We start from the raw sequence: 70,220 nt of genomic DNA on the forward strand, positions 1-70,220 counted from the left end.
CATTTTAAGTTTATCAGAAAAATCATACATATAGCTTCCCTTGTAGAAGGCTTTAGATATCGATTTTTGCCTCCTACAAGTCCTTCTTACCGTATACAAGACATAAAGAAAACTCTATAACCTCCACTTCAAAAATACTAAATAACTCAAACATATCACTCGGCTGGTGCACTGTATTCTCGCCGCTCCTTCTGAATTGCTAGAGTGAAGGGTATCATCCAGTGAAGCAAGGTGACTGGTGCAAGAAGGCCAAGTGACATTTTTCTTAGTTACCAGAAACAGCATTGCTCTGGGTTCAGAGGTTCTCATCTTATGAGGTCAGTCATCTAGCTCGGATTGCCTCTGATCATTACCCCCTTTTGATCTCTACAGTTTCGGGTACCGCACATTATAGCCCTTTTCGATTCGAGAAACTGTGGTTGTCGTATCCTAATCTTGGGATATAGTCAGGGAGGCTTGGGGGTGCCGGTACAAGGTGATGTCATGCAGAGGGTGTCATGTAGGTTGGAGCTTACCAAACGTCGCCTTCGTCGGTGGAACCAGGAGATCGTTGGCAACGTCTTCCGGAGATTAGAGGAGGTGGAGACTGTGATTGCGGACCTCTAGAGGCAGGAGGATCGAGGAGAGGAGCTTATTGAGGCTGATATAGCAAACTTGCGACGTCCCTAGCTTCCCACCACTCTCTACTGTGTCAGCAGGATATCTTTTAGAGATAGAAGTTCAGGGCACAGTGGGTCAAGGATGGCGACCAGAACACCAGCTTCTTTCACCGATCAACAGTCATTAGGAGGCAGAGGAACACGATCGGCTCATTGAGGGTTGGGGCGGGCCAGCGGGTGGAGGACACTACAGTGAGACGGGTATTAGTGGAGTTCTTTAGATTCCGGTGGACTGAGAAGGGTGGGATATCTGAGATTGGCCAGCTCCCCAGGCCGGAGACCCGAATTGCGGAGACCGAAAATGCGCAGTTTTGATTTGGCCAGTGTCGAAGATGGAGGTACAGGAGGCTGTATGGGGCCTTGCAGAGGATAAGGCCCCTGGTCCGGACGGGTTTCCACCCTTTTTCTTTCGGATATATTGGTGCATTATTCGAAGAGCAGTGGTAGAGGCAGTACAACTTTATTTCAGTCGGATCATGATGGCAGATGATTGGAAGGCCATTTACATCACATTGATACCAAAGTGTCAGGAGCAGAGAGCTTTTGTGTGGGGGAGAAGCATCTCGGATAATATTCTACTGGCTTTGGAGATGATGGGGGATTTACAGCGAGCATCTAGGAGACGATGCTTGATGGCAGTGAAGCAGAACATGGATCGTGCTTATGACCGGATCCGGTGGGACTTTCTTCAGTAAGTGCTCGAGAGCTTCGGTTTCGATCAGATTTGGATTGATTGGGTTCTCGGATGCATGCAGGGGCCCAGCTATTCCATTCTGGTAAATGGCACGCCATCGCCATTTTTTCGAGCTACTATAGGGCTCCGCGAGGGATGTCCTCTGTCCTCCTATTTATTTATCATTTGCTCCAATGTTCTTTTTCGTGCTTTGCATGTAGCCTATGGAAATCAGGAGTTGGTAGCCTATAGCCCAGCCTTTAGCGCCCGCCCCATCTCTCACTTGCTTTTTGCAGATGATTGCCTCCTACTCGCCAGGGCGAGGGTGACCGATGCGAAAGCCCTATAGGGCGTGTTGACAGAGTATTGCATGATATCTTAGCAGAGAGTCAACCTCCAGAAGTCAGCCATATACTTTAGTCTGAGTACGGAGCAAAGGGTGCGACGGGAGATCAAGGTGATTCTAGGGATGCAGGAGTAGGGGAACTTATTTATCTAGGGGTCCCCTTCCTAGGGAGGAAGTTGTGGGTGGCGGAGTGTTCTACCTTGATGGAGAGGGTACGGAGCAGACTTGAGAGCTGGAGGGCATCATCAGTCTCCATGATAGGTAGATTGACACTGATTAGATCAGTTTTGTGCTCTATGCCTATCTATCTGATGGCACATACTGTTGTGCCAAAGATGGTGCTGGTGGAGATTGAGCGGCTTATGCGGAGCTTCCTTTGGGGCTCCCTAGGGGGAGCCATGGGGTACATCTGGTGGCCTGGAAGAAAGTATGTCTGCCACTGCGAGAGAGTGATTTAGGTGTGGAGTCACTTATGGAGAGGCATGAGGCACTCCTAGCACGGCACGCGGTGCAGTTGGTCTTGGAGCCGCATGGATTTTGGAGTCGGGTCATGACGGCTAGATATGGTCACGTGGGATCTGACGAGCAGGTGGTAGGCGGCTAGAGGAGTTCCTTTATATGGCGAGAGATTGGGAGGTTTGTGCATATGGCCCTGGCGCATTCCAGGTGGCTGAACGGCAACGGTCGAAGCATTGACATGTGGGAGGACTCATGCGTGGACGCACTCTCATCGAGACTATGGCCGACGATGGTTTGCAGTGAGGGAGCGGTGGGGCTCCGGGTGTGTGACCTGCTCAAGCCGGAGGTGGCGGAGTGGGATGGCGATAGACTGGGCCAGTTGTTTGGGGAGCATTTGGCAAAGCGGGTTTGAGCACTCCCTATTCCGGGATCAGCCGGTCCGGATGTTAGGGTTTAGAGCACTACTTGTAGAGCCAGTGCCGGGATTGGTGATGTCTCTCGGGCTCTTCAGCGGGAGTCAGAGCCGGCCTTAGACTATGGCTGGGTGTGGGGGTTTGGGCTACATCAGAGGGTTGCTCTCTTCCGCTAGAATGTGGCCTAGGAGCGTCTGCCGATGAGTTCAATGCTGAGTAGATGAGGAGTGAGCATCTCTCCTCTATGCTTGGTTTGTGGGGTGGACGAGTCGGTGGATCATGTACTATTCTAGTGTGTGTGGGCAAAGGGTGCTTGGAGGTTGTTAGGGATCCCGGAGGATGCTTGGAGCCGGAGAGATGGTTTTCTGCAGGAGGTTCGGCAATGGTCTGGTATCCCGCAGAAGCGTTCCGTGGCTATTTGGGCAACCTGTACAGCTTATCAGGTATGGCTAGCCAGGAACACCCGGATATTTAGCGAGCTCAGTCCGTCCCCGCAGCTCATGATGGAGCAGGCTCGTGCACAGGTAGCAGAGATCATCCGTGCAGCTTCAGACCATAAACCTTTGACAGCTCGGGACATCTGGGGCTCTCATATTGCTTCAACTGCTCCACATAGGGTATTCTTTACGTACCTGAGAGCCCCCACCTCCGAGTTTTCTCAAGGTCAATTTTGATGGTTTAGTCATTGAAGGAGGTAGGAGGGGGGAGCTGGATTCATCATCAGGAGCCCAAGCTCCAGTGCAGTGGCAGCCGGGGGCTATCAGATTTTCGATACCTCGGTTCCTGGAGTAGAGCTGCGAGCGGCCTGGATGGGCATGTGCTACGCGCGACGAGCATGTGTTACGCGCGACGGGTGCTTCAGGCAAGTTCAATCATTCTGGAGGACGACTCGACTACGATTATCAGTTGGGTCCGAAAGGGCCCGAGCAATGTCGACGGAGTTCACCCCTTGCTCCGCAATATTTGGATGATGGTGAGTGAAAGTGTTATATTTTAGACTACGCATGTATATCGCGAAGCTAACGGGGCGGCCGACTGAGTGGCAGCATATGTAACGAGCCAATCTGGAGGCACCCTATGGACTGGGGAGGAAGGAATGCCCGAAGCGCTTCGGGACCTTTTGTTTTCTGATTCAATTGGGTATATTCGTACACGTGTTCTATGAAATGCCCGCTTTAGCACAAAAAAAAGAAAAAGAAAAAGAAAAAAAGAAACAACATTGCTCTTCTCCTTTAAATATCATACGTCACCCATTACCACTCAATTCACTCAAAAATCAACTAACCATTATTTTATTTTTTTTCTTTGGTTGAAAATAAATATATCATACATAGTGGGTACGAATACATCTAAAAAAATCAAAGGATATCAAGTTCCGAAATGCACCGGGTAGTCCCCTCTCCCCCAGCCACAGGGTCTCTCCAGAATAGTTAGCCACATAGGATGCTACCTAATCTGCTGCCACGTTAGCCTCGCGTTGTGCATGCTTAGCCTGCAAGGCCATTCCATTTCTCACCATTGTCCAAATATCTCTAAGGAGCAGGTGGTAATCATCCATCCCTTCCACGCTCTGCTGGATCCAGCCAATGACAATAGCCGAATCGCTCTCAAGCACTAAGGTGTTGGCTTGCAGCATGCGCCAAGCATACCTCAGGCTGATCCAAGCTATCCTCAACTCCTCCCCAAAATAGAGGTAGGGAAGATCAACCATCTTTGACATTCAAGGTAATTAAATAATTATATATATATATATATAAGGTGGCACGGGATGCTTATGGATAAGAGCATCATATCATCTCGGGATGACTAAGCTGAAGCCCATGCTCTTTTTTTTTTTAAAGATTAGGAACTTTATTTAGTGGGCTGTGACTGGCAAATCCTTACTCATTCATGCGTTTCTCTATCAAGCATTATCAGATGATCGCCATTCACCAAAACCTCCTTCCATGGCCGGACCGGATGCTGCCAACCTCCATCAGTCCATGCCCGTCACCAAGGAATGCATCGATTCCCCTCCCCTCAATTCCCCATATCAACAACAAATTTTCTTAATTACCAAACTTCTTGTTTCAGGCAAGGAGTTGCTCTCATCGCTCCTACCATACCTTGTATCCCTGCCCCCCCACAAAAAAAAAAAAAATCTAGCGTTAACCCGCTCCAATATTTTTAGACGAGAGGCGTTGGTCCTATTGGTCTAAACGCACCCAATTCCATCATTGCCTGTTATCACCCACCCTCATGACAAGCAAACATAACCATCAAAAAATAGCAAGCACTTCGAACTCCGTCCCCAATCCCAGTCCGTTTCCACCTCTGCTATTTCTTTAATCTCATTCGACGGTTATCCGCTCACCCCCGGTAAGCCGGAGTCACGCAAGGAAGAAAAGAAAGCCAAGAAAGGCACGGGCTTTGGCCTTTGGCTTCGGTCCCTCGAGAGAGGGAGAGAGAGAGGGAGAGAGGGGAGAGGAGAAGGAGCGAGAGGGACGAGCTCTCGATCTCTCTCAGGGAGATGGAGTTGGATAGCATCGAGTGCGTGTCGTCGTCGGACGGGATGGACGAGGAGAAGGCCGCCGCTGCGCTTCATTACCACCCATCCTCGAAGCCCCACGGCGGCGGCGGCGTGGTCAAGCCGAGGATCTCTCCGGCTTCGACCGGCGTCCACGAGCTGCTCGAGTGCCCCGTCTGCACCAATTCCATGTACCCTCCGATCCACCAGGTAGGTTGGTTAGTTTCGTCTTTTGGATTGTGGAGTGGTTCCGAATTCTAATTGCTGCGTTCCTCTTGATTACTGGGCTTAATGCAAGAATTTGATGATCTAAACTTGCGATCTTTTTTCGGTAATTCTCGTTGGGATGGCGAAATTGGAGGGCAAGGGTGGGATCTTTTGGGTGTTTTAGGGGATTCGGATTTGGGTCCCGATTTGTTTCGTCAATTTTGGGTTAAATTTGATAATACAAATGACTGAATTTGATGTTCTGTACGAATTCGAGAAGCAAGATGGTCGAATGATCGGGCGACATCTGACTTATGTTTGATTTTTAAGGGGATTTTGTCCTTTTTTATCTGTTTGGTTATGCTTGTTTGAAAAATCGTTTCTTGATTTTCTTGTATCGAATGGGGCATGATACGAAATAGGCTTGTCTATTAAAGGCTTTGGTTCTTCTCGTACATGGTTTTCCTTTTTGTTTTGGTAGTACGAGACCGCGGCATTCTAGCTTTTGAATGGATATTTCGGGATATTGGTTTCTTTATCACTGTTGTGCAATGTATCGTTTGAAACTTGGGGCATAATGCAATAATTTCTGGTTCTAAGTATATCATTGATCCAATATCTGAGTCCCTTTGTTTGTTTGGCTCTTGTTCTTTACAAATTCTAGGTCATGATGGTTCTGGCTTCGTGTTTATCGGTCGTGTTTATCAGAAATGTGCTGAAAAGAACTTATTGATTCGAATGAATTGATATGCCAGGCGTTTTTTTAATTGTATAGGAAGATGCCTATCATTTTCGCTTTCTAAAATGTTTTTACTGAAGGAGTTGGTACACATTATATTTGACATGTTTTATTGATGGTTAATTGAGACATATGGATAAGTGCATGCTAAATTTTCTGGTCAAATATTTTTTTTAACAGTGCATTGGTTGGAACTGGTTGTTGTATCATACCAAAATATGGTTGTCTTTAATTTATGGCTGTTTTTCCTGCTGCCATGGGTCTTCTTCAGCAACTATCTGAATCTACCTGTCCAGTAAAGTGAATTTCAGACAAACATTTAACAAAGCATAATATACGGTTGAGAAGTCTGGTTTCTTCTGATCAGCATCAATTGCATGATATCAATCAGAGGAGTTTGAGTCATCATGTAATCATTTTATTGAGACTTTTTTTTTCTAGGTACTTTTGAATTAACATTATATAATTTGCTTGTGTATTCTAAGATGGGTTTTAGGGGGTAAAAAAATAAGAGCAGCATTTAGTTATTTTTTCATACATAATTGATCTTGAAAGGCCTGGTTGAGCATTTTGTATTGGATCTTCTTTTTTGACCTTTTCTAAATTAGTGGTGAATATGCTAATGAAGAAACAAAGAATGTCTACCCATAATCTTTGTTTTGTTTTTTATAGAGAGAACACCTAAGGAACCTTCATAATCACCAGATTCTAAGAGTTCAAAGTCCTTGAAATACAATAAAAATCTACCTATAAAAGAGAAAAGTCACTTGATTTCCTTCAATATCTCTCAATAGGACCAAAGAACAAGAAAAGAAATTCAAGTGGCAGAGTGGAATAATCATCGCACAAACTTCTCTACTAACGTCAACCATGTTGAACCTATTTTTAGCCTTTCCCTCAAAATTTGCCTGCATATATCTGTCAGATTTTCATTCACATTAAACATGGGAATATCAAATCCACTTGGTTTTTGATTCCATACTTCTCCAAGTTCTAACCAAATAACCAAGTTGTCAGGATGCATGTAAAGTTGGTGGTAGCCTCCTAGATCTTCCTCGCTACCGGAAAGGAAAAGGCAGGGGCAATTTTCATCAACTATATTGCATCACATGCATATTAAAGAATTATTGAAGGCCATATTCCTTAACACTGACATTTAGGGGAACACTTGGATCATTTTAATGGTAGAATGTTTTTAGCCTGTCCTGGATATAAGAGCAATTTTGTTTGAATATGAGGAGGAATTGAAAAATCCATATAAAAGAAAAAACCCCTTAGCACACCTTTCCTAAGCCCATGTCATTTCTTTCAAGATCATCGAGGCCATGTCAAAGCTTCAACATGATGGTTAATTTTTTAAGATTATAACTTTGGCAGTTTCCTTCTTATCAGATGGCCTAGGTACACTTCATCACCTTGCATCTTATAACAATATTGAACCAATATCCTCTTCTGACTCTCTCAAAGCATGTATAATTGCAAGTTTAGAGAGTGACTTCCAAGGAAGAAGGACCACTCTCAACATGCCCCTAACTTATTCCCCCTTATCACATTAAATTTAACCTATAAAGGCATGTTGTTCTCTAAAGAGCCCCACCAAAGGGAATCACAAACCTTGCAGGTTGGGCACCTCACTAATTCAGCCCTTCCTCTATCAAGGCTTTTCCCACCTTTGTGGAGTGACTTGTCATCCTTCCACAAGTCAGCAAACTCCTAAGGCCATCCCTTAAGGCAACGAAATTTGGAAGCCACTCAACTGGTGTTATCTTTGAGTCTCTTCTCATGCAGCCTACCTTTCCTACAAAGAAAAAGATTATGCACATTGTTATCATCAGTCTTCCATTTACTCCAAAGAATACCACTTGTTAGGGTTGTATAGGCTGTAAGCTGTAGTACCTTATTGGACCCAAGCTCCTTATGCATATATGCTCTAATTTTTCTAGCCTTGCCCTCCCCACCCCTCCCCCAAACCCAAACCCCAATAAAAGGAAAAAGGAGGTATTGACTAACGTTTTAGAGCTGTGCTTACTGTGGTTCTATATTGATTGATGCCTTGGTACACATTAATGGTGCTAGTTTATGAGAGGAGAGGGGCAGTTGAACACCGTTCTGTTCATCATTAGTGAATGTGCTTCTTCTCTATAATGGTTATCCTGGCATTAGAAGTGTTGTTCTTAACTAATGACTGTGGAACTTCCTATTTTGCCAACACATGCATACTATGCCTTTATATATGTTTCTTATCTTTCTTGTTGCAAATATTATAGCTTTTTCCCTGGATTTTATGCATGCTTTGTCAAGATTAACTCAGAGATTATTTGTTATTGACTATTAATTGTTGATTGCTTTGAACTGAACCATATTTCTTTTCTTACCCCATGTAGCAAAACCTTGTTGGAAGTTACGCTGTTTTCCTTTTGATTTATTTTTTCTGTTCTTTTTCTTGGCCAACATAGCTCTAGGAATCTCAGTACACAAACCATTGAAATTATTGAAATACAAACTGGTGGTGTTACCCATCCCAACAAATGATTTTCTACCCTTTGTGATTCATTTCAGTCATGTCTTCGGGCAAATTATTGGGTCCAAACTGAAACTAGAGCAAGCAAACAGAAGGCCTATAACTGGGCAATTTTGCTGTAAGCACTGATTGTCTTGATTAACTGATCACATGGTCGACTACCATTATGTTTGACAATTTTGCTGATAGCTTGCTATATTCATGACTTTTCTACATTCTTGAGTTTTTGTCTTAACCCTCATAATAAATAATCACTGTGATTATTATAAGACACACATATTAGATTGTTTTATAGTATTAAAAAAATCCGTTCACAGCTTACAAACATAAACCACTTTGTGGCATTCTCAGTGGATAATCCAGTTTATTTATATGAAATGGAGTTATCAGTCCACTTGCCAAACTATTAGGTTCTCTTAGAACTTGCTCATGTTTACTGGACCCAGGGAAAAAAAACATCCAATCACTTTGTTTGTTGTAATTGGTTTTCAGTTGCTAATTATATGCTACCATCTTGATCATAAAAATCATACTTATTGGCATTCATTTTTGAGATTAATATATTTATAGGATGTCTTGGTTAACTTCCTACAGATGTGATAGCCACATTCTCAGTGGATGCTATGTTGTTCTTACAGATGTGTTATGGTGTATGGTGAATAAAATGTCTAATCATTCATGAACTAATGTATAAAACATGCAATTGTAGTTTTAACTTTCTATTAGCATCGAATTGTCTCTTTAGTCTGTTTGTTTTAATCTCTTGTTGTGTAATCTAATCGGTGCAATTTTGATCTCCTATAATGTTTGCTCTCAGGTAGCTTTAAAATTGTGCTTTATTATCTGTGATGATGGGCAAAGGGTTTTCATTGTTGGCAAATAGATTAAATATTTGATAAGTATATGACAATCACGTATAGCTTGAAGAAAGCGAGGCAACTTGCAATGCATATTGTCATAGGTGAATTTATTTTGGATTCAGAAACATCTGAGTTATCATGTAACTGGAAACATGAAAGTAACCATTACTCCTGAAATTTCTGCATCTTTTAGTATTTCATTGCTTGCAGTGGATGTTTCTCATGAGTCATGAATAGCTGGCTTTTGCAGTGCCTCAACGGGCATACACTGTGTTCAGAATGTAAAACAAGGGTACACAACCGCTGCCCTACTTGTAGACAGGAGCTTGGAGACATCAGGTGTTTAGCATTGGAGAAGGTGGCGGAATCACTTGAGCTTGCCTGCAAGTATAGCTCACTAGGCTGTCCAGAAATCTATCCATACTACAGCAAGCTCAAGCATGAAGCTCAGTGCAACTTCAGACCATACAACTGCCCATATGCAGGTTCTGAATGCTCTGTTGTAGGTGACATTCCTTTCTTGGTCACGCATTTACAGGATAACCATAAAGTAGACATGCACAGTGGATGCACGTTCAACCATCGATATGTGAAGTCCAATCCGCGAGAGGTTGAAAATGCTACCTGGATGCTGACTGTAAGTATGTTTGTATTCATGTATTTCCAACTGAAATATGCATTTCTTTGTACATTTGCTTCTCTTTATTATGAATTCTCAGCAATCGCTTAATTGTGCAGTGCAATGCACCTATGCATCCCCCCTCCCCCTCTCAACAATCTTTTTTTTTCCTCAAAAAAAATGCACCCATGAATCAGAACAAGTTAGCCCGGGTAGCAAGTTACTTCCCCCTTCCACAAAATAGTTAAAGTGAAAAATCCATGAACATGTGGAACTATTTCAAATTGCAAGATCAATCATGTTGGTGGTCTTTTTTTCTTTTTTTTCCCTTTAAAGAAGGTATCTATTAGTGAAATTCACTTGAAATATCAACTAGTGAATTTTCTGTTTATAATAAAGAAAGTAGTGGATGGGTTTAATGATATAACATTGAGATGTAAGATGGCTACAAATCAGAGTCATCTGCAACACTGCTTGCCAATTCAGTACTAAACTTTGCTTTTGATTCTGTCCAGGTCTTCAACTGTTTCGGGCAGTACTTCTGCTTACACTTTGAGGCATTCCAGATAGGGATGGCCCCAGTATACATGGCATTTCTGCGCTTCATGGGTGATGAGAATGAAGCAAGAAATTTCTGCTATAGCCTTGAGGTTGGGGCTAATGGCAGAAAGCTAATATGGGAAGGCACCCCCCGAAGCATCCGTGATAGCCACCGCAAAGTGCGGGACAGTCATGATGGCCTCATAATCCAGAGAAATATGGCGCTCTTCATCTCTGGAGGAGATAGGAAAGAGCTGAAGCTGCGGGTTACGGGTCGCATATGGAAGGAACAACAAGACCCTGATTCTGGAGTGTGCATACCCAATCTCTGCCACTGAAACTAAAACCATATGTAAAATTTGCATCTCCCGAATCCACATTACGTCAGTGTTATCTTTGTTACTTGTTGGTAACATTGTTTGCCATTTTATGTTTAAATTAAGGATAGAGGGAGAAATGTTGTGAATTCTGTCATAACAGGATTTAAGTTGTGAATTGTCTAATAAGCATTAATCTGTCAGTCACCAGATAAGAATATATGTTGTATCATTTAGATCATAGATATCGTAGAGCTGACAAGAGCTCATTCCTCTGTGTTAGACCAGACACTAGTGCTGCATGAAGATGCATCATTGGTACGAAGAGAAAGAAAAGTAAAAATACTGTTTCAGGAGGAAAATTAACGCATGTTCAGCAACTCTAAACACCATTTCCGAGTGTGATGCTCCTGGCTGTGTTGCTGGAAACACTAGTGGATATCCCAGTACTCTATATTTAAAATAGAATTGGACAAATCTACAATTTCTGTGCAGTTTTCAGAGCAGAGTCGGAGATATGGCATTCTCATGGAAGGAGGCTAATTAAAATCCGGCATATCTAAATATAGATTTTAGCCTTCTATAACAAACTTTTCACATTGAGTCCTCTTTCTTCTTCCATGCCCACCTAAATATTTTCTGTCTACACTTTTCTGCTCCAGCTATCTCCGACATTTTCCAGGTCCTGCCTGCATTCGTAGACCAGCATCCCCTTTCTTTCTGGCCAATCTATTTGGCAGCCAATATAAGTTTCTCCAGTCCTGTCACTTTGCCTTGGGTCCATTTTCCTAGCTTTCTTTCCCTCCTGTCAAGGATGTTCCCTCCACCATAGATCGGCCATGCAGCTCTCTAATCAAACATCTTAATTCCTTGATGTGGATTCACAAAACCCACAGAAATCTTGTTTCATTGGCTGCAATCTTTCGATCGACCCATTAAAATTACATTCCTTCTGGGCAAATCACCTCATCCAATTGGACTGCACTCCCTATCAGGTTATTCAAAGGTCTTTTGAGCGTGCATGGATCATGCATGAGCTTTCCCTTGGTTTACTGTTCATTGAATTGTTGTTTGTGAGCTCTTCGGCATGTCCAGGGATGTCCTGTAGTTAATGCCTTTTTGGTTTATGTTTGTGTGGGAGCTCAGGTGGCTCACCTATGTTGAGTATTTTGTCACATTGTACTGCCACCACAGTATAAATAATACCACCTCGCTTATCCAAAAAAAAAAAAAACGGGGGTCTTGCTCTTCTTAATCCTACCAAAAACTTCCTGCAGTCTCTCCACTCCTGCTAATTTAGCCTTGGGTGTACAGGTCTCTACCGCAATTGGCTTCTTTCCCTCGCTGGAACCTTGTCCTGGTCACTGATAATATCACCACCGTAGGCTCCATACAAATCGTAATAATCATCATATACAAGAAGGAAAAAAATACAAACCAGAAACATCAACCTAAAAAAAAGGATGAAGAGAAAGAACTACTTAGATTGAGGCCGTAAGTATGGTGATGCCCCCTCCCCCCTAAAGAAAAGAAAAAGAAAAATAAAATCCAAATACCTGCTCCTAAACAATGGATGATAGATACTCAGGCTCTAGATGCCACTCGGCAATATCCTCTCTGCTTCATAGAGAATTAGAATCTTACAAATCTTTATTAGGAAAAATAGACTATAGATAATCTGATACATGTGATGTATCAGGCAGTTCTTGAGGTACTGGCGGATGGTTTGGAGATAAAACAGATATTTGAATCATAAAATACATGAAAATTCATATCCTCGATGCATATGCACTCACAAACATGTCAACAATTGGAAGGGAAGAACGGCTCAGTTCTAAGGTCAGCTTTGAAAACATGTATGATTGTCCAAATAACAATTATCCCGTATCGACACAGAAAGATGAATAGGCTGAAATAGCAGAAAGGCTAATCTTTCATTTTGAATCAATTAATCTTCCAGAAATTACCTTGATCTCAATAAAGATCTTCAACAAGGATTGCATTTTCCCTCTCCATTTTTGCCGTTACAATCCCTTAGAATATTATGCCAAGGGGGGAGATGTCAGGTTTAAGTAAGGGCTTTATGGTGAAAATGTGTGTTGCCAAAGGTAGACTCCAGACATCATCAATTCCTGTTCTAGACAAATATACACTGCTTTTCTCAAGATAAAATCAAAGCCACAAAATCTGCAACAAGAAGATAGCTGGGATCACAAAGATGTGGGTCGCTAACATCGGCTCTTCTTTAGGAAAGCTTCAATTACAAGGTATCATTGTTGGTATCCATCAAATACTGAAATAATTCAACCAACTGCATTAAGTATAAAGTTTCCCAAACAATGTATTGAAATGCTCACTATAGAGAACACCTTCAACATGACATCTCCAATAAATACTTCAGGAAGCGTACTCGAAATGCAGCGTATTCGAAACGCAAACTTGAAAGTGCCAAAAACTCTCATGATAAGCAACGATTTGACATACAAAATCTGATGGGTGAAACATCATACACAATCACAAAATATCACAGATTACATTCTTAACATGCTAAATGAGCAGAAAATTAGACAAAAACGAAGTATCGTCATCAGAAGGTAACTGTGGCTAATCTTTAATCAGCTCTTTTGCCACTTTGTCAGTAAGAGAACAGTTAAATTGCCTCAAACTATCATGATACTTATCCAACTGGATATGAATAAACCATTTTATATAAATTAAAAATCCAGATTTGTTACAAAGCTCAAGCTCTCTGCAGAAACTTTGGATCATAACTTTGCTTGCAAAACTCAAGCTCTCTTTTTGATCAACATTGAATCTATTAACAATTAAGATGTTGAAAAAGCATTCCAACATTCATGTAAATCACAGAAAATCAACAATTTATCCCAAGACAAAGGAGGTAGGGATAACACATCAGCTCACAACACCCAATCTCTTTGCCTGAAGCCTACTTACAAAAAGAACCAGAGCACAAAAAAGAAAAAAAAAAGTACACATAAGAGGACATGCAGAGAGGTACATGAAATACTAACAAAAGGCTCTGGTAACAGAGCAAGCATATAAAGAAAAAGACAGTTCGTGGTGCACAAATAATGATAACTTTGAAATACTCCAAGATGTCCACTAATGCATCTCCAGATTACAATGGATGGAACACATTTTGAGCCAAAACTTTCATTTCCAATGATGACTAATATCCATGCTTATAAAACCTTACTCACATTTTCAATGATGACCCTTATAAAAATACCCAAATGATTAGCTAGCTACATTCCCTGCAACAGTTCAGAATCACGGCAACAGATGAAATCCAGTACAGAGAAGAGTTGTCCTTGCTGAGATACTAAATTAGATACTGTCAAACAAGCTCAGATTCATGAAGCTGATACCTGCTGAGCAGCATCTCCAGCTCCTCCTTTTGTTTCATCAGTCAAGCTACCGTTATCATGCTCTTCTTTCAGCACCTGTGCATCGGATACATTCATACTGTTAGCTTCTTCATCTCCAGCTTTCTTTGTCTCAACCGATCCACTACCATTTCTCTCTTCTTTCAGCAATCCCCCATCAGAAGCAGTGGCAGCAGCAGGTGTGGACTCTTCCTTTGCCGCTTCCTTTCTCCGTCCCAAAACAGCCTCGATAGCTGCAGCACTGGCTCTGGCAGCAGCTGCCTCCTTCGCAGCAGCCTCGGCCTTCTTCCTCTCCTCTTCTTCCTTGGCAAGAGCCTCAGCTCTCGCCTTCTCTTCTGCCGCTCGAGCCAATGCCTCGGCCTTCTCCCTTTCCACATCCTCGTACAATTTTCCAAAGTCGTCCTCTCTCCCTTCTTTCCTTAAAGCCCCCTCCACAAGCTCCTTCATTTCTTCACTGAAAGTCACCCCTTCATCTAACAGCATTTCCCTAACCACCTTAAGTCCATCATCCAACCTCTCAGCCTCGACAAATGCCTTCAGCAGTATCTCATAACTCGTGATGTTCGGCTTCGCCTCCTTCTCCTTCATCTGGTCATAGAACCCCCTAGCCTCATCAAGCCTTCCGACGTTCGCCAACCCTCCTATAACCTTATTGTATGCGTTCGTATTCGGCCTCAGCCCCAATTCCACCATTTTGTTGAAGTAACCCGTGGCATCATCCACCCTATCCACACCAAAACATGCTTCCACCAAAAGAATATATGTGTACTCATCCGGGTTGATCCCACGCTCCCCCATCTCCCTGTACAGCTCCTCAGCCTCGGTGACCAATTCATTCTTCCCGAGTTGATCGATCAGATTGTTATAAGACAGCGTGTCCGGGCTGCAATTCTTCTCGCCCATCCTCTTGAACACAACAACCGCCTCGTCGAACATTCCGGCGAGGCAATAAGCATCCACCATCACATTGAAAGTCCCCAAGTTCACGGCGATCTTCCGCGGCGGGTTGTGCTCATTCATCATCCTATCAAACAAACCGACCGCCTCCTCCAACTTTCCGTTCCTTCCCAGCGCGTCCAGCACCGAATTGGAGCTGACAGCCCCGAACCTTACTTTGGAACCATCGCCAAGAACTTCGTTGTACATATCCATCGCCTCCTTCTCCATGCCTTTCCTGAAGTAGCCCTTCATGAGATTCCCGTAGACAGCCCCATCGAGAATTGGACCGCCGCCGAACTTCTCCTTGAGCTCCTCGAAGAGGGAGAGGACGCGGTCAGGGTCGTCGCTCTTGACGAAGCCGGCCATGAGGAAGTTGTAGATGATGGGGTCGGGAGCGCAGAAGCCCTTGGCAGCCATGTCATCCTTGAGCTCGAGGGCCTGGTCGAGCTTGGCGTTGTCGACGAGGCCCTTGACGAGGATGCGGTAGGTGGTGGGGGAGGGGTTAAAGGGGGCGTCTTTGAGGATGAGGCGGTAGTGCTCGAGGGCGGTGTCGGTCTTGCGGCAGTCGCAGTAGGCCTGGAGGAGGAGGTTGTGGGTGATGACGGTGGGGGAGACAGAGGCCTGGGTGATGAAGCGATGGAGGGAGAGGAGGTCTGCGTAGCGGGATTGGCGGAGGAGGGCGGCGAGGACGGCATTGCAGGTGAAGATGGTGGGGCGGCAGTTGGAGTAGATGGAATGGCGGACGAGGAGGGAGGCCTCGTCGAGGTCGTTCTCGCGGATGAGGGTCAGGATGCGGTTGTGGAGGGTGAGGCGGTTGCCGGCGAGGGCGGAGACGGGCTCCGGGAGCTTGGGGGCGTTGGGGTTGGATGCGGTTTTGGGGCCCGGCGGGGGACGGCGGGGGGCGGAGGAGGGGGGTTGCTGGCGGAGGGAGGAGAGCGGGGGCTCGATGCGAAGGCGGCGCTTGCGGCGGCGGCGCTCGGCGGCGGCCTCCTCGGGGGTGGCGAAGGAGAGGAAGCGGAGGCGGAACGGGGCGGCGGCAGGGAAGGGGTGCGGGTAGGGTTTTTTTAGGGATTTGAAGTGGGAGAAAAGGGGCTTGGAGAGGGCCATCTCCTTTGGCGGTTGGTTTGGCGACTGGCGACCGAGGAGAGGAGAGGAGGAGACGAGCGGGGAGAAATGCGTATCAGGGGTTCGGGGTAAGGACAGGGTGTTTTGGTAGTTTGATGGTGATACGGAAGGCAAAGATAGAAGGTAGGAATATCCTGTGATGCTTAGCCCGAATCTTGATGCACCAAACCGAGGGTTGCCTTGGGCTTATTTATTTATTTTTGTTAAGTGGATTTTTATGTAAGTAATCATTTAATTATCGATTTTGCAAGAAATTGTATTAATGATTCTATTTATTCTAAAATGATACATATTTGGAATTTTTTGAACAGTTTCACCTTTGAATCCAAGTATGAGATGGATGACAGTAGGTAAACATCTGCCATATATCGAAATATCTATGGTTGCTTGAGGGTATTTGCAAATATATATCGCTCATCTCGTATTTACATCTAAATATATAATTATTTAAAAATCTTTAAATTTGTCGCAAAAGTATAATTTTTTTACAAAATAAATAATTAAATAAATTTTGCCTATTTATTTATTTATTTGAAGTTCACTTACTAGTTTAAGTTTTCAAACTTTTCTTATATAAAGGTTTGGGGTTGGGGGGGGGGGGCTGGAATAAAGGTTTGGGGTTGGGGGGGGGGGGGGTTGGTTTTGCATTAAACGTGAAGGAAGGAGAGAAAATGAATCAAGTTACAAAATAAAATAACTATCTGAAATAAATAACGTTATCAACTATAGAATAATTTTAATTTATTTGTGACCGTTTAAATAATCAAATTATTATCCTCAGAATTTATATAGAGATACAAATTTTAAATATATATTATCTTTCTATCCAATAAAATGTCAAATAAAGGTTGACTTGCATTGGAATAACCATTACAAAAAAATAATACCTAAATAATAATTATTATCTGAATTCTTATAATATATCTCTACTTATATCATGGAAAAGCACCCTAAGTCCAGGGCCTCCTGCAAGACGTCAAGAGAAGGAAAAATAATAATAATAAAGTTTTAAAAAAAACAGAGAAAAAGGAGTCCAGCGTCTTCTAGACTCCAATGCTTCTCCGTCTGCGAGGCAAAGCCCGAAAAAACATTTCTCTGGATGGGTCCTATTTTTGTTAATTAGCATATGAATTCTAATTATGTATAACATGAAAAGGAATCGTTCAAGTCATTATAACGTCTGTTATTTAAACATTAGCGTGCAACAAGGAGCAGCAAACTTGCTAGGTAATTAACTGTAAAAAAAAAAAAATCAAATCTTGAAATGAAACCGTAATTTAATATTGTCAAGATATCCTCTGCTGACTTAAAAAAAAAAAGAGCCCTAAAACATGATACACAATAGAGCAAACATAAATTGATTTCAAACAGCTAGGACAAAGTTTGATGGATACAATTACTTAAAATGCTAGCTTCTCTTAGGATGTGTTTGGCCGGAAAAAGTTAGGTTTTGAAATGGAAACGAAAATGAGTGACTTCTATGGTTGGGAGGAATTTCATTTCTATCCTTATTTTAGAGTCCAACTCTCTATTTTCATTCTCGTTCCAAAGCCCAACTTCTCGGAACCAAACACCTCCTTAATTTTTCTGCCGAGAATGTAGGCTGAATCCAGCAAGTCAGCATATCTATAATAGCAAGAGGCATAAAACTGTGATCTTAGAGCATCATCCTGGGCAAATCACAAGCACAACTAGAAGAAAGAATATTTAAGGAGAAGAGACCAAGGCTGTCATTCAAGTGCTCTGATGCAGGAGACAAGCTGACTACATCCAAACCTAATCTCTATAATAGCAAGAGGCATAAAACTGTGATCTTAGAGCATCATCCTGGGCAAATCACAAGCACAACTAGAAGAAAGAATATTTAAGGAGAAGAGACCAAGGCTGTCATTCAAGTGCTCTGATGCAGGAGACAAGCTGACTACATCCAAACCTAATCTCTATAATAGCAAGAGGCATAAAACAGTGATCTTAGAGCATCATCCTGGGCAAATCACAAGCACAACTAGAAGAAAGAATATTTATGGCATGGATGGGCTCATGAAGAGACCAAGGCTGTCATTCAAGTGCTCTGATGCAGGAGACAAGCTGACTACATCCAAACCTAATCTCCGAAGTCTTTTATTGACTAGCCCCAAGAACTTCGTAATATCTTTTATCCTATTATATATTGCCATAGAAACTTCAAGCAAACCATCACCCGAGAATCAAAACAGGCATATTGCTTTCCAACCCAATAACACAATGAAAACTCTTCAAGTCTGCTAAGACTCTGGTTAGGACATTTCTCAAAAATGAGTACTTAAAAGGACGTGAGATAACTCACATTCGGCATGAAGTCATCAATGCTGCATTGTCTATTAGTGTTCTAGATCTGTTTAGGAAGCCACTTGTGCAGCTTAACAACAAAACTACATCCCCTGCAGGTAGACAATATCCAACAACCTGAGTGCAGCACACAGCACCGTGCATCGATGCGTCGAAAGGAATTCCTCCCTCTACCAATAGCCTTCATGTTCTATAGGAGATTCCCCTTCATTCCTCATCACAAGTATAGAAACTCTGTTCAAAAAAGCAAAAATTCATGTGCAAAAACAACCGGAATACCGAACCATCCACCTTGTAAATGGAAACAGAGATTACTTTTAATTTCATATATACGACATATAGAGGTAGAAGAATTGAGTAATAGAATGTAATAGCTGAGTAAACAAGGGAAATAATTTGCCATGAACATCCACAAAGACCTTGATTTCCATAAACCAAAAACTACATTTCCTTCAGTTGAGCAACCTCAACATACTGCTCAGCGAGCTTTTTCACCTTGTCACCTTCCTTGATAAGAAAATTTGCATTTGTGGCCTTGTAATGGTATCTCATAACTTTATCGGTGGCTTTCGCTACCGCCCACCGGTACTGCTCAACTGTTATCACACCACTTTTGCAAAGTGGCCTGATGTGTTCCTTGATGTAAGCCTCCACCTAAAAAAATAAAACAAGGTTACTGATTAGTTTATAAAAGGCGGAGACACTGATTACATGTTTTCCATGAAGCATGCCTTCTTCGTGTATTGCAGATCTGTGAGAAGATTTTGCAGCACTTGAATGGAACGATGATATTATAATTGCTTAACACGATTTCTGACAACAGATCTCAGGTGTGATAGAAGTTTTTGGTTTTCAGATGTAGATGTCAGATCCAAACCTAGAGGTTACAATATACCTGCATGTTGGCTTAGTTAAACACTTGTGAGCAACCTACAGAGGAGATGTTTATATCAAACATTCTGGTAACAGACGCCAATACATGAGAGAGAGACTAACTACAATGCATAATGAACAGAATACCCTTCTTAGTTTCCATCAGCAAGCAAATTGGGTTTTTTTTCAGGATTTGAAGATTCATATAAGATGTAGAAGATTGAAATCAAGTCATGAAGTAGGTGAGGACATCATGGCATGATCAGGCATAAGTGCAATTTAACAAAAGAGGCAGTACTGCCCCTTAACAACAGCATTTCTTAAAACACAAAACAAAGTTTATAAAGCTTGTGCACGGTTGGCGAACACTTAAGGTGTACCAATATTTTTTGTCAGTGTCACAAGATGATGGTCAGGAAGGTACTGTTTTCTGAATCTGCTTGGCATCATGATTTCTGCTGATGAGTTTGTATCTAGTTATCTACTTATTTATTTCACATTCAGCTACAGTTCCCAAACATATGGTACATCAGCATAGACCTGCATATGTTGCTCAATCACGTAAAAAGAAATCTAAGGAATGTAAACAAAAGAACTAGAAACAACATTAATCCTTTAATTATCTAATGATAAGTTTTCACAAGAGACAAGTCATACACTACTGCTAGCAAATCAATGAAGTAAATGACACATCTTTGTGGGTGGGTATGTTTGTAAATGTTGCAAAATATCAACTGTCCCTGTACCTTTTTGGATATGGAAAAAGTGGAACCAGAGAATTTGTCACTGGTGGATTTTGATATTCCCTCCTTTGGAGCATTTTCACCTATAGAAGAATGAGTTGGGGAATTCCCCCCTCTGGAAGATTTATGATCCAGAAGTGTCTTATTCTCCGTGCAGCTCTCGATTTCAAACTCAGAGACAGTCACTTCTTCCCTTGACTTATTATTTTCTGTTTCAGGAGGAATTGTGGCTTTTGCTGCTGCTTCCATCTCCATAAAATTGCTCCCTTCTCCAATTACTACACCAGATATTACATTCACCAAATGTTCCTTCTCTGGTCCATACAACTCTTTATACTCTGCTTTAGATGGTTCTAGTGTTAAGGGAGTATCGAGTCTAACATCTACTTTTGCATTTCCTGGACCATGTGCCTTTTGGTACTCCAGCAAGGTGAAAGAATCGGGTTGTGACTCAACAATCAAGTTATCATTGGTTGATTCTTCTTTAACAGAACTCAAAGGTTTTAGAGAATCAGAGTCTGAAAACTTATCTGATTCTTCAAATTTAAGAGTGGAGAGAATAACCTTCGTTCTGGAATCCGCATTTTCTGGTTGTAATTTGGATACCCTAGAAGCATTAGGCATACTGGAATGAGCAATATAACCCCCGTCCTGTAAATCATACTCAAAATCTCCATATATATCCAACTTGGGATGAGAATCAATATCTAGGACATTCTCAAGGCATTCCTTGTTGACATTCAGTGAAAGATCATCTTCTTCACTGGGATTTTTTACAACTCTAACTGGACTGCTTGGAGGAGTATCAGAAAGACCAGCCCTTCGTAATGCTTCTTCTACTTTGCCGGACACTGTGGCACGAGGTTCATATGTTTCTTTTGCTGAGTGATCAAGACCACATATATTGTGTCCCGTCAAATGGGAGGCCATTGTTTCATCTTGGGACTTTGTATGCTGAGACAGAACCTGTGAGCAAAGGTTTATATAAACCAACTTGCTGTTGGATCTTTCAAAAATCTCCTTTTCTACATTAACTGCATCAGCAACAGCCAACTCAGTTTCTGCAGTTCTGCGAATGACAGATAGGTTTGTGCTCCTCAAGTAATGCTCAGTGATACGGTAAAGTTGCGCCTGACATAAAAAATGTTCAGTTAATTCCTTAATAATTCTCTACTGGAGAAAGAAAATAAACTAATATAGAAAAAGTAAACAAAGACACAGTGGATACATTAATGATCACTGTCATAGTAAAAAGAGTGGATTACATCTTTCTGGTTATCCTTAAAGGAGATGTCCATAATCTTAATCCAAGCAAATATAATGCGCTATTGCACATCCTAGTTTTTAGTGAAGGGAATAAATTCAAGATATTTTATTGTATAAGTATAACTGAGAGATGGTATGATCTACAGTTCCGTGCCACTAAATAATATGTTTTTAAATAGTCTTTTCAGCATGAATGAAATACCATATAACTATTTCTAGATAAGAGGAAGGGGGGATGACCATATTGACAATTTTCCAACTAAAACAAATCAAACATATTACCAGTTAAAAAACAGGTTGAGTTGTTGAAATGTTGCATAAAATAGTACACACACTCAAATTGGTTTATTTCAAAATAAGAGCCTTAAGACAGCAAAACTCATTTTGAATAGTCACCCTTTTAGATCATGCAAGTCCATTAGCCAATAATCAATTGCAGATACAAGAACAGAGACCGCAATAAATGCAAATGGATATTTGCACTCAGCCACTGTTAGGAGCATGGTTTGCTTGAAATATCTGTATCCATCTTGTTGCAGTCCCCACCCCCACCCCGCCTCCTTCCAGCAAACCGAATAAAGTGTTGTGCATCAAATTCAAAGGCATGACTAATACATTTTGCAGTCTAGTCACACACACACACAAAAAAAAAGGCATACCTGTCTAACTGCTACAGGAACTTTATTATGGAAGCTAGATGCTGGGACTGGTCTCATATCCACAGGTAGTTGTGCCTACACATATCAAATGATCCAAAACATTACAAATTTGTGAACACAAGCTAAGGAAGTTGCTACCAGAAGCTACAGATTTATACAAATATAAAGATATTATCGCTTACTAATAGAGGATAATTTCCCTTGAGCATAGCTCCATTTTCTTGTTTATCTTTACTTCCACTTGAATTTGCTAAAGCATTCTTTCGGGCAAGAACCTCCAGTGCCCATTTCTTTTTGTCATTCTTTGAAGAACAAGACTGGTTAGCTGGCTCATTGGAATTTTGCTCTCTTCCAATAGAACCATTTAGCAGAGAAATAGGGTTTGATCTTGTTTTCAGTCGAGCTTCTCCTATGATGCTTGGAGCATTCAACCTTTTTCCTGTGTTATCAGATGAAGGAACTTTAACTGGGGATAAACCCTTGGATATTCCTCTAGGATTTTTTGCTTCAGAACTTTCAGAAGGAGTTTGAGAATCTTTCCCAGGTAGATTGTTATTATTTTTCACATTTTGATTGTTGTCAATTGGCGAGCTTGCAGTAAGAGCAGAGAGGGGCTTGATATCATCCTTTCTTGGGAAAACTGATGCATCAGCTAAATATACTCTTGATAATATGGAATCTGTAGCCTCATCTTCTGGTCCCTGATCCACCTCTGAGTTCTCCAAGCAAGGATTTGAAGCTTTTTTAAGAAGTTCAAGAACAGACTGTAGTGTCTCAGTCTTTTCAGGCTTCATCCTAGAACACCGGTACTTCCAGAACTCAATTTCCCAATCCCTGTCCCATGCACGCCTTCGTCTTCCAGTGGATGTTCCATATATTTTTTTGGTTAGGTTCTCACGAATCTTTCCTTTTTGCAGCAATGACTTCCTCACTCCTAGAACAGAAGGATCAAGTTTATCAGCCAATTCATTTCTAGGTTTTACCATTGCATTCCGAAATGCTGTCAGAAGTTTTCCATCAATGGCATTCTCCTCGCCAGTGCTGTTGGAGGTTTTATTTTGGACTACTCTTACCTCTTTTCTCAGTTCCTGAAATAAAATGGATGATTCGTTGTTTCCAACTCTTCGCATTATCTTTTTTACTCTCAGCCCAGCAGAAATATCTTGTTTTTCTATGGTTTTAGTTACAGGATTTATGCCTTCTTCGCCATCATGCTTTCTATGCTTGGGTTCCTGTACTATATCCATTATATCTGGAGTTTGAGCTTCTTCGCATGGGGCACATATTAAATTATCATCTTCAGGAAATGCTGCTGCTATAGAACAAGTCAGAGAGTTCTCCAAAACAAAAGCATTATCTTGGCTTTCTGAAGATGGTATCTGAGAATTTTCATTTAATTTAGCTCTCTTTGCAGGATGCTCAGCTTCCATTCTCACCTGTGAGTATCCTTCTTGTTTGCCAACAATGTCATTTAGATGATCAATGTCTCTAAAGAAAAAAAAAAAAGACAAAAACATAAGATTAAGTCAACGGTAATGATATAAACAAAAGTTAACCAACCAAACCTTTAAAACAAGATTTAATAACAAAGAAACATGAGGTATCTTCAGCTAGTGATGCTGTGGATGACATCAATTAAAAAATAAAGCAACAAAATAAACAAGAAGCCGAGCATGATGATGACTATATGGCTAACAATGAAAATATGAATCATTTCCCCATAAAAATTCAGTTTATTATACGACTGCAATCGTTGGTGACATGTAGAAAAGAGGAAGAATATTGGATGGTCGAACAGCAAGCAAAAGTGTCATATATAAGAACAAAAGTCATGTTTGAACTGAAGCTTAGTCCTGACAAACAAGCCCTATCCTATCATTTGCAAGCTGCTATTTCAACCTGAACTTTTGTATACTGTAGTCAGCTCTAAACAGAAACAACTTTGGCCAAGAGAATGGTCTAATTTGAATTCCAGAAGACCAATTAGCAAAAGGAGGAACAGCAAGGAGGACCCTGAATATGACACTTTCCCTTTGGAAAGAAAATCAGCATATTCAAGAAGGTGGAGATCCAAATAATGCAAAAAAAAAAAGAAAGAAGAGAGAGACAATTATGATAAAACCTGCTATATATCAGGATGGTAACCATTAAGCTCACTCATGACAAACAACAGTTACGACAATAAAGGAAAAAAGAATTGCAAATTTCTAATCAGCATGCTGCACTTTGCATTTTGAGAATGCATATGGTCTGTATCTCTGCACACTCTATGTGGACAGTATGGCCGTATAGGTCAAAACAGACCCCGAACCAGCATAAACCTATCTGAACGAGCAGAACCACCCAGTTTTGCTCAGTTCAAAGTGGTTCGTTGCCTATCCCACCGTAATAATAAGAGGGGAGGCGCAAAAAAAGCCTCCCATGCCTTCTCAACTCTCCAATGCCTTCTCGGCGTTCTTGCACTACTGGCGATGATGATAATGATAGTCTGTACCATGTGTACCAATCGATACCGTACCGTATCGATCACCGACCAATATGGCACTCGGTACCCATGCGGCAGACCTTGCTTCCAGTTGTATCTAATGCACAGGTTGTCACTGAAAGGTCTAAGATTTAGAAGCGATATTGTTCACTTTTAATATCGGACATAATGAAACATATAAAGAAAAGATTCATACTTGACATTTGTCTTGAACTTCTCCGTATGTTCCATTGTCAAATCTCTAGAATTTATATCCTTTTGATGTATAGCATGAAGTATATCCTCGTCAGTGCTGGTAACCATGTCATCTCCTGCAAAAATTTGAACAAAGAAACCATTGTGACAAGGCAAAAACATGTCAATCAAGATCATGAGTTGAGACCCCATCACCAACGGATGAAAAATTGGACAACCATAAAATACCTACAAGTATGCTCAATTAAGTCATTTTATCATGTGCAAAAATTCAAAAAAAAAAATCTGGAGGGGTATCTCAGTCAATTGCCTGGAAATGATGCACTGTTGAGCACTTTATTTTAATATCATCAAATTGTCTGGCCATTCTACAGATTACTCTAGATGATTTTTCTGAAAAGTATATTATTCAAATTTCAAAACATTATTATTCTTACAGGGTGCTATTACTTGGCCCAAGGAGTGAGAGTTCTTACACAACAGTCAAGAGCAAGATCATTTGTTCAAGATTGAAATTTGAGAATACAATAATAGTGGAGACTAGAATATTCTTCTGAATGGTATGCACTGCTTCCAATCAATAAATTTTCAGTATTATCACCAACCATTTTGTCAACTAAAACATGGTTGCAAGGAGCTAGCTAAGTCAATCATCAGAGATTCATAATCATATGTCTAACTGGAAATGACACAGATTTTTGCAAAAGAATAGATAGCTAGGCTTCATAAATTGCTAATACATACCTGATGAAGGAGAGGTTACAGATATGCCAAGATGAGGAATGGTATCACATTTGTTGTCTTCAGATAATCCATTTTTATTTTCAGCATTTTCGCTTGATAGAGGACAGGAGACATTGTATTCATTGAAATTAGAAGAGCTGTGTGCAGTCTCTTCAGTATTTTTGCCTGGGAAACCACCATGTATTACAGAAACACATGGGGAAGACAGCACCACACCTTGTGATTGGTCTAATGATGTATCCAGTATATCATCTTCAGCTCGAACTACAACCATCTCAGATGCTGCATATGCTAATGAATTTTCTGTCAGTTTAACATCTGGTTGGATGACATCCATTTTAGGTGACATATCCAGCAATCTTTCAGAACTATTCTCGATCTCTTGAACCAGGGGTATGGACCCCTTATCATCACTGCACATCAAGCTGTCACATATAAGTTCAACACAACCACTCTTGTCGAGTTGCATATCAAGTTTGAGATTATCAGCATCAGAATCAGATAGAGATGTTCCATTGTCTTTGCCTGTATTAATATCTATATCATTCTTCAATGGAGAACTGCCTTCAGTCCTTGGTTCTCCCCCAACCATTGAGACAACAACAGCTGTCTCACCAGCATCAGCAACAGATACTGACACCTTCCCCAAAAAGGAAGGGTCGATATTTGATACACGACCAGCACTTCTCAAAGTAGAATGCTTGCTTGGGTTTTGTATTGGGAGACAATCTAACTTCTGCTGCACTTCAACAGATGCACACCTAGGAGAAGAAAAGGCAAATGGAACAACAAAAAGGTGCCATATTCAGCATAGCTGAAAATAATAGCATTCTATAGCTAAAAACCTACTAGCTGTGAAGTCAAGCAACATTGGAGAAGAAGCAAAATTGATGAAAATTCAGGTCACAAGATTGGAACTAGGACACAATTGTGCACAATTATTGAATTACCTCGGGCACAACCATGAATTTTCAGATGTGCACTCAGGATTGAATCCAACACAGAAAGCATGATACCTGAAAAAAAAATATGAATGTAAAGCATGAAAAAGCAACTTGATATTCACTTAGAATGAAAGATAAGAGCATTCCCAGGTGATCGATCGATCAAAGATAAATAATTGAAGTTATAAAAGAAAATAACCCTGGGTTAGCTAAACGGAGGCTTTGAGCTAAACGATGACAATCATAGTGGTTTAGAAGAGTGGCTTGCTGAATATTTCTCATGTACATAGGATCATTATATGTTAAGGTCAAAGTGGGATTAATGCTGTATAACAAAACCTAGCTTATAGAAAGCAGCCATATGTTAGCTTCCACTATAAGCATTTCCATAATTTAAGTTACTATTTGTGTGGAATTCAGTGTAGTTCTGCAGACACGAACAGCCTCCTTTTTCCTTTCTGCTAAGTCTTTACATATCATATTTGCAGGTCATCATTAGATGTATTTTAATTGTTTCTTTTTAAGGTTTACATAATGTTTCATGTATGATGTGTAATATCAGAAATGAATTGGAAAGCCAAGATGTGCTAAACTCCAGGGGTTCAAAATAAGATGAGGCTGAAATCCAGATGATGGAACTGATAATCTGAAATGACAGTAGCAAACTTAAATTGACAGCATATTTCCTGTTCTACAATGACTAAGCAATTTCCTCTGTTTTCACTCTAACTACTTTGCATCCACTGTTTTTATTCAGCCATCTAAGCAAGAGATTATGCTATAAATTTCCATTCAAAAATAGTACATCGAAGCATTGAACATTTCCTCCATGCAACTTCTTCAAGATTGTGCTTTCCATGTACAGGATAGAGCAATGAAAGTAAAGAGATACCATATATCACATGAATCACAAGCAATTGATGTGTCCAGAGTTGAACCATCCTCAGCTGTTGACAGTCCGCTTCGAATTTTGCACCCATCACCGTCCAAACAAATAACTGCCTGCAGAATAATAATAGCATTGAAAAATTACTGTCAGATAAAAGCAAAAAATTTCTCAGGTATGGACAGATGACTGCTTGTTGAACATCATTACATTTTCATCAATATAGTATGATGGAAAGGAGAGTGTATTGTTTTTCCCTTGAATACACCAATCATCATATCTGCATCAAAAACACAAAAAAGAATTAAAGAACCAAAGATTTTTGAGTTAAAAAACCAAAGATATGTATCCATAACCTAGAGTTTGAAGGGAAATCTCAATCAAATGCAAGGTATTATTTAATGACTTTTCAGCAAAGATTTCTTATATGTTGGATCTTGTCATCACAGAAACTTTGTTCAAGGAACTAGCTGTGAATAGGTGAAATGGTTGCTGACTTAACATATTCCACAAAGGGTAAGAAATTTCCAAAAGGCTTTAAAATAGTCAAGATAAAAAAATTAGTTCGCTGGCTGCAAATTGAAGTGCATGTAAAAAATCAATGCTGAAATCAACAAAAGATTACTTGCTATAAATGAGGGAAATGTAAGTTGATTATCACATTAATAAGTTAGGCCTCCAGCAAGGAGCTTAACCAACTGGCTATATTGTAAGTATTTGTAATATCATTGCTTATTCTTATCAAGCGCCGTCATCACAAGCAATAAACTGATAGCAATTGTGGGAAGAAAAATGGTAGAGTTATGTCAACGTTTAAAGGAAAAAAAATTGCTATCCTATTTAATTATTGCGATATGAATAATGAGAACAATATGAAATAATAGAACCAATTGATCAATTTTTACTTCAAAAAAGATTGCTGAAAAAGCATATCTCACCTGGAAAGAGAATATTCCTCGGCTTTGATGCTTCCAGTGGTATCATACACCTTCAGTCAATAAACAAAATTCACATACCATGCTGTAGTTTATGTCACAAAACTATATTTGGATTGAAGGACTAGATGACATGCATAAACAGTTCTATTGAAGGATTCGACCAAGGAGACCTTGACCATTGCTAATAAACTAATTTGTAACATTAACCCAATATATAATCCTTCCATGCACGAGTCAAAAGAATAGCAAACACAACAGCTTTGCAAATAGTAAACAAGAATATTACTCACCGGAAGACATGTGATAAGCTGAAATTCACTTTTGCAAAGTGGGCAGTGGTTTGTGATGGTTGCCCATTTGTCAATGCACTCAAAACAAAACCTGAGATTTGAGAGAAATTCTGTTATTGTTCCCAAGTTTGATCCACATCAAGCAATACCATGCACGTATACATGCAAGCAAAAATGTCATGTGTCTATATAAAAGGCGACGTCATTTATCTATACAGAAGATGCTAACTAAAGCAAGCAAGCAAGCATGGAAGCAAGTACGCATGCATGAAAGTACATGCATACGTACATACATAATGTATGATGTATGTAAGATTCTTGGCCTCATAATTCAGTTTTGGCTAAAAATCTGATACCTAGTCCAGCTTTATATTGGTTCCAAGTGAAACCAAACCATTTTGGTTTTGGAGTTTCGGCCAAATCTTCAAACCAAGCATCGGATATATTTGCATGGACCCACAGAACACAGATGTATTTTAAGTGCTATAACAGCCAGCTGCTCTTCAATAGCATTTTGGTCATCTATACTATATTATAAAACAATACTTTTGAATTTAGAGAACATTCTCGTTTGTTTCCATCTGACATCTGTCACATTTTTCTTCAAAATACGCTCATTTAACTCCACAAAAAGTTTCACTCAGTAAGGAACAAAGTCTCCAGTTCCCATATACAATCCCAGAAAATCATGCCTCTCCATCCATCATTGCTTAAAAATTCTGATCACTCACCACTAGAGAAATCTACCTACCCTTCTTGAAAAATGGGAATCCTGACAGTTTTTCATGGATTTACTAAATAAAAATCTAAATCCTCATCAAATTAGAAAATTTAATCCAAGAAGATTCAGATTCAAATAGAATTCTAATTGGAGAGAAAGGACTGGGCTTAAAAACTGTTTTTTCACTTGTTCCTACAATAAATACCTCTTTTTTATAACTACATTCAAATATCATTAAAAAAAATATTTTATTAATTTTTTCCGAAGTTCCTTTTTTTTTTGCTTCTTTATACCTTATGCGCATTGCATATGCTGCTTTGCTTGTATCACCACAATAGAAAGGAAAGTCAAACCCTATTGTTATCAATAAAACAATGCCGTCATACCAGGCAAATCAGAGCATGAACTGTTTCTTTTATTCTTCCTTATCATTCTTCTCTTTCTTCTTTTCCCTTCCCCACTGTTATATTTCTCTCTTTCCTTCCTTTCTTCTCCATTATAGAGTGATATGCAGTAACATTAATTAGATAATCCTTTAAGGCTTCTTGTATGGGTAGTTTATACTATTCTGTTGACACCAATGGTCCAAATATTGCCAGTTCTGTATGGTACCACTGATACTGTACCTTTCTGATGGCAAAACTGTACTGGGACAGGCCTCGAGATGCTGAAACTGGCCTAGGGCAGTACATATTCGGCATGGCATTGCAAAGCAGTTAGTGCATGCTAGTACCAGGCTGGTCTGTCCGGTACTAAGCACAGACTAAACGGTCCACCCCATTTCAAAAGCAAAAGAGGGAGACGTCTACCTCTGCCTCTCTCTCTCTTATATTTTGTCAAGGGTGTAGCAGTTCAAAAATAGTCTTCCACCAACTTTCTGACATCCTCACTGCCACATTCCGCTACTATTGGTGAGTTTTCATTAGCTACTAATTTGCAAAAATAGAGAATAATAGGAGAACACATGCTAAAGTTTTCTAATTGCCATGAAATTTGAATATATAGCATGTGTGCATTATTATTGTGCACATCCTAGCAATTTATTGCACAATTTGGATTAATTTCGGTCACCTTCAGGAGCATCCAAGCCTATTCCAAAGGACTTCTATCCACTGAAATATATACATACTACCCATGGCGGGGTGCCTCCAAAAGCCCAAAGGCTAGCTTTCTAAACCCTATTGAGAAACCACAGGTGTCGATACCAACACCACCACACCATCGTCAATTCATCAGACACCCCATCAAAAACCATGTGAACATGGAAAAACAAAATCGCATATTATTCATTTTAGATATCAAAATTTAAAAAATGAAAAATAAGAATTAAGAAATGGCATCTCAGTATGACACAAAGATGCAATATCGTACCATGACGAGTGTATGATACAAGCTGGTATCATATCGGTCCGATGAAAAACAGGTATCACGGAAAGTAATGGTATTCTAAACCTTGGCTGAGACTAAGAATCTACAAATCAATGTCAAGTATGATGATATCAAGATGCCAATAATGATAATTATTTTACAGTTCAGTGTTATGGTGGTGAATTGCCATGTTGAGAAGAAAAGAAGGATTAACAGATGCAGGCACAGAAAAATTTCAAAGCCTCTGTTATGGAAGATCTTTACGCATTCTCAAGACCTACCAGTGATGGCAACAGTCCAAAACCCCTCTGTCAATGACAACATATGTACATATTCCACATCTTTCATTCTCAAAAGCAGCATCTTCCTACAAGGGAAAATTAAAATATATCATCCCTCCACTGTATCAAAACATATAAAAAGCAATCAAATTAAAATTAGCCCATTCAATAATTCAGAAGTGATTGGACTTTGGAGGATAGATCTTAGATATAAGATTCAAACAATAGTAGATAAGTTGCACAAATACTTGCTTAATAGGCATTCATTATGATTGTTAGTTCGTATTTTTGAAAATATATATTGTGCTGACACCTTGTTCAATAAAAGTCTTATTGGATCTTCAACAGTTTCATATTGAAAATGCACAATTGAAAATACAGGGCATCATAGCATCACTAGTAACATTGACATCATAAAGAACATGTTATCCTACATATGAGTTAATGTCATGCACTGAACTTCACCATACCCCACATATCATCCATGAAAAGAATCGACCCCACAAAATACAGTTGTATATGAATCTTGAGAAGGCTAGAAGCCTAGGATTTGAGATCACCTGAGTTTTATAATTTTTTATTGCTTATGAATTTCTGATAAAATGTAGGAAATAGAGATTAGGACAACTAGCACTCCTGGCTATAACCAATTGCTAATCAAGCTAATAAAGGAATTCTGATTTGAGATCACCTCATAGTCTACTCTTCTCCACTTTCCCCTTCCCAATTCAAGTCATCCATTGCACCTCTTATACCTTCTACATTGTTGTGCAAAAAGATGTAGGCAAGGTTTGCCAAACCGATACTAGAATCCATACCGGTCAGTGACCGGAATGGTACGAGGGTCTGTACCATATCGTTCCAGGACGAGCCTTTTTTTTTCTTGAATTTTTTGAACTAAAGTGGCAAATAGTTTGCTGACTTCACTGCAGCGAGTCGGACAACTATTTGCCCACTTCAGTTGAAAAATAGAAAAAATATATATATAGGATCCCCTGTTTTGTTTCAAAACAAGGAGGGGCTTCCGAGCCCTCTCTCCCTCTTTCGGAGCAGTGAGAGAGTCACTCTCAGCCTCTCTCTCTCTCCCCCTCTCCCTCCGTCCCTCCCTTTCCCTCTCTCTCTCTCTCTCTTTTCCTCTCTCTCCTTCTTCTTGTCCCCCTCCCTTGCCTAATTTCTCAAACCAAGGACAGAACCATGCCAATTCACCCTCAATACAGTACGGTATGCCCCAAACCAAGTAGTTCGGGGCGGTACGACGAACATTGAATGTAGGTTTATGCCATTTGGACATCGTCGGAATCTCAAGTACATAGATAGATCGTTTATACTTGCTTTAAGAGCGGAAATAGATGTGTAGGCCATCCATAAGGCTGACACATCATTTAATTACATTTTAGCTTTCAATATGTTTTTCATGTGCATTTTCACCTCCTCTAGCAGCCATAAATTGGGGTTCTAGAGTAGATGTCCCTAAAAAACAAATGAAAAAGTAACAAAACAAGAAAAAATAATTGCTGCTATCAAAATATATTATAAGCGAAAAATTTAAAATGGTAAGTGGGATTTACCATATCATACTCATCTTCAACAACAGCTTCTTTTGATTCACTCTTGGCGCTTTCTTCTGGATTCATTGGTTAGAGAAAAGGAGTACTTAACCTGAAAAAGAAACCATGCTAATCATATGCTGTTAGCATGTCAATTTAACATCAAAAATTTGGTGTTAAAAGTGACTCTCGGCATCAAGCAGCAACAAGAGTTGGGTAAGCACAGATGATAGGGTATGGATGGTTGTAAGATGTGAATGATAATGCAATAACGGCAATTGATTGTTTGTGAAAACACACAATATTTGTTTTCTGGATATTTAGTTTGTTGAGAAAGGAGTTTTCCTTTATGCCATTTGGAACAATAAAGCAAATGTTTGAGTTACAAGAGAAGTATGATCAAGTAACCTCCCTAAAAAAAGTGGCAAGATTATCACCAAGCATGTCCACGTATAGGACCAGATTCATACACATTATATATGCTGCCCTTATCCTAGCAACCCACATCTAGATTTTCATATTTTTCCAAATTCATATATCATGTCAATTAGTTTTTTTTTGTTTACCATATAGTTACCATTAGCTAAATCAACAGAATGCTCTCAGCAGCATTTGTTTCTATATAATTTAAGTTTCCATGATATCAACGTGGAAAAAACCATGATGCCTTTCAACCTCCATCTATTGTTACAGCATACATTGACACTGTCTGGAAGTACTCCTCTAATTGAGAACCAGCAACATTCATGCCAGATTTTAACGCTAGTCCAACAAAATGGACTTTGCTCATTGCTATAAGTAAGTCAGATAGAGCTTCCAAAATCGTAGAAGATAAAAGTATCGGGAATGTTTACTTTGATCGCTCACAAGAAATCCATTGTTGACAAAGAGATGATTTTGCGGGCATCATATCATAGGTTACTTCCTCATTGTGCCCACCACCAATCAAGAAATTGACGCTAATTCTTATCAAATTCTTTGCTGTTTTTTCCTCGGCAGTAACTAACCCATCTTGGCTTAAGCTCTCACCGCCACAAAGAACAAAGAAATCATCGGTAATATTCACACGTTCAGCAGCTTCTTTTCCATTCCCAATTGGTTTCTTAAAGAAATTCCATAAGAAATCCCATCATTATAGAATTACGAGCAATTTGTTAGCTTGAAAAATTAGAGCTCCCAGTAATCTTGATAGCAAACGGTTCCAAGCAATGCGATGATCACCACTTCTTTAGTTTCCAAAAAAGATGAAATTTTCCTAGAACAACACATATCAACATCTTTAAGGTCCAAGAAACAGGAAAAATTATCTTGACAAGATTGATAATTTTGAAGTTTCAACCGCATTTGAAAGAAAAATATATCGATTAGAAAAAGGGGATGAGAAGGAGGGATCAAGCAGTCAGATGAGAAAGAGAGGTTCTTGACGGCGATATCAGGGGGGGAGAAGGTTCGTACCTTCGATCGTCGGCGACGGCGAGGGGCGGTGATCGCCGGGTTCTCCACCGGCCGGCGACCGTTGGGTTTCTTGGAGGAAGGAGAGCGGGTGGAGGGAGGGTTTGGGGTTACCATGGAGAAGAATTTTGGATGAGAACAGGGTCCAAGGGGAAAAATGACGTGTTCCACAGAAGTCGGTATTGTTTACCGACTTTATGATATTACCCCAGCACGTGCCCTAGACCGGGCTTTTGCCGGACCGATGGGGGTAAAATGGGAATTGAGGCCCTGCATGAACCACCGACCCCATGTGGCCGCGGCGCACAAACCCAGTACGGAAAATGGGGACACGCCATTTATGATTATTTAAAAAAAAGAATAATTTCAGAATATCTCAGATAAAAAATTGATTTCTTCTCGGTACCAAAAAAGGATTTGCTTTTTTGTTCTGGAGCAAATTGACAAAACCAGTTTTGCATCAGCTAAATTTGAAATCAAAATGGTTCTTGGTTGACATGTGATTGACAACTTTGGGGGAACCTTGCACGGAAAAGAAATATTTAAGTGATAATGCATATAGTTCTCTACTTTATTACTCTGAAGTTTATGTGGCAACATAAACTTCAGTTGGAAAAATAATGAATAGTTAAAATAAAATAATCAAAAAGATAATTTTAAAAATTTATAAAAGACTAACAAAAGCTCCGTATTGCGCATGGGGATTTCTCTGTGTGCATGAAATATAGTAATATAATTAATGATAAATGTTTATTGTTCTTCAAATAACCAATATTTTAGAAAAAGAGAGCTCAGCAAAAATCAAAAAATTCTGAACTGATATCCGAAAGCCAAGAAACAAACGGTTCAATAGTTGTTTTCTTGGTTCATTAATATAACAAAAATTGAAAGAATGTAGAATCAAATGATACCAAAAAAAGAAAGAGAAAAAAATCCAACCGGAAGAAATTGAAAGTAGGATATTTGTTCAGAAAAAAAGCAAAAGCAATATTTTTCTTAGAAAATAAGCATCCAAAAAAAAAAAAGAAGAAGAAATCTTTTCTTCCTCCCAACCTTGCAAACAATATGCATGAAACAATATAAAATGTGAAATCGCCCAACTTCATTTTACTGTCAATGGGTGTTGATAGAATCACACCTAAACCAGAACAAATTAGCTCTTGGACTAGATCCGAACAAGAAAGAATCGAATAGAACTATTAATGAGATTTTTGCCGCAAAAGAAGTCGAGGAAGATACAAATTCAAGGGGAAAATTTTACCCAATACACATAAGAAATGATATTCTTTCCTAAAAAGAAACTAAGAGCAAAACAAAAAAAAGGAAAAATAATAAACTTACCAAGTACTCAGATCCACCGGAGATCCTTTCTCGATCGCTCGTTTACGTCCTGAGAACAAAAGAAGAGAAGACTCCCTAATAAAAGTGAAGCAACAAAACAGAAAGAAAGAAAAAGAAATCCAAATTCATAGTTAGATGCCAGGAATCAACACTAGTGTCGGCATTCGTTTCACAATCGACACCTAGGGTTTGGGATATCTAAGTACCTGCAAAACCTAGAGGGAAAGTGTAACATAATCAGGATAAAATCTTAGGTTAGAGAAGGACAAAGAATATATGAAATGTACCCACCCCCTTATGATCCAAAGTAGGGGTCCTTAAGGGCCTGATTAGGGTCTTCAATTATTTCATATCTTAGATCAAAAATGGGTCAAGATATGGCCATTAAAATATAAAGAGAACAACCAAAAAAAGAGATTGAAAGAGAGGCGAGAAAGGAAAAACAGTATCACACTTCAATTTGCTCCTTAGTTGCTTTCTCTACTAACCTCTCTTGCTATCAAGTTTCTATTTGGAGAGATCTCTAGACAACAGAAGGAGATGGATCTTCATCTTCTTTGAAGATTTCCTTGTCCGAAGGCTTAGATTTAGATGGTAGAAGTAGTGGAGGAAGCTAGGGTTTGGAGAAGATGGTGGTGGTAGAGAGAAGAAGAGAATTAAGCTTTAATTAGAATTTTTGGTGTAATTTCCAATGAGCTAAAAATTTTCTCCTCTTTTCTAATAGCATAAGGGGATATTTATAGAGGGAAAAAGGTAAAATGGATGGTCACGATTTAAGTTTCTAGAGAATTCTGTAGATCTAAGGGCTAAAAGAGGCTGGTGAGGTGGAGACTTAAGATTGGATGAAAGCTAATCTTATTGACTGGCGAGAGCGCCATTAAGAAAGATTTCAAATAGCAAGAAGTGATTATCAAGAGATTTAGGGGCTCATGATTATGGCAATGGTGAAATTGAGCCTAAATCTATTGGCTAGGTTTTTGGTTGTTTAGGCATCTAGGATTAGTGCTAGTACATCTTTGATGCAGTCATCGATTCTTCCGATAGGCCACAATTACCGCGAGCAAACATATTAATGACGAGGAATGCACTAGAACTAAGTAGGTAATTTGATATGGATAAGGTGAAAGAGGCAAAATATCAAGCACTAAAATAAGCCAATGCATCTAAGATATTTAAATTTGAAGAAGGGGAATATTACTTTGGAGAAAAATCTAGGCTTGTCTTGTTAGGGAGTGGATTAGTGCAAGAGTCATTTGTCGTATTTGAAATGTATTTCAGACAGATGACATGAGAAAAGAGAATGAGTAAGCGTAGTTATGGATGAATTGTAGAGGATCTTTTAGAAAATATGAATAAAGTGTGAATGAGTGGGTGCCATATGGAAATATTATTCAGAGCATGAGAGGGTGAATATATGGGTGAGATTTAAGGAGCGTGTAAATAAAAGGTTTAAAAGGGATGAGGTTGGCCTAGGTAGGTGGTGTGATGCGGCAAATATCAATGAGTCAGGGTCTTATGTGAGTGCATGTGAAAATTAATGAGTGTAAAAACCTAGATAAAAGGGGTGATGATATCTAGTAGTGTGAGATATTTTTTTGAGTTTTTTTGCGTGGATACCTTTCTAAATATCGAATTTTGCGTGAATACCCTTTCAAAATTGATATTTATATGTATACCCTCGTAAAACTCTGTTATTATATAAATACCCCTAATATAACGGCTGTTTTAATGGTGTTAAAAAAATTATATTTATATTAATTAAAAATAAAATACAAATTTAAAATGATGTTACTATCCTTACTATTTCCTCCCCCACCTCCTCCCTGCCTAGAAGAGAGAGAGAGAGAGATCCCTCCCCTCCCCACCCCACACCAGCAACCGCCCCCCCCCCCCCCCCCGCCCCGGTGCCTGGCTTCCTCCCCACCCCCTGCGTATCGAGATCCCACGAAGAAGAAGAAGACAGGAGCTCCACACAGCTGTGCTTTGCTTCAAAATCTCTTGGGCCCAGAAGGAAGAGAGAGAGAGAGAGAGAGAGAGAGAGAGAGAGAGAGAGAGAGAGAGAGAGAGAGAGAGAGAGAGAGAGGACTGCTGGTTCACAGTGTTCCCTCACTTTCTCCCTTCAAAAGTTAAAAGAAACAAAAACCAAAAAACAGAAGGAAAAAAAAAAGCCAGCTGCCGAGACACGAGAGGTATCAACAGTGTCATAGATTGAGAGATAATCCTGACGGGCCGAGGTTCCTTTGGATTCTGTGAACCAGCAATCCTCTCTCTCTCTCTCTTCTGGGCCCAAGAGATTCTGAAGCAGAGCACAACTGTGTGGAGCTCATGTCTTCTTCCCCTTCTTGGGATCCCGATACGCAGGGGGCGGGGAGGAAGCCAGGCACCGGGGGGAGGGGCGGGAGGAAATAGTAAGGATAATAGCGTCATTTTAATTTTTTATTTTATTTTTAATTAATATAAATATGATTTTTTTAACACCGTTAAAACAACCGTTATATTAGGGTATTTGTACAATAACAGAGTTTTACGACGGTATACATGCAAATATGAATTTTGAAAGAGCATTCACACAAAATTCGATATTTAGAAGAGTATTCATGCAAAAAATCCTATTTTATTTGGGGTTTCATTTGTAATTAGAGATATGGGTATGATTTTAAAAAGTTACGATAAGAAGGATGCATAATAAAATTTGGCAAACTTTTGCATGTATGGTTGAGGATATATATTGATACAAAGAATAAGTGATAAAATCTCTTATTATGGTATAGGTTTGCTATACATTTACAGTTATCTTATCTTAAGTATTACTAGAGAATTATGTATTACTTTGAAGCAAATTGGTAGTTGCATAGTGTGGGATAAATCCAGGGTAAAATCATTGAAGTTTCAAGATCCGACTCAGGAAAACATGAGAAATCCATCATAAAAATATTGTAAAAATAGAAAATTTGAAATTTTTGATGTTATTAGATTATTAATTTGAGTTGTGAAAAGCGGGATGGGCTTAGAGATGCTTAGGAAAGATTGGGGTAAGATGCAGAGTAGGATTTCGATTAGATTAAGACTATGTAACCACATTTGGCTTAAAAGAAAAACATCTTAAAGGTAAGTACAAACTGGAATATTGATGTTGGAGGAATTGTGTTAGATTAATATACAAAAGTAGAGAATGCATGTGCATGGTTAAAAAACTTTAGTTTTAGCCTTCAAGGAGTGATGAATTCTTACTCCCGTGGTAGATGGGAGGGTGTGAATAAATATTTTTAATAAAAGCTCGCTCAAAACTTAATCCAAGACTGGATTTTGGGGATAAGCATATATTGAAGGACAAAATCCAACTTCTTTTGTTTTGAACCGACACCAATTCAAACAAGTTGCTTGAACTATATTTGAACTTAAATCCTTTATAGACAATGACATGGAAGAAAATTCAATGAAGTATCAAGAACAACCCTCGATATTATCGTGGAATATGATATAGTGGTAGGTCTAATGAACTTTAAGTGTCTAATAAAACTGGGTACTTCAAACTTTTTTTTTTTTTCAAATAACAATGGAGGCAACATTTTTTCAAGCCAAACATGAGGTTCTACGGAGTCCAAGTCCCATAGAGTGAATTGTAACCATTAAATTGATAGTTGTTAGTTACAATACATACATATATGAAGTAATATTTTTTCATGGATTGAAGTCCAAGTTTATATTTTTATTACCAGCTTTGTGATATGATATGATAAATATTTTTCAATTAGTCAATGCTTAGGTGGTCACAACTCTTCTCTCTTTAGAATGGGTTTTGCATTCCAGTCTTAGATTATGCATATTCAAGTATCTGGACCTAATTAATTTTTTTGGACGGGTCTTCCCCCTTTTTATATATTATAATTATTTGAACCCTTAACTTCAATAACTAGGAAAATAAATAAAGTAGCCTTAATTTAATCATCTTTGAAGTCTATATCTCAATATTCAACTCCATCCTAAAATTAGAGTGAAGGAAAAATAGTTGCGAATTTAATGTAACAAACTACCTTTTTGCTCTATAGTATTTTCATGCAAGAATTTTGTTCTCCAATGTCATATTTGATTTATTATTTTATCTTGGTGTATTTTACAATTGACTTTGAATCTCTTAGCAATAATGACGGCGTTTATTATAAAATTGTTAGTCAAACTCAGACCATATTTATCTTGTTTAACCCTAGTGTCCCCATGGTTGCAACTTATAGATTCTCCTACTTTCTATGTCATGGTGATCCATTTTAGTTTTCCAATTTTTTCTTCATTGCATGAATTGTTGCTTTTGCCATATATTTTAAACAAAAAGGAAAAAAAATAAATAAAAATCTTGATCCCCATCTCATCCAATGTCACTTTGAACTCCAAAATAGTTTTATCCTCCTTTACATTGTTCTACAGTCTTTTGGCCATATCTAGCCTCCTACACCACCTCTCCTCATCTCAAACGTAATTTTCATATGGTTAATGTATGCTACATGCTTTCTTATATCTTTTAATTGGTCTTTCAGTCGTAATGCACCCCTTTTTTAATGTCAAATTTTATATGAGTATTGAAATCTTTTATAACCATTAAATCCTTTTCAGGTTTTTCACCCTGCTGAGCCACATACTTCCATCAGCACACTATGGGCAATTATTCTTTAAGTGGACCGTTCAATCACCTAGATAGAGTAATAAAGCAGTTACCTTATTTATATTCATTTTATAAGCCATGGTATCTTTCTTTGATGATTATGATTGAAAGCTTGATGCCTGACATTGGTGGCATTAGATTTAGTGGTGGATCTACTCCTTTATATAGTTGACACAATTACTAATTCAATATTCGACTCGGTGAAATGCATAGATTTTTGGATTTTTTGCATGAATACCCTCCTAAATATCGGATTTTGCATGAATACTCTTCCAAAATTGATATTTGCATGCATACCCTCGTAAAACAATTGTTTTGCTATTCTACCTTTTTTTTTTTATTTTTGTTTTTGCATATGTACCCATGCTATCTAACTACGTTAAAAAATTAATGATTTCAAATTAAAATAATTAAAATATCCTTAATGGGTAGACATACAAATAGATCGTGATTCCGATAGGAGAAGAAGACAAGAATAATAGTGTAATTTTAAAATTTTATTTTATTTTTAATTAATATAAATATGATTTTTCTTAACACCGTTAGAACAACTGTTATATTATGGGCATTTGTACAATAACAAAATTTTATGAGGGTAAACATGCAAATATCTATTTTGGAAGGATATTCATGCAAAATTTGATATTTAGAAGGGTATCCATGCAAAAAAAATCCTAAATTTTTCCAACCATAATTGCAACAATCAAGGCTAATTAGTGCCAACTCCCTAGTGTGTTCATCTGTTAGGGAAGGTAAATGATATATAAATTTCATATATTTTAGTCAAATTACAACATCCATGGAGCCACCATTTTCTTTTGATCCAGGTACGAATGCCAGAGATCAAGATCACAATCAACTTCATCAATGTTTTTAGGACCTCTTATCCCAACTTCATAACATTTGTACATGCTGTTCCACTGCCCATCACAAGTTTTACCATTAACGAGTTCATTACAAATAGAAGCCTACCAATTTTTCACTTATGGACCTACCCACCAGTGTATAAATTTCGTACCACACGACACGAATCTTCTTCAGACCACCGTGGTCGTAAGCCTAATCTTTTCAGAGCGCAACACCGAATCTTCGCGTAATATTCTTCCACGGTCCAGATGCCATATTCTGAGGAATACCATGAAGTGCCCGTTCGTTCCACAGGAGGTACCTATCTCACGTGGCAAGAGGGTTGTGGTGCCATTCACGAAGTCGATAGGATAGATCTCTTGTCATGTTGGCAAGAGGAATTGTTTGTGTGATTCATTGGAGCCCCACATAAATGTTGTAACTTTTTAAAGTTTAATTGGAAATTTATTTACCTCGAAATTACCACAATATCCTCCTCTGATGGATTTTTTTTATTCTACTCAAACCAAACGACACTTGGCCCATCTCAAGATCATGCATCTGGACGGCTTTGATCCGCAGAATGAAAATTTTGATGCTAGGTGTCTAACAGGTGATCCGCGGGACATACAAAATATTAGGAAAGACTGCTTACGCTCTCCCAATCTCATCGCCAAAGGGTTAAAAACCGGTGTGCGATTCGATTCAGTAGGACGAGTGCCGCTTGCCGAAACAAAATTCCCATATTACCCTCAATGGGAGCCGGAGCCTAGGCCGCTTTCTGGAAAACCTGTGGGGTAGCCGATCTTTGTTATTCTAGAGCCGGAAGGGTATAATCGTAGTTATGGAAAAAGGGAAGGGTTCTCTTGACGAAGAAATCTCTCTATGAAAAAAAAAACGGTAACCTGATCCTAGCTCCCGGCTCGCCTCCTCCTCCTCTCTCTCTCTCTCTCTCTCTCTCTCTCTCTCTAGGGGCGATGCAGAGCGGCAATGGAAGTCCTTAGCCTCAAACCTTTCCTTACGGTTTCCGCCGCCCACCTCTCCAGAAACCCTAAGCCCACTCCCTCCCACTTTAATCCCTGTTGCACTCCCCATTCCAAACCCTCCCCCTCAGTCTCCTTCGTCGCCCCTCCAAGAAAACCCTGGCCCCTCAAAACCCTAGAAACCCAACCCGATGCCAACCCTATCGCCCCCTTCTGCCTCCTCCTCCCAATCTTCCACTCATTCGGGGTTTTCGCCTTCTCTCGGGCGCCAAACATTCGATCTTGGCTCAAAGGTGGCCTTGTCGAGGACGAAGGGGGGTGTGGGAATGATTTGCTATGCTGCGGAGGGATTGGGATGATGGTGATGAGCACCACGGCGGCGTTGTCGAAGGCCCAGGTCAGCCCTTTTTTGTGGACGCTGGCCGGGAACCCAACTTTCGTGTCGGGGCTTGTGGCGTGGGCGCTGGCACAGACTATAAAGATGCTCCTGAACTTCTTTGTGGAGCGGAGGTGGGACTTCAGGATGCTATTTAGTTCTGGAGGGATGCCATCGTCGCACTCGGCGCTGTGTATGGCGCTGACTGCGTCGGTGGGCATGTGCCATGGGGCAGCAGACTCGTTGTTTCCTGTATGCCTTGGTTTCAGCCTTATTGTTATGTATGATGCGACTGGGGTGCGGAGGCATGCTGGGATGCAGGCTAAGGTGAGGAAATCTTGCCTTCTTTTTTTCCTTTCTTTTCTTTTCTTTTTCTTTTTTTTTCTTTCGATTTTGTTGGTTTTATCTATCGATTTATTACTTCTCAAGAGGTAGACGTTTTTGGGTAAAAAACTCAAGCAAGAATTGATTTTCACTGCAGAACGTAGGCTAGTGGTAATTAGGAAGGAAGAAAAAGAAGAGAAAAACATGGGCTAATAAATAAGTATAATGGGAGTACTAAACTGTCAAGAAAAGCCACCAAAAAAAGGATCTTTTACCAAATGCATTTTTGGATTGGATGACAAGATTAACTAGATATGCTCTTGGAGAAGTTTTCATATTAAGTCTCTAAGATAAATGATATTACTAAGATGAAATTTAATTGTGGAATTGCCTAGTTCGGGAATATGATTACTCAATGATAGATCTTTAAGAAATATGAGTCTACAATGACAGGTGGAGGAAGGAGGATATAGATGTAGGTCACCTTATGTGCAATATAAGTGAGGCCAATCCAATGTTTAGAAAGATTGGATAAGAAAAAAAATATGGAGGAAGTTATGAAATTGTTGAATATAGATTCTATAATGGGAACTAATTTAGATGATTATGTACATACAGAGGTTGCAGATACACCACTGCTTCATTCAGATAACAAAAAGATAATAATCTAAGAAGGATGTTGGGAGGCAAGGACTTCGGCATTGGACGATATTTCAGCAGGATTCTTTAATGCTACTAGGGAGGCTAGTCTTGGTTTATTATTTATTTTTTCACTTGACAAAATTTAAAGGTGAAAAGAATGAAGAAACTAGCAATATTAGTGATGATGTGATGAGTCCATGAAGGCCAAAACATGAGTATAATGGTTGATGGTGTTTAGTTTGGTACATTATCCTTTGTTAAATGTTGGGTCTACCCATCACTTGACCTTTGCTACTTCTATCTTCAAAATATGTTTCTTTACCTCTTTGTCTTACTAAATGTACCACTGTAGGTTGTTTGACAATCAATACCTACCTATGAACTAGGGCTCGTCCTAGTTGTCCACCCTTTTGCTGAGCAACCAAGGGTTTTAGATTTGATTTAGTGGTGCAAGTTCAAAAATTTGGATTTGAATAATTATAGTACATCGGATCTTCCCCTTTATCTCAAAATGAAGAAGACATGCTCTTCTTCTGTCATCGACATAGTCAATTAGTTGCTTTCTACTTTAGTCTTTAATTTATGTTCACACACTTTACTCTTTCATTCATGTCCATTACTTGCTTTATGCAAACATAGATGTAAGCTAGAGATAATCTAGGAGGATCATTAGACTTGATGTAAACCACTTTGGCTACTACAGAAAGAATTAGATAGGGTTTGAGAGCGAGATCCATCCTATCAAAGGGCAGAGTCGTGCACGAAATTCTGAAGTCCTTAGTTTGCCTGTACAGTATCTAATTGAGGTGCTCATATTTTGAAATTGGATAACTTTTTGAGCCCTTCGACATGGTACCACCCCGTAAGGATACATTGCACAAAGCAATTGGGGCTAAATTTTACTGTTGGGGCCTTGAAATGGGTCAATCATAGCAAAAGATTTCTTTTCAAGAAAAACTTTTTAATCATGCATATCTTCCAATCTACGAAGAATTAGGCAAAATGGTTGAAAACAAAGTTGATATAAAAGTCAAGATCTACATCTATGGATTTTAGTTTTGTTCATGATTATTTCCACTATTCATATCTATTTCGAAAAAGTTGTAATATTGTTTAATTAAAAGAGAAATCTGACTTCAATTGTGCAAAGGTGAACCTTACTAGTGCAAGTAGAGGCTTAATAACTCAGTTTTTATTATTCATTAATGAAAGAAAAGAGGACCTAGGTCTTACTTTAGCCAATTTTTCTATCTTCTAAATTTTCTTTAAAGTGATTCGGGTGGAGCAGGTTGAAGGATTCTTCCATCTCCTTGATTAGATCAAAAGACTAGGATAATGGTAGAGCTGGGGACTTGTTCATTTGGTGCATCACCTGATCCCTCTTTTCATGTTAATCCTCTTACCATGTATCTCTTTCATGCCTAGTGGTGGCCAGGGCTGAGTCGAGCTTTGCCCAACATTCTGTATTAATTTTATTTGGCATTTGTTTCACCTTCTAATCCTTCTTTTCATGTTAATCCTTGTGCTATGCATCTCTTTCATGCCTAGTGGTGGTTAAGGCTGAGTCAAAGTCTGCCTAGCATTTTGTATTAGTTTTATTTGCTCAACTTGAGAGCGACCTGACTTGCAAACATGTCAAAATTGTTTGATTTGAACCAACTACTAGAATGAGCTGCATGACATGGCAGCCCTACCCCAACCCACCATGCTATGTTAATGTTGAATGTTGTTAGTTTGGGGCCCAACCATGGAAAGCCTTGCTTCTTATTTCCATCCATGAACATCATAATGCCAAAATAAGCCACCGAGAGAAAACTGAAAATAAAGTCTAGGATGTAACCTGAGTCTAATATCGTGTTGAAGTCCTTGGCTCGCAAAAGTGCCAAAGGGGATGGAGGGACTTGAGTTTCAGACCTTGCCCAGAAAGCTATGGTACTCAATCTTTGATACCTGGGGTTATTAGGGAGTTTGATAGATGAGAAGAGAGAAGAGAGCTTAATCTTTAAGGATCGGAATGGTAGTAGCTATCCCAATATCATAACGTTACTAATCACCTAGTGAAGAGGATCTAGTGGAAAAAGATTCAAGGTGCTGGTAGGAGTTGGACTTGGGGTCAGGCTACTGAGAATAGAGTCGAGAAAAAAAGTTATATTTTCAAGATGAAATGATAAATGCAAAATTTTCAAGGTGAAATGATATATTTTCAAGATGGAATTGATAAATGCATGACCTTTTCTTCATAGCTGAAATCATGTCTATCTCTTTTCTGAAACATGGCATATATATAGATAGAGACAGAGAGACAGAACATCTATGGGAAGTATGTGTATATTTATGAAAAGAGACTTTACGCTTATCACATTGACTAATAACAGGTAATTGCTTTGATCCATAACCCACTTGTTTAAGATTTTGGTGGGAATTTCTGACCTGAACCTGATTGTGTAAAAATCTGATGCCAACAGAAACAAACAAGGTCAGGTTATTGAGTTGGATTGAAAATTGTCATGCCTGTTAGTGCCACTGCTTTATCATCTTCTTATCGACTGTAGTGTTGTCTTGACTAAATCTTATCTACCTGCCCTTGTACACTGCTATATTCAAGAGCTTTGGGTGAAGAATCATCCTATACTTTGTGAACAATGAAAGATCTATATAGCTGGACAAATCACATGGTAATTCCCTTTCCATGTTGTGAATCAAGTCTTCTATATCTTGAATCTCATTCATTATGATATTTGTAGTGGTTTTTTACTGCTACATTTATAATGCTCATTACTTTGTGCCTACTTGCAGAAATCTTGTATGAGGTGTTTTTGATCTTAATGTTTTTTATTTTACTTTTTGTGTTCCACCAATTTTGTTGCTAACCATGATGTCTTCTTGAATTTCTTATCATGCATTTGACTATTTCAAATTCTTAGAGAAATTGTGAGATTCAACTGATTGTGATACAATACACGGTCCTATATGTCTGTGATGTTTATCTTGTGAAAGATATGATTTCATGTTAAATGAAGCTATAGTCAATGCTCTAGAGTGGCCTATAGATCGATCAGAATTCTGAACAGGATAGAAGAAAGATCTATGGTATGGTATATGGTTTGCTGGTTTTAGAACTGGACTAGATATATGTTAGAGGGAAGAGGAAAGAAAAGAAAATTGGAGTCCCTAACAAAGTTTGACAAATTAATCATAGGACATTGCTTCAAGTCAATAGTTTGATAATCATACATAACATAAGAAACAAACCACAGGTTACTTTAGCTATGAAATGGCACTGTTTCACAGATTTTTGGTAGGGTTTAATTTCATAAGATAAATTGTATGTTTTTATTCTAAAAAATTTAAACCACTTAAGATAGTTTGAGAAATCAATGATCCTACATATTCACCTGGGAAATCTGATGCATAAATCATCAAAGTACTTTCTTATCTAGAATTTGCTAGCACTGATAGTGAGCATCTTTGGAGGTTAAATTTTCTTAGATCTCTTAGTGATCTTCTTCTTACAGAACAGATGTATTATTTTAGAAAGAAATCCTGATAATAGTTCTTTTATAGGACATTGCTTTGAGAAAACTCAGTAATCTTGTTGATGTAGAGGAAATATGGAAAAAAAGAGATGTTTATGGCTGTGAAATGGTATTATTTATAAGTCAAATATGTATATTTTTGTTATGTAGAATGTATATCCTAAGCTTGAAACATTTAATTCAATTTTGACATATATAAAATACTACAACATCACTGAGAAGCCTGTTATATGTATCACTAAATAATTGCCACACCTAGAATGTGATGGTTTTGATAGCTGGGATGTGCCTTTGGAGGTTCTATAATTTCTTCTGGAAGTTCTAGTGATTCTTATGTTTCAGGACAAATATATCAATTTTTTGAAAACATTCCTGAAGATAATAATTCTCTTTTTTTGTTGTCCATTGGTATATAAAAATGCTTATGTTTTCAGAATAAATATATTATTTCAGAAAGAAAAGTGTTAATACAATATCTGTCTTGTTACTGTCCATCATAGGATGTCTTTGATGGTGGTAAATGTCTTTAACGGTGGTAAAGTGTTGTCCAGGATTTTATAAAGAATTCTTGACAAGTGACAATCATTTTATATTTATATATTATATTCAGGAAACATTTCATATATGTATATATGATATGATATTTTGAATTTCGCAGTTAAGGTTAGTATGCCACAAGTTTGTGTTGAAGTACGAATCTGTTTATGTCATGCGTATCCACACGTATATGTGTATGCATGTGTATATGTGTGTGCATCTCCATGTGCATGTGATTGTTGAACTTTCATATTACTGCTTTAACAATTGCTTTGATATGATTTCCTGATTCCAAAGATAGTGAATGTCAAAACTGGTAAATCCATAGGTACTGAATAAGATCATTGAGGACTTGTTTCAAGGGCATCCTATCAGTGAAAGAAAGCTTAAGGAGCTTCTAGGCCACACTCCATCACAAGTCATTGCTGGGGCTCTTCTAGGCATCTTGGTTGCTTGTGTTTGCTGCCAAGGATGTGTTTTTGCCATTTAAGTTGATTCTTCAGGTACTTAAAAGCGTATTCATCATCAACAAAATTTTGTATTGATGTAATTTCAGTTTAGAAAAGTCCTTTATTTGTTCAATCTGTGCTGGGGCAAAGTATTTGGTTACATTCTAATTCACTAAGTTCCTTGATGTTTTATGTGGTGATGAATTTAGAGTTGAGAAAGCCGAATAACAGTGAACAGCATGGTGGTGTTTATCACGATATTAATTCTACAGTATAATCATGTCAGCATGTAATGCTCAGTTTTCTTTGCGGTTGACAATCTTATAAGTCGATGAATTTTATTATTTTGTGAGGGAAAATTAGGTTGTCTTGTACTTTATTGATTATTATGTAAAATGTCATCCAGACATCTACACATGGGGTGTACATCATATATTCATGGCACCGACCTACATTGCAGCGTGTAGGTGTATATGCTTCAGCATGATCCAATTTTAATGGCACTGGTGTATTAGCTTGTTTTCCAGTGGTGTTCATTGATTTGCCATTTGCGCATGTAGCTTACTCCCTTTGCTTGTATGCAAGTATCTTTAATTAAATATAAGGTTTCTCATATATTTTACTTTATGCTTCTTATTGTTTGCATGAATTAAGTATAATTTTTCTGGATGTGTTATCTGCTCGATTTGTGTAGATTCACATGGTTAGGGGCTAATTTACCAGCAAGCAATATGAGTCTTTGTTATTAATTGGGGTGTAAGCATTCTAGACATGTCTGTTCTCCACCAGATCACTTAAAAGACATATCTTAGCACTCCAACTCTATATCTTTTCTTAGTATGTAAATGGAGCATCAGCTCAGTGTATTTTGATACATTTACTACATTGACCACAAACCTCCAAGGGCACAATGCATTATGTTTTAATCATAACACTACGCATGGAGGATGTATGTATCCTTGGTGCTTGACTTTGGGACGTTGTAGGGAATTTGAACTGCTGAAGAGTGTTGGACCGTATAACCAAGTCAGGTGAAAAATCTGGGAAAGATGAGGCAACAACAATGTGGCAGCATATTTGTGATGGTAAATGAAGGCCACCAATCTTGGTATATTTACAAGCTCATCAAACTAAGATTGGGACCATTTGAATTACCTAAATTAGATCAATAATAACCACACATCAAAAGGTGAAACATCAAAATTAAACATCGTAATGCTTTGCCTTCGTAGTTTAAATGTGGCATATTTTTCTTTTTTAGATCTAGTACTAGAGTCGATCTTAACATGGTACGATGTGCCAACTGCTGAAAGCATATTGGTTGCAAGGCAAGTAAGAAAACTTAAAGCTCATACCATGGTGAAGGTATGGAAAGTTTCATACCATGCTGCTCAATATTGTAAGGTGTATACCATGCTAGCTAGGTATGGGCACGATGCAAGGACTCACACCCCTAAGTTGTCCATGCTGGTCTGTGCCGTTTGTGCCAAAATGCTAACCTTGTTGGCAGCTGCTAGATTGATTGCTTTCAGTTGTTAGATTCAGGTCAATCTAACAGGATCGATTATGGTGGGCTTGGCACCTCAAGTAAGAGGACCTCATAAAGTTGTAGTGGGAGCAAAGTTTTTAGAATAGAAGAAGCAAATGGGCTGCCCTCTATTTTACTAGCTTTCAACAAAAGGGTATACATCAAGGAAGGAGGAAAAAAAGATACATAATCCACATCCTAGGTAAAGAAACATCAGAGTAGGTTAGCCCTCCACTTTGAGGGGTTGCAGACATCGTGCGGGTGATGGTATGTCAGAGCACATTGAATCTCCACTGACAAGGGATGCTTGGTTTATGGAACAATAGTATGGATTGCCAGAGTGCAAGTTGGATCTCAACTCCTAGTGTTTGAACTCGATTGGTTAGATGGCAACAATGCCTGGTTGAAGATATTGTAGTAGTCAATGTGCTTCGAAAGCCTCTTCTTTCCTTTTCCTCTTGCTTTTATAGGCTATGTATAAAGATCTCGCATTAAATTGACAATCTCCACCATCATAGTGCTTGGTTTGTTTGGCAGTTGTTGCTTGGCCCAGTAGTGGCCTTGTCAATCATCACATGATTGCTTAGTGTAGCTTCCTATTTGACCCATGTAGGAAGCTGAAGAGATGCGGTTCACTTCACCAAGCATGCTCGTTATCCTTTTGGAGGTTTGCAATACATGGTTCCCTCATTACACATGCATCAATTGTGCATTAAATCGATAAGAGTTTGGACCACATTAGATTTATGTGTCTTGCCAAGTTACACCATGCTGACCTTTGGGAGCTAGCATGCAACTAAATCTGTCATGCCCCAAACCCGGAGCGCAACAGACGCCGCATACTTGCAGGGCAGATTATACAAGTATGCAAGGCTACTGATCAGAGCAATAATAATAATTCTTCAACTCTAAAAAATTTATTTAATCAATTTAAATCAAGATCTAAATAAATAATTCTCATAATCAATTGTTCCGAAGTGACAAGTCAAAACATGCCAACTAATTATTATGATTCAATTCAAATAAAATGTTTAAACTAAACTAGTCTAACTAGTTTAAACCAGAAGTCCAATTATTGCGAATGTCTCCTTAGCGTACTCCCCCAAGTCCCGAGCAATCATTGGTCAGAATCTGAAAAATAGAAAAAAAATAGAATAATGAACTATATCAGCCCAGTAAGCAACATAACACAACAAAGTAGGATCTAAGCATGCCAAATAAATAATTAAATAGCAAGATATTGATTGAAAATAAATCAAATTTCGTAATACATACATTTTTTAAAAAATTATTATTATTATTTTCATGAAATGATACTAGAGACTCAACATCAAACTATGACCACGTAACCCAGTGGCATGGGTCAGATAATAGATATAGGATGCACAAAGTGCCAGATAAAAGATACTACTATTCTAATCACTGGTGGCTCGGTGTCGAAACCAGTTTCTCATATTACAAGTCAACAGGGCTAACAAACTATCCCCATTGGCGGGGCTAGATCATGCCGTGCTGAAAATATATACATATAAAACAAATTTCATAATTTATCCAGTCATATTTTTCAAATCACATAACATATTTTAAAACAATTATTATTGTAATAATAACATGCCTAACCCATTTAATCAAGTATAAAACAAATATCACAATCAAATATAATAAACTAATTATCATTTTACCAAAGATCGGAAAACATACTTTGAAGCAAGGTTTGCCGTACCAGTACCGGTAGGCGTACCGGTCGCCTATCGGACCATCACGGTTTCGGTTCGGACCGGTTTAAACCGGTACCGAACCGAAATATTCTTCCCCGCCGGAGCCGGGGAAGAAGAGAACGAGAGAGCGAGCAGGGGAGGGAGGGAGGGAGGAGAGGAGAAGCCGTCCGCGGAGAGCCGCAGGGGGCGGTGGAGCCCGCGGGGCCGCGCCCCCTGTTTCTTTCTAAACAGGGGACGCGTCCGCAGTTTTTTTAATTTGAGAATTTTTAAGTGAAGTCCGCAACCGATTTGCCGACTTCACATACAAATTTCTAAAATTTTTTTTGCGGCCTCCGTCGCGGCCTCCCGGGCTCCCCCGCCCCTACACGGCCTTCGCCACCCCCTCGGCCTCCGCTGGCCCCCTGCGGCCCTTCGCGGGCGGCGGAGGCCTCTCCTTCCTCCCTCTTTTCTCCGCTCTCTCTCCTCTTCGTCTTCTCCGGCTCCGGCTGGGTCGGCCCGTATCGGTTTTTACTGCTCTGGTGTACCGGTTACAGGCTGGACCGGTCCGAACCGGTCGGTACGGGCCGGTTCGTCAGACCATGCTTTGAAGCATTAGGTTACTTACCTCTTGCTTTTAAAATTTTACTTTAGTTCGTCTACTTTAATATCATTAAAATATAATTAATTTTTATTATTTTAGAAGCCAAGCAAAGTTAAAAATTAAAATACTATTGGAGATACGTCCTCATACCTAAATCAGATTGGTCAGATCGATCAGAACAAAGTAAACGAAATTGATCAATATGAGTTATGATTTAGATGACCCAATAAAGATTAATGGTAACTAAATTCTAGGGGTACCTGACAAGACTGGGGTACTGGGTCGATATGTTGCCCGTGTATCAAGGCGGTGCAAGGTCTCTATCCTGGGGTCAACTTGGATCCGAGCAAGAGGAAGTCATGGCTTTACACTAAGATCACTGGGTCTTGCTTAAAGAGAGAGGGAGAAGAGAGAGAAAAGAGGTCTAGGTTTGGTTGTCAATGGCATGGAACAACCTAGATCAATCAACATGTCTGGCCCATGAGTCAGGAGAGAAAAGAGGATTTGAGAAATTTATCCATAAATAAATAAATAAAATGAAAAGAAATAAAGAATTAGAGGAGAAGAGGATAGAATGGAGAGAAGGATGAGAGGGGCCATGGTGGCAGGGGGTCGACGGCAAGCCGACGACAGCGGCTATGATGGCCGGCCAAAAAGGAAGAACCCAGGAAACACCCTCAGTTTGGCCCGAAAACAAAGGAACATGGCTCAACTTAGGAAGAAAAATGGAAAATGAGGAAGGAAGCTCACTAGAGCATGGTGGAGGCGGTGCATCTCGGCTGAGGATAGTTGGTTTGGCAGTTTTTGTGGCGGTGACGCTTGAACAGGGGAAAGAAAGGAAAAATAGGGCAGCTGGAAGCTTGAGAGAGATCTCGGGTAGCGACGATCGATTGTGGTGGCATGGCGGCCGTCGGAGACTAGGGAGAAGGCTCGGTGATGGATTAGGCGGAAGGGAAGGAGGGATTTATATAGGGTTTTGGATGGGGGTTAGCATGGCGGTCGTTGCACCTACCCACGATCATTGGCGGTGGTTGTGCATAATCCAACGGCCGGCGGCCGTTCGAATGGCCGTGGAGTCGTAACTGGCCATGATTCTACGGCCTTATCCTCTCAATGGCTAGCAGATTGGGCAGGAGAACGCAATTCCTGTGTTCCAATCCATTTTTTTTAAATTTTCGAATTGAAGTTGATGGGTGTTGCCGACTTCAATTCAGGATGGATCCTTATGGGCCAGTTCTCACTTTCTCCCCTTAAAAATTTCGTCCTTGAAATTTGAGAAATCTAGGCCTTCCAAATTTAGATATGCTCAGCCCATGGTAGCTAGAGAACTTATTATGGGTTTTTTTTCCTAATTCAAGCACCACTGCAGCACCTTGCCATAATAAACACCAAGGCTAGCCCTCATGAGTTCTTTACTCGAACACATAATACGCATCTGTCATGCACATCCATACCTCTACTCGATACTCTATCAAACAGAACTTATGTGACATCCTCGAGTGCCCGCAGGCAACCCGACCCCTTGGGTTAATTGCAACAATCATCTGCATCTCTGTGACTTCCTATGAGTGCTTCGCAACTCATCACCTCTATGCCATACATCTCTTCTTGAGTAACTGCTTAATTTGCATAGCAGAAGCAACTCGAGGGGAAGTGTAGGCATCACCACCCATAAAACTAAATTCAATATTCACAGAAATCCAAAAATTTATCCACTTCTCATGGCAATGAATAGTGGCAAATGTGGCGCTAACTAGTCTATACCCAAAATTATGTCTATGAGTAATCAATCCTTTATCTACTATCTAAACTGAACAAGACTTGCAGATCCGATCACCTCACCCCTGACAGAGGTGCTAATATACAGATCAAACTCTAATGACACATAGGGTAGGTTATGCTTTTGCACAGATGCAAAAGTGTGTGTAGCACCCGAATCAAATAACACATGGGCATAAATAAATGTAATCGGTAATATACTTGATAGTTGATACCATGGTGTTGGATGCCTGAGCGTCCTGCTGAGTTAGTGCATAAACACGGCCCTGAGTGAGCGGTCTCCCCTATTTTTGTTGTTTGGGAGAAGATGCCTGAGCTGACTGAGCCGGAGCAATAGCTTGCGCTTGCTGGGTCTTAATAACCTGAGGCCACTGAATTGATTAGGACTCCTGAAGTTTCTAAGGGCACTCTGCTATCTTATGGCCATGCTGGCCACGTTTGAAACAAGCTCTAGATAATCATCTACAATTTTCGGTCTTGTGGATACCGCCATATATTTCACATTTAGGCTTGTCCTGCTGGGTAGTCTTTCCATGAGATTCTTGCCTTTTCGAATGCCAAGACTTATCATGGGATTCTGCAAACTCACTAGAATTTTATCTACTTCGAGTATCAGAATCTCTGCTCCTCTTTCTTTGCTTCACACCTTTAGTATCTTGAGTTTATTTCGAAATAATCTCCATATTCTTGGCCCTATCTACTAAATCATCATAATTCATTGACTTCATTGCAGTCAAACTCCGACGCAAATGTGGCTTCAATTTTAGCTACTTCCATTAAAAGGAATTTTGCACTCTATACGATATGGCTACAAACCGAATGAAGAAGTCGGAAGCAGTTCCTCGCCTCTCCTAGTCAGCCTGCACCTGTTGCGGATTCTGCTCCGCCGGTTCGTCGTTCCTCTCGTCTTTCCGTTCCTCCTTCTCGTTTTCTTTGTCTGTCTTTGTCGTATTGAGCACCCCATAGTGGTTTCAGTGACTGATAGGTATAGTAATAATTCCTGGCGTTGGAGGTCGCCCAGAATGGCATAGTTGCAGAACGGCTCTTTCTGGTCAGGATAAACCTTATCTGCGGCAAGCCACACCAAGAATGGTGTGATAGAGCAAATAGGGGCCAAGAGGCGTAATACCCTAATGGCCGTCCAGTTACCGCTTTCCGCATCTTCCTTTTGTTCGGTATATCCATGAAATAATTGTTGCTGTTCCTCTGAACCTGAACAATTAAGAAAGACTTTCTTTCGCATCTTAATCTTAAGTTTCCTTTTTATCGAAAAAATTCCATTATTGACTCACTATTCATTGAACCATACGGATCGATCTTCTTCAAACCTCCTCATCCTGAACTCAACATCCATAATGAGGGTGGGAGAAAATCGGGACAATTTGTCAAACTCGGCCTCACACTCATCCATAGTCATAAACTCCTTGAGACAAATTAAGAAATTCTCTCTCTAACTCTGTCAATTAACTGTAAGGAAAATACTTGGAATAAAAGGCAGTGTGAAACCTCTGCCAGGTAACTAGCTCATGATTGTGAGCCAATGCTCACTCCACAGACTTCCACCAATGATAGGCTCTATCCTGAAGCATATAGGTGGCAAATCTGACTTTTTCCTCATCGGTACACTCCATTGCCCTAAAGCTTTCTCCATCTCATCAATCTAAGCCTTAGCCTCATGAGGATTAGTAGTACCTTTAAAAGCCGGAGGAGCCATCTTTCTGAATTCAGCTATACTCCTTCCATGCTCGGCTGGACCAACATTTTGCTGGACTGTGTGCTGAGGTTGCTGCCTCTGTTGACATACTAATCCAACAACCTCCTCAATCAGTTCAAGCACCCGAGTTTGGTTTCCAATTATATTCCCTTGTATCACCGTTGCCTGACCCAGAATTGGCTGATTCACTATTGACTGACCGGCCCCACCTTCTTGGTGAATACCAGAGGCCACATTCTAGTGTCCCCTGATGCTGAGGTTCCTCAACTGCTTGGTTAGTAGGGCCTCCACCCTGAGACCCCCCCAACTGTCCCATTCAAACTTTGTCCACGGGCACGATGAGACTTTATTTAGCTTCCAATTGGTTCAAGTTGGAAGCTTAACTTATGTGGTCCACGACAGCTGAGCATGCTTGTTAGCCTATGCAGGGATTTGAGGAGACGCGTGGCTCACCAACCATGCATTCTCCTGCTCACATTAGATGAGCGAGGACACCACATCAGGGCCATTTATTCTGCTACAGCTCATTGTGCTGATTTTTGGGGTAAAAGACAGATCAAGACATTGATACGAATCAGCACATCATTCATTTTTCCAGGCATGCGGCCAAGCATGTGGTTGCCACAAGACAGCCCATGACTAGCATGGATGTGGCGCATGGTACTTTAATCCTCAGGTGAGGAGAGTAAGTTGTTTTCTCTTAAACAATAATGTGCACCTTGGACTTGCCTGTGATCAGTTTGGTCTCCAGAAATATGAATTTCTAGCAGAAATAAAATCAAATGCATGGACAAATGTACAGAATTGTGGGCTCTTGCCATTAATGGGGTGAAAAAATAAAAATGCCTGTATGGTTGTTTCTTGGCGGACAAGCAGTTCACTGCCGATGTCTGCTTAACAAAAAAAAAGAAAATGAATGGTGAGGAATAAGGATACATGGATCTCTGGGCTGAGTTGCTAACAGGATCGATAATCTATTTCCAATAGACCGGTAGTAATGTATCTGAGAAATCAGGTCTTATATGGATGTTTGCAGAATTTAAAGAAAAAGGAATTTAGAAGAGGAGTAAAGAGTGAAAAATAGAAAGAATAGAAATAAAAGAGAGGGAGAGGGGGAAACTAGGATGTAGGCCGACCCTGTAGTTCAATTCCTAAGGATCAGTTTGGGTGAATTCAACTATGAGAATTTTGGCAACGTATTCAAGGTAAATGAGTTGTCAACATGGATACTATGGTCAACATTTGAAGTAAACATTTTGAAGTGATAAGCAACATGGTTGCTATGGTTAACCGTGCATGGTTATGATCAGCCCATGCCACTATGGTCAATATAGTGACAACAGGTCTAACATACCCATGTTTTGACTCATGGGAAGAGATTTCACATTTTGGAACTTGTTTTTTTAAGTCAGCTATGAAGGTGGGAGGAAAACATCTGTGCATGCTACATGAGACTTGCATGCCATCCAAGCCCTGGAAGTGAGCCACTTCCATGAATTGTTTGAGAATACTTATAGCCATTACTCATAATGCACTTGATTAATATTGTATCAGGCTGCTAGTTTTTACTTCTCCTTGTTTCTACAGTATGTTCAAATATTTCTTTCCTCTGGTGCATGCTTTGTCTTGTGGTTGGTAATAGAGTCAATCGTTTTGCTTCTTTGTTTCTTTCTTTTATTTCATATAATAAATTTTGTTTTACTGGACAACCAGGAAGAATGTTAAACAAAATGAGGGGGCAGAATTTCGTACCTGTATAGATAACTTGGAGTTTAATTTCCAAGGATTTATTTCAGTGATCAGCTTTTACCTGGAGTTCAATTGTGGCACTAAAATGAATATTTTTGTATCATATATAATTTCTACTTATCAGTTTTATATCATGACTCATTCATAATGACAGAATCTTACCTGATTTGATTATGATGAGAAATAGTGGATCACATGACCTCTATGACTGGATCTTTTGATGTGGTAACACAGTCTTAACATTCCTTGCACCAATTTGGATGCATCATTGACATTAGTTGTTGGTTATCAGGTAATGCACATTATTTGGGATTTGATAAATCGATCATGTCGTGACCAAGAATGCTATTACTTTGAAGGCCTCACTTGGGGGAAGCTAGAGTTATCATGTTCAAGACCCTCTCCTAAACAAAAGGAAGGATTTTCTTACTGGATGGTCTTGGTCCGTCCCAGACATATCATACCATGCTGGTGGAGAACTGGCACCTGATATGCCGTCATACCTAGTGTTGGTATCAAGGGACGTCCGGTACCAAAACTAGGTATAGAGTGTGCCCGTTGCGTACCAGTGTGGGTGCCGAAATCAGTAGTTAAAACCTTGCTGAAAAGAGTTGCTGATGAGGGAGGAAAAAATAACAACAGGAAAGATGAATGAAGAAAGGAGAGATGCTGTGAAGAAATTTTTTAGAAATTTGAATTGCAGACTATTGCTGAGCTTATGTTCTATTAAGTGACCCATAGTGCATGTACGGTCCCTTCTGCTGATTTGCGCATGTGATGACTGCATGCAATCTCCCTGCTATTACCTCTTGTGCAGGACTTATTTTCATAATATTAGTATCTTAAAATTATGTTCACCACCTTTTTCCTGTCAGCTCCTGTATCGAGGCACCCAAGGAAATCTGATGCGCAGGTAGCCAGATGAATAGAACAAAGGCAGATGGCATGTGACTAAAGGAGAAGTAGGCAGCAATTTCTGCTGCATAATCCCAATCAAGTGGGTATTTTCAAATATCTTATGAGAATCCTCTTCTTTATTGCCCTTTAACAGATCTGTGTCCCTGTCCATTGGTTCATCTCTTGCACTCATATGTACAACTTGTTATCCTGACTGAATTTTTTTTCAGTCCTATTGGCTCTACAATGATGTCACTTGTACTCTTGAAATTTGATATTTACTTATTTTTTCATGTTCTTTTTTAATTGGAAGGGAGTTTAGACCACTCAATTTTATTAAGAGAAGAAGAAAACACAAGGCAGCCCATGAGAGGAGGGGGAAGTTTAAATATTACATAATTCCTCTAGGATTTTTGAGTAACCAGGGAGATTGTTATGTTTATACAAAATGGATCAGCTCCAAAAAATTTTGTTGGCATATTCATCTTAGCATTCATCTGCATGTTCATCATTTAACCATCATCTGTACAAAATATCTGGCATGGCCCGCCCAACATTTGATTTCATGGAATTTGAGGTTCCACAAATGGGTAATTAATTGCGGACATCTCATCTCTTAACCTTGAGACGGGTCAGATCATCCTATCACATCAGATGCTGCCTTCATGACTCCGCTGTACAAGACTAGTACAAAGTCCAACCTTTGTGCATGAATAATAAACCTTGAAGCATCACTGTGCTTTTCATGAGGATGGTTTTCATTGTCTTTTAGTTGCCCTGGATTAAAATCTTGCATAGCATGTTTTCTCTACTGCTCCTAGGGTTGCCAAAATTTGAAGTATCTGAAAGAATCAGTGCAATGTGAGTAGGTTTTCCTTGCTTGCCTGTTGTTGACGTCTTATTGCCATACTGTCTCAGGCAGCAAAGAACCTGAAGATCGGGGTCTCCAAGAGTTCATCTGCGTGTTGAAAATTCCTGATAAGATCCATATAGAATTGTTGGGTCACTGTAAAATTGATGTCGAGAATTTTAGTCATTAGAAGGAGAAAGAATTTATCTGTGTTTCCTTTGTGGATAGCTCATTTATATTTGTAATTTCATCCATCAATTTTCTGGCAGTGGCTTTCATACTCATCTTCTTTTTAATAGCGTCACTTTTCTTCTTGCATTCTCCATCTCTTCTCGACGATGCGTAAGGGACCAGTTATATTCCGTTTGGGTAGCTGATGGCCTGGAATTGTATCCATGTATAACATTTTGGGACAATCTCTCTTTTACTTGAAGCTATCTGCTACAGGTGGTTGCCTTCATGGGTCATTGCATAGTGCGCTAGTTCTGATTGACCAAAGATCAACCAGTTTCAGAAGTTTGGCCATCTGAAGTCCATTTTTCTTCCTCAAAATCTTTTGGTGCTTAGTCATGACTGGATTGGCAAAAGCCTTTTTTTATTCTGAATGAGAAGCCAAACAGGGATGGAATACAGTAGGCCCTCTTACAGGAAAGGAAGAAAAGATAAAAAAACATATTGATTGTTTAGTAAACGCCTGTCATCTTAGAGTGAGCACAGCACTACATCAAACGCCTTGGATTTGATGCTTCTTCCCCCATTTTAGATATAGATATTCTATTGGCATGAAGACACGTACCTAATTGCTGCTTGACACTGGGACTCCGAAAAATAGTTCGCCAGAAAATTATGGCTCTTTTTATATTCATGGATCCCGTGTTAAAGATCTCAATTATCTTTCTCCTGTTGTTTTCAGTGATAAAAAAATGCACAAATCTGACAATTTCCTTCAGTAGTGCACAAATTAGCTGATGTAAATTTTGTTTCGCTCCGTGGCAGCAAGTATCCAACATCTATCACTTCCTGTAAATTCCCAGTTAATTTCAGAATCACCCTCACCTATCAATGTCTGATGAGTTTTAAAAAATTGTTAGCCTTCACTGGCTGATGCAATTGAATCCAGCATAGACCCTTCTGGCTAATTTAACACTTGCAGTTCATTAGTCATGATCATTGAGTCCCTCAGAACTATAACATCTTGTTACCAGAGGGACGTCTTAATCTCTGGATACTCTTTGAAGGAAGGTCATTGTGGGGTTCTGTTGTAGCACGGTCAATTAGAATTTATTAAGTCAAATGCTCACGACATAACAGCATTAAAGTTGAAAGTAAAACCTTCTCCACATGCAGAGAAATTACAACCACTGTTCGGTGACGATATAGTCAAATTTCATCACACAACAGCACACTTACCTGAACTGGAGACAGTCACTAAGCAATATGGCTATTTTGTAGCTCGTCCTAAAGCTAAGAATTTAATATAATTACTTTTTGATTGCTTTTTTGTCGGGTTCGTTCTTTAGCTGCTGTTTTTGCTGCTTCCTATGGTTGGTCAAGTAATTTGAATATATCACGTCCTTATTAAGCTTTTCTTTTTCATACAAATTGTTGCTTCTCCATGCTCCTTAGTTCTATTTCAAGTTCAAAAACCTGGTGACTGCATCTGATCAACAAAATGTGTTATATTAGTAGAGCTTTTTTTTTTTCTTTTGGAGACAGATTAAAAGAACTCACGGATCCACTGATGTCTCAAAGGTAGGTCAGGACTTTTGACAGGAGTCCGAATTTCTGTGATGGAGTTTGGTAAAGCCCTAAAGCCACTTATTTAACGAACATAATCCATGGAGTATTAAATGCAAAATGGTCTCCTTGCTTTTCAGAAATTAGGTGTGTATAACTGTCAGTGATTTGGAGTCCATGCTTGCCTGCCCCAGATGTTAGCACACTAGATGCATCCTGTCTCAGATGAGAGTCGCTGAGGCTGAGACTGGTGTTTTCCATGTTGGAGACCACTCGCTGTATTCTCTGTTAGTTTAGAGAAGTCAAGGACAATAATTCTTGCCATGCTTCAAACTGCACCGGGGCCTTTTTAGAAGGAATTTCTTTATGCCAATTTCTTTATTCTAATACGACGATGGATAACATAAATATTACTGTCTTTAACTCGTCGAAGGTGAAAATGCAGGCTCACACTCAGCATGTGTTTTTTCTTATTTCGTATTCACTAAATGATGTTCTTCTTGCATCTGATCATCTCCTCTCTCTGTTTTTTTTGTCAGACATCCATTCTCCTAATTCTGATAACTGATTGGTTTCTCACTTTTTCCCTTTGCTCTCTCTTCTTGAGGGTTATATTCGAAAGTCTTGCTTTGAGCTTAAAAGTTTCTTAGATGGAAATGCCAAATAAGCTTACACAAATGAAACTCTTAAGAAACCAACTTCGTTGTAAATATTTTCAAGTTTACCTCAACTTTCTGTGGGGATTGACCTAATTAAAGACTTGAATATGTCTCTCCATAATTTGATGTTGGATCTGGTGAAACGTGGTTTTATAGCTCACGTATAAGAATAAAATGCTCTAGCTATGATATATTCTGAAGGTCGAATCTCCTTACAGTTTGCTGCTAATTAATGCCATCTGTTTGCTGAAAAATAAATGACATGTTACTTGCACAAGGAAAAGAATTGTGAAGAGAATTGTGATGAACGTGCTTATGAGAATTGTGAAGTAATCCGGACTGGCTTAGGGGCTGGGGTTCTGTGTTCCTCCCTTCTACAATGGCTGATTATTTTTGCCTCTGTGAAATGGAAATGAGGAACTCATCAGCAACTATCACATGTAAGTACCAAAAGCTTCCAGAAAATTAGCCACCAGTCTTGTTCGTATTTATTCCATTTCTTACCCAGGTTAATTACTAACGTTTATTCATGATCATACTGCTTTCTTGAAGCAATTTGCAATGTATTTTTCGATGGAAGGGGAAATTTTCGTGGAATTCATTCTTAAAATAGGTCTCTCTTTAAGCTTCTAGTTTCATGGAAAATTTCTTAGCAACTTCGGCTTCCTCACTGTCCAGCTACCAACATACTGGAGGCCTTATAATTAGCTGGGACTGGCGATCAAAATGGATGCATGATTGGAATTCAACGGCGCCGGCTTCTCTTTAAGCCAGTTGGACCAGTTGACTTGGCTGGCTTTTATAATGCCTTTCTTGCCATCCAACGAAGAAACAGCTCACCCTTCTCAAATATCACTATTGCTTAGCTGTACTTCGTTTAGGATCTTCGCAATGGTTTCTTAGGTAGCCTTCCTCGGTTTAAGCCTAGTTTTTGTAATTTAGAAAATGATGAGCAGACAGCACTAAAGACAGGAGTTGTTTCTATGCTCTCATACCAACTGCAGAAATTTGCATATATTATTTAATTTGGAGCTCAGAATCAGCATAGACCTTAATGAAAGAGACTTTGAAATGAGCAGAAAAACTAAAATGTTCGTCTTTGTCCCTTTCTTTTCTTTACTTTTTTCTGTGTTCGCATGTCGGCATAATGCTATTTTATCATAATTATCTAATATACATAGCACCGTGCTTCATTTAGAATTAGCTCATCTATCTCCTTTGAATTTTAGGTAGCATTTGGTGACTTAAATAGGATCACCGAGATGATCTTAGATCAATCGTTATCCTGGACTAATCTAATCCTCGATAATTTAAGACCACTATGTTTGGTATACTATGTTCTAGTGATCATTAAAAATTTTCAAATATCCACAAGTAACCTATTTGATATTTCATAGGAATCCAAGATCACCACCATATAATATCAAGATTACCCTAATATATTCCATAAAAATATATTTATTGATCATATAAAATATATTATAATAAAATATCACTATACGATTTATTAATATATTCTATAAAAATATATTTATTAGTCCTATAAATTATTAATCCTATAAGATATATTAATTATTATTGTAGAATTAATATTGTTATGTATAATTATAATATATTTTTAATACTAATAATTATTTTGATTAGAAAAATAAGATAAATAGAAGCAAGATATTAATTACTTTCATTATATAAATAAAGTATAATAATATTTCTACTATAATTTAAAATTATCATTGAATAATAATATGACAATAATATAATTAATAATATATTATAATATAATATATATCATAAATATAAGATATAGAATATCAATATAATATAATATAGTTAATGCTATATTAATATTTTTTTTGCGCTAAATTGAGGGGTATTTTTGTCCTCAATTTTCAACCTAAGATCACTGTTCTAGGATGATCTTAGATTTTCGACCAAAAAGATGAGCATCCTGTCGTTGGATTAGACAATGATTTGAGGGGTGAAAGTGATTTGCGATCACTGCCATGTAGTATCACCATAGTGTAACTAAATACGGTAATCTTATCATCTTCACTTATATTATTTTTGATCTTAGGATGGTCACCCTACACCGAACGCCGCCATAGAAGCAAGTGTTCACGGCCATCTACGATGCCGGCATAGGTCAGACTAAGTGGGGTCATACGTTTTTTTCATCTTATCTGGTGATAGCTTTTCAGACGTAGAATGGGGACGTCAGTTGATGGATCGACTGGATCAAGTCGATTTTTTTCCACCTATATCCTTGCGGCCTTGCCCGAAGGTGCTTCCCTCGGCGATCGACCTCACCCCATCCACATGAAAGCCTGCTTTGACTTCGAGATATTTATGTGATCATGTTGTTTTCAGACAGATGAGTTATGTCTTGTATCTAGAAATGAGCTAATCCAATCCAGGAGCAAGGCAAAGAAATTTCCAAACAGATGATGACCTTTTCTATCCACTGATCTTGATATTTTCTTCTATTATAGCAAATTTGAGAAAATATGGGAATTATTTCTCTAATAAAAATAACTTTTTTATGGAAATAAGATTTTTACGTAGGATGAAAAAATAATTCATATGAGATATAGAAAAATCTAATTCCTACCAGCTGTAAATTAGAATAAATTTTGTTCTAAAAATATTATTAAACTTTTAAATAGAATGGGGTAAGATTTTTTTTATTAAAAGTATCATAGGTATTTTACGTAATTTTTTCTATAAAAAATAGCTGTTATATTATTTTTTATTATTAACTAAATATATATAAATTATTTTTAAAATATTAAATATTCAGATGTTATTTTTTTTAAAAAAATTAATGAAAGAAAATTTTTTCCATCCATCAAAAAGCTCTTGTACATAAATGCGCCACCAACCTATCGCACGATGAGAGGGAGAAACTTCCATGAAGGTGCTCGTGTCTCTATACATGGGGCCCATAAGCGACGACCCACGAGAAAAAGCCAGTTGCCAGGCCCCACGTTTAGCGTTGGATAAGGTTTGAGCCATTGGAACGAAAAAAATTTAGATGGACAAAGTCTAATGGACCAGCCTAAAACTCGGAGCACATCAGGACGGTGGACTGAATGGCTATATATGTAGCCAGCCACTTCGAAGACATCTTGCGGGTTGGAAAGAAAGAGTTGCCTAGAACACTTTGTAACTTGTTGCTTGCTGATTTTATTGGGTATATCTGTACTTGTAATATATGAAATATTTGCTTTAGCAAAATAATAATAATACTAATAATAGGATGAATCAATCATTTGAATACAAAAGAAGGTAATATGGAAACTAATTATTGGACTGATCTAGTGGACCTGGTCTATGTAATCATTTCTATGTTAGTAACAAACTGGGCGCGCAAGAGCTCTCAACAAATCCAGGGGACAAAGAGCTGCTATTTTTCTTTGTTTGTTTTCAAATTTATTTCTTGGTTCTCGGCTCCGTCGGCTGCTCTCACACGAGGAAGCCGGTGAAGTCTCCCAAAGAGCCCGAGGATTTCAGAATTTTTATTGTATAGTGCGTAGTTTGCACTGTAAAATACTATACATAGCTAGATTATCAGCAGCCATGTTCCGTGATACACAAGGCTATCTTATTTGATAGCTATCTTTTTTTTTTTTTTTGGTAGTAGCCATTGAGTGCGATGCATGTATATCCTAAAGGTTATACCAAACAATCTGTCTGCCTAAAGGTTATCTTTTAGCTTAAGATTACTGTCCTAGGGTGATTTTGAATTTCCGACCTCAAGGATGAGCATTCTGTCGCTGGATTGAGCGGTGATTTGAGGGATGTGGATGATTTGGGATCACTGTCACATAGGATCACTATAGTACAAATAAATGCGGTGATCTTATTGCCTCCATTCATATCATTTTTGATCTTATGATAGCCACCCCATACCAAACGCCATCTCAGAAGCAAGTGTTCATTGGCATATACAATGAGAGCATAGGTCAGACTAAGTGGGGTCATAATCTTATCTTGTGATAGCTTGTTGGACATTGCATGGGGACGTCATTTGACAGGTTCACTGGATCAAGTCTATTTTCTTCCCCCTACATCCTTGCCTAAAGGTGCTTCTCATGTCTTGGCGATCGATCTCACGCCCCTCCATATAAATGAGAACCCATTTTACCTTGTCGGAGGTTGCTTATTATGAGCTAATAAAGAATCGCCATATCTGGAAATCACGTGGGCTCATCTCATGTGATGCTTTGACTTCGAGATATTTATATGATGATGTTGTTTTCAGACAGATAAGTTATGTCTTGTATCTAGCAATAAGCTAATCCAATCTGGGAGCAGGCAAAGAAATTTCCTAACAGATGGTTACCTTCTCAATCCACTTACCTTGACATTTTCTTCTATCCATAGCCAATTTGAGAAAATGAAGGTGAAAGTTTTTTTTGAATGTTTTGGGTTATATGACCCATGTGTTTTCTATTGAGAATTATATAGAGAATATATATGTATCAAGTGAGCTGTACAAAGGCAAAATAATAGGAGATGTTACAGGGACAATTAAAGCAATACAACTATAAGAATATATATGTATTAAGTGAGCTGTACAAAGGCAAAATAATAGGAGATGTTACAGGAACAATTAAAGCAATACAACTATGTAGGCAATATATATGGAATGCTGGTGATAAAATGTGAGATAAGAAAAGAATTATTGCCGATGATAAGGTGATGATACATAAAAAGAGATGAGTCCACTGATGATAAGGTGAAGCCAAGCTCAAGAAGAGAGTCTCGAAGTCTTGTGAACCAAGCGTGGGATGCTTGTTTTAGGCCATACAAAGCTTTGTGCAGACGACATACATGATCTAGAAATTGAGGATCGTAGAAGCCTTGAGGTTGTTCCATGTAAACTTCCTCCTGCAGAAAACCATTCAAGAAAGTATTGGAGACATCTAATTGTCTCACGGGCCAATTTTGAAATTAACAGCCAATGCAAGTAGAATCCAAACTATAGAGAGCTTGATCACAAGGCTAATAGCTTCTGTGAAGTCGATTCCACTTTCCTGATCAAAGCCCTTCGCTATAAGCCGAGCTTTATAGTGAGCGATGGAACCATCTTGCTTCTGTTTGAGTTGATATACCCACTTGTTTTTTTACCACTTTTTGATGAGTAGGATGTGGACATAAGGACTAAGTGACATTAGCAACCAAGGCGTCAAACTCCTCGCCCATAGCAGCCCGCCAGTCGGGTGATAATACTACTTTTGAGCAACAAGTTGGTTCAGCAGGTAATGTAACAGTGTTCAATGTGACAAGGGGATGTTTTGTAGCAAAGTAAATATAATAATCAGAAAATTGTTTGGGACGAGTAGAACCATTTTTAGACCTAGTGACAACTGTAGAGACAACGGACTCTTGTGGAACATGATCATGGTCTATGTGATCATTATCCATAAGAGGAATATCTGCTAGTACTACAATATTATGATCAAATTCAAGAGGTGCAATGTTTGGGACGTATTATCTGAAGATGATGAAGAAACAGGCGGCACATGGTTTGACAAATGCTCATGAGATAAAGATGGAGAAGTGGAAAGAGATGGTACCTAAGTTGCCGAGATAGGTGGTAAAATAATTGGGCTATTTGCTAATGATGAAGACGCAGATAATGTTGTCAATATAGAAGAGGTGGTGCGAGCTTTTGTTGCTGGAAATAGTGACTCATCAAACACAACGTTCCTTGAGAGATAGACTTTGCATGTAGTTGAGTCAAGACATCTATATCCTTTGGAGTTTCAACTGTAGCCAATAAAAATGCATTGCTTGCTTTTGAACATGAGTTTTTGATTTGAATATGGTTTCGATAAAGGATGGCAAGCACAACCGAAACTCGAGTAAAGAGCAGTCCGGATTATGACCAAACAGTTTGAAATAAAGGGAATGGTTATCCAAAATTTTTATTGGTAAACGATTAGTGATATAAACGGATGCGAGAAAAACATCAAACCAAAAGGATAAGGAGAGTTTTGATTCAAATAAAAGAGAGAGAGAGAGAGAGAGAGAGAGAGAGAGTCACATTTCCATTATATGTCTATATTTGCGCTCAACAAGTCCATTCTGTTGACTTGTATGAGGATAACTTAACCGATGTAAAATGCCACATTGGTCCAGAAAATTTTTGAAATTATTTGACACATACTCTATTTCGTTATTTGATTGGAGTTATTTGATCTTGGTAGAAAACTGGTTTCCAACTAAGGCCTTAAATTTGACAAAGTAAGGAAAGACATCCGGCTTATGTTGTAGAGGATAAAGCCAAGTGAAACGTGTAAAATCATCAACAAACAGAACATAGTAGTAGCAACCACCTATGGATTTGTTGAACAAGACCGAACATCCAAATGAACCAATTCTAGTGGAGAATGAGTAACTCGAGTTGAGGGAGAGTGGGGCAATTGCTTGCTTTTTCCCAACTGACAAGGCTTACATTCTCTAACTTTATTTAAACTACCAACAATAGGAAGAGATTTATGTTGAATAAGACTAGAAACAATAGAATGCGAAGCATGTCCGAGTCGCAAATGCCACACAAGAAGAGATGCCTTGATACCCAAAAATGTAGTAAAGCCATTGTGTTTGGAAGTCACTAATTTTCTGAGGTGGATAGGATACATACCACCTTCACTCTGTCTGTGGAGTAACATTTGTCTCGTCTGCAAATCATGGACAGAATAATGAGTTGCAGTTGAAATGAAATAGTAGTTATTTTTACGGCAAAATTGATTTATTGAAATTAGATTGAAAAAGGCAGCGGGGAAATGAAGAACCCAAGACATGTGAAGAGGAGAATTAGAGGCTTTGATAAACATTAAACAAGTATGAGCAATATCTAAACCAGAACCGTTACCAATAGCAATATTATCATTTTCGGTGTATGGCTGATGCATGGAGAGTTGCTCAAGATGCACTATGATATGCTGATTGGCTCCACTATCCACATAGTAAGGTAATATTAGTTTGAGCAACCATGACTGTGAGGGTTTGTGGTGGATGGCATCCCTGGTATGGTAGTCAAACCTGTGAAGACAATCAAGAACACGATGACTACATTTTTTGCAGATTTGACAAGCATCAGAGTCACCATTGTGGACACTAGCAGCAGGAGGTCATCCAGGAAAATTCGGATGAGGAACACCAGGTCCATGTTTAGCTTGCGGTCCACCCTTGTATGGGGGTTTTGGTTTGCCAATGTGATGGAATGGCTTCTAGTTCTGTCAAGCAACAAGAGCATAGGAACAGTCTTGTGATGGGCATCAAGTAAGAGCTCAAAGAAGGTAAGCTCGGCTTGAAAGTCAGCAAAGGACATCCCTTTCTTTTGGGTAGCAATAGCAATGGACGTCTAGAAACAAGTAAATAAGGCGTTCAAACCACTGAACAAATGGGAAACAAGATCGTCCTCGTCAATATATTTGCCAGCAGACATGAGTTGATCAACATGGTGTTTGGCCTGAGCCAAATACTCGAAGCAAGTCTTGTTTTCTTGCTTAAGACTGCGAAGCTGGCGTTGAAGAAAATTGATCCAAGATCGAGAAGGAGAGGCAAATCTGGTAGCAAGAGCTTTCCAAGCCAACTGAGAGATCGTCAGATTAAAAACATCCAACGACATCTTAGGAGTTAAGGTGGCATTAATCTAGCCAAGTACACACTGATCCTTCTTGTACTAAAGATTGTACGCAAGATTCTTGGTAGTAGAGGTTTGACCTTCTGTAAGAGGCAGGCATATATTCACTCGGGTTGGTTCAGAACCATCCACAATCTTCATAAGATCATTGAACTTTAGCATAGGAACAAACTATGAAAGCCACTGAAGGTAATTGTCTCCATCAAGTTTGACTGAGATCAATTGGCCAACATTAGGAGGGATGAATTGTTGTGCGGAAGCAGAAGTAGAAGAGGCCATTGGATTGAAAGATAGCATGAGCTATTGGAGAAAGCTCTGATACCATGGAAGTTTTTTTTTTTTTTTGAAAGTTTTGGGTTATCAATCAATGACCCATGTGTTTTCTATTGAAAATTATATAGAGAATATACATGTATCAAGTGAGCTGTACAGAGGCAAAATAATAGGAGATGTTACAAGGACGATTAAAGCAATACAACTATATAGGCGATATATATAAAATGCTGCGATCTTCTTTGATGTTTTTTCATGATTGTTGAGTAAGAGATAAATGTGGAATGTGACTGTTATCTTTGCTGTCTTGCCGGGAGTACGGTGGAGCAATTGAATTGTCATCTTTGTTGTCATCTTTGCTGTCTTGCCGAGGTTGTGGTAGAGCAATTGAAGGGATGTGAGTTAGACTTGTGATAACTTAGCTAACAGAAGGATGCGTTCCAAGAGAAAGAAGATTGTTATATATTATGGTAAAAAAATGTAGCTTTTTTCCAAAAAACTGTTACGCTTACCCACTTTGGATGCGTTCGCCTGAACAGGGGGTGGATAAATAAATATAAAAGTAACATTTTTTTAAAAATAAGATTGTTATATATTATGGTAAAAAAATTCATATAAAATACGGAGAAGCTCAATTTCCACCAACTCTAAATTAGAATAAATTTTTAACCAAAAATATAAGAGGTATTTTACCTAACTTTCTTTAAAATGTAGTTGTTCAACTAAATATAAGCAATTTTATAATATATTATTATTTATTAACATTAAATATATAAAAATTATTTTTCTATATATTATATATTTAGATATTATTTTTTAAAAAAAAATATTTTAATAAAAGAAAATTTTTTCCGCCCAGCAAAAGAGCTCTTGTACGCAAATGCGCCACCGATATATCGCACGATGAGAGGGAGAAATTTCCATGAAGGTGCTCGTGTCTCTATGCATGGGACCCATAAACGACGACACCCAAGAAAAAGAAGAAAAAGAGGTGGCCGCCTTTCCAGTTGCCGCGCCCCGCGTTTGCTTCTGGATAGAGGTTTGAGCGACTGGAACGAAAATTTTTTAGATTCCAATGGACCAGTCTAAAACCCAGAGCACATCTACGGTGATTCGGTGAATAACAGAATGAATCACTCGTTTAAATACAAAGAAGGTGATATGGCAACTAACTATTGGACTGGTCCAGTGGACCTGGTCTATGTAATCATTTCTCTGTTGGAAACAATCTGGGCCCACAAGTGCTCTCAACAAATCTGGGGGACAAAGAGCTGCTCTTTTCGTGTTTGTTTTCAAATTTACTTTTTGGTTCTCAGCTCGGTCGGCTGCTCTCGCACGACA

The 70,220-nt window shown here is 39.1% G+C and overlaps 4 protein-coding genes across 16 annotated transcripts; 2 read left to right on the forward strand and 2 right to left on the reverse strand.

Moving 5' to 3' along the window:
- The first annotated feature begins 4,469 nt into the window (after positions 1–4,469).
- Positions 4,470–11,095, forward strand: LOC103714207 (E3 ubiquitin-protein ligase SINAT5-like). The gene is made up of 3 exons (XM_008801391.2): positions 4,470–5,266; positions 9,634–10,020; positions 10,518–11,095. Exons 1-3 carry the CDS (start codon positions 5,060–5,062, stop codon positions 10,878–10,880), a joined length of 957 nt encoding a protein of 318 aa, XP_008799613.2. The 5' UTR covers positions 4,470–5,059; the 3' UTR covers positions 10,881–11,095.
- Positions 11,096–13,832: 2,737 nt separating this feature from the next.
- On the reverse strand, positions 13,833–16,402 carry LOC103714206 (pentatricopeptide repeat-containing protein At3g49240, mitochondrial-like). Its single transcript, XM_008801390.4, has one exon. It carries the CDS (start codon positions 16,310–16,312, stop codon positions 14,234–14,236), a length of 2,079 nt encoding a protein of 692 aa, XP_008799612.2. The 5' UTR covers positions 16,313–16,402; the 3' UTR covers positions 13,833–14,233.
- A 2,530-nt stretch (positions 16,403–18,932) lies between these two features.
- Positions 18,933–36,044, reverse strand: LOC103714205 (uncharacterized protein At4g10930). 6 transcript variants are annotated; one of them, XM_039125441.1, is made up of 15 exons: positions 35,880–36,044; positions 35,392–35,440; positions 32,620–32,710; positions 31,052–31,137; positions 28,682–28,772; positions 28,392–28,441; positions 27,664–27,733; positions 27,460–27,569; positions 26,574–26,639; positions 25,624–26,384; positions 24,881–24,995; positions 22,382–23,687; positions 22,200–22,274; positions 20,278–21,405; positions 18,933–19,312 (listed from the first exon to the last, which is right to left on the reverse strand). In XM_039125441.1, exons 3-15 carry the CDS (start codon positions 32,683–32,685, stop codon positions 19,100–19,102), a joined length of 4,137 nt encoding a protein of 1,378 aa, XP_038981369.1. In that variant the 5' UTR covers positions 32,686–32,710; positions 35,392–35,440; positions 35,880–36,044; the 3' UTR covers positions 18,933–19,099. The 6 variants fall into 6 exon arrangements, with proteins under 6 accessions (XP_038981369.1, XP_017700007.2, XP_038981371.1 ...); XM_017844518.3 differs by lacking the exons at positions 35,392–35,440; positions 35,880–36,044 and adding exons at positions 33,453–33,853; positions 34,054–34,188; XM_039125443.1 differs by lacking the exons at positions 35,392–35,440; positions 35,880–36,044 and adding an exon at positions 34,054–34,188 and having other exon boundaries at positions 32,620–32,727.
- A 5,770-nt stretch (positions 36,045–41,814) lies between these two features.
- LOC103714204 lies at positions 41,815–58,836 on the forward strand. Of its 8 annotated transcripts, none has more exons than XR_605178.4 (4): positions 41,815–42,580; positions 47,621–47,795; positions 57,685–57,806; positions 58,625–58,836. XR_605178.4 is itself a non-coding variant. In XM_008801385.4 (3 exons), exons 1-2 carry the CDS (start codon positions 41,885–41,887, stop codon positions 47,780–47,782), a joined length of 858 nt encoding a protein of 285 aa, XP_008799607.2. In that variant the 5' UTR covers positions 41,815–41,884; the 3' UTR covers positions 47,783–47,795; positions 58,625–58,836. The 8 variants fall into 8 exon arrangements, 4 of the variants coding, with proteins under 4 accessions (XP_008799607.2, XP_008799605.2, XP_008799608.2 ...); XR_605176.4 differs by having other exon boundaries at positions 41,816–42,580; positions 57,102–57,806; positions 58,625–58,832; XR_003386980.2 differs by having other exon boundaries at positions 41,816–42,580; positions 57,102–57,810; positions 58,625–58,824.
- The last annotated feature ends 11,384 nt before the right edge of the window (positions 58,837–70,220 follow it).

The sequence above is a fragment of the Phoenix dactylifera genome, chromosome 4 (assembly GCF_009389715.1).
Source record: "Phoenix dactylifera cultivar Barhee BC4 chromosome 4, palm_55x_up_171113_PBpolish2nd_filt_p, whole genome shotgun sequence".
Taxonomy (NCBI): domain Eukaryota; kingdom Viridiplantae; phylum Streptophyta; class Magnoliopsida; order Arecales; family Arecaceae; genus Phoenix; species Phoenix dactylifera.

What these genes read in the sequence shown, in the direction of transcription:
- LOC103714207 (XM_008801391.2), top strand. Translation starts at nt 5,060, where the DNA reads ATGGAGTTGGATAGCATCGAGTGCGTGTCGTCGTCGGACGGGATGGAC. An exon ending in TGTACCCTCCGATCCACCAG is followed by an intron (nt 5,267 to 9,633) that starts GTAGGTTGGTTA and finishes TGGCTTTTGCAG; the next exon opens with TGCCTCAACGGGCATACACT. An exon ending in ATGCTACCTGGATGCTGACT is followed by an intron (nt 10,021 to 10,517) that starts GTAAGTATGTTT and finishes GATTCTGTCCAG; the next exon opens with GTCTTCAACTGTTTCGGGCA.
- LOC103714204 (XM_008801385.4), top strand. Translation starts at nt 41,885, where the DNA reads ATGGAAGTCCTTAGCCTCAAACCTTTCCTTACGGTTTCCGCCGCCCAC. An exon ending in ATGCTGGGATGCAGGCTAAG is followed by an intron (nt 42,581 to 47,620) that starts GTGAGGAAATCT and finishes GTAAATCCATAG; the next exon opens with GTACTGAATAAGATCATTGA.
- LOC103714205 (XM_039125441.1), bottom strand. Translation starts at nt 32,685, where the DNA reads ATGAATCCAGAAGAAAGCGCCAAGAGTGAATCAAAAGAAGCTGTTGTT. An exon ending in TTGAAGATGAGTATGATATG is followed by an intron (nt 31,138 to 32,619) that starts GTAAATCCCACT and finishes TTTCCCTTGTAG; the next exon opens with GAAGATGCTGCTTTTGAGAA. An exon ending in AGGGAAATTATCCTCTATTA is followed by an intron (nt 22,275 to 22,381) that starts GTAAGCGATAAT and finishes TGATATGTGTAG; the next exon opens with GCACAACTACCTGTGGATAT.
- LOC103714206 (XM_008801390.4), bottom strand. Translation starts at nt 16,312, where the DNA reads ATGGCCCTCTCCAAGCCCCTTTTCTCCCACTTCAAATCCCTAAAAAAA.